Source organism: Myotis nattereri, assembly GCF_964212035.1.
Source record: "Myotis nattereri genome assembly, chromosome: Y".
NCBI classification, from domain to species: domain Eukaryota; kingdom Metazoa; phylum Chordata; class Mammalia; order Chiroptera; family Vespertilionidae; genus Myotis; species Myotis nattereri.
Genome location: NC_138094.1, coordinates 242,306 through 314,394, shown reverse-complemented (window position 1 = coordinate 314,394; position 72,089 = coordinate 242,306). Strand labels below are relative to the sequence as shown.

The 72,089-nt window shown below is 54.0% G+C and overlaps 1 protein-coding gene across 1 annotated transcript; it reads right to left on the bottom strand.

Moving 5' to 3' along the window:
- Positions 1–50,696: 50,696 nt before the first annotated feature.
- Positions 50,697–63,376, bottom strand: LOC308512466 (short stature homeobox protein-like; the record flags this gene model as incomplete). Its single annotated transcript, XM_081082205.1, has 5 exons — positions 50,697–50,942; positions 52,720–52,808; positions 52,940–52,997; positions 58,819–59,027; positions 63,079–63,376. The coding sequence occupies 5 exons, from the start codon at positions 63,374–63,376 to the stop codon at positions 50,697–50,699; spliced, it is 900 nt and encodes a 299-aa protein (XP_080938331.1).
- Between the last annotated feature and the right edge of the window lie 8,713 nt (positions 63,377–72,089).

The following is a 72,089-nucleotide window of genomic DNA, read 5'->3' as shown; positions in this document are numbered from 1 at the left end:
ATCCCCGCTGCCCGCGATGAGAAACAAAATTACATTTGGCCGCTGCGCCTTCGCCACAGAAACCATTTGAATGTTTCATGGTAACGCAATTCCCTCCCCAGACAACTAGCCCCCCGCCCCCCGCCCCCCGCCCCCCGCTCGAGGACAATCTACTGCGGGGCGCCGGGGGGGACCGAAATACATTCGTGTCACCCCGTCTAGGCCTTTCCGATGTCATTCACCGCGGCCGATAAATGAGCGAGGGGCCGCCCCGCTGGACACAATGGCGCGCGCGCGTAAAAGCGCACGGGCCCCGGGATGGGGAGGCGGGGGTGGCACGCGCCCTCCCCAAACCCCCGCCACCCCCCTCTCTCCTCTCTCCACTCCCGGGGCCACCTCGTCCTGTCCCTGTTATTAATTTGCAGCCTGGGTTTTCGCATTCATGAGGCCGAGATTGAAATGTAAATGAAAACACGGACAGCAGTTCGCCGCCGCCGCCGCTGCGTCCAGACTTGGGGGGGATGGATGGATGAAGAGAGAGAGAGCGCGAGAAATAGTTATGACTCGCGCGTTGTTGGGGGAAGAGGGGGAGAGGTGAGCAGCCCCCCCATCAATCACCGGGTGCAGAAGGGAGCGATGAATAAAATGTTTTCATCTCCGGGCGAGAGAGGAAATGCCGGATTATCCGCTACCTGTTGTGCCAGCCACCGCGTTGCTTCTCGGCTGTCCCCCACGGCCCTGGCGTTGCAATTGCGCCTTTAAAATAAATAAAAGAAAGAATCTGTGTTGTTGAAAGTATTGCAGATGTCCGGTCGCCCCTGATTTCCCCCTTGGAGCGCCTTCAGCCAGCTCCGTGCGCCCCCCTACCCGCCCGCCCCCAGGCCCTCATCCCCCCATTGTCTGTGTCCAGGGGTCATGCGTATATGCATTCAAGGTCCTTGGTGAATCTCCTTCCCACACCCCCCCACCTATACCCTCTGAGATTCCTCCGTCTGTTCCCTTCCTTCCATGTCTCTGGGATCCACTCCGTTCATCCGTTCATTTTATTTTTTAAAAAATATATATTTTATTGATTTTTTTTTTTTTTACAGAGAGGAAGGGAGAGGGATAGAGAGTTGGAAACATCGATCAGCTGCCTCCTGCCCATCTGGGGAGGTGCCCGCAACCCAGGTCCAGGCCCTTGACCGGGAATCGAACCCGGGACCCTGCAAGTCCGCAGGCCCGGCGCTCTATCCACTGAGCCACACACCGGCCAGGGCGCCGTGGAATGTCTGTTGTCCATTCTGTCCACGTCGGAGGGAGATTTGTCTGACCGGCTTCGTGCGCTCAAGCCTCAAGCTCTCCAGGTTTTGTGTGTTTGATTCACAATTATCCATTCTGCCTTTTTTTTATCTCCATTTATCGCTTCCTGGAGAGCTCCCCTCCCCCCCTGAGTGTGTGTTCGTGACAGATGGGTGCCCAAGAGTCCCCCCCCTCTTTTCTCCCTCTCCTTTCCCCCCCCCCAACCCCCGCCGCCCCTGGGCTTGGGGTCGCCCTGAGCCATCGCTTGCACACTTTTTTCTCTCCACGTGTCCCCCCCAAGCCCCAGGGGACACCCCAGCCGCCACTAATGACTTTGGGGTTGGATTCAGCCCCTAAGCGCAGACAAAAGAAAGAGGCAGTTGGCTTGGTCCTGAGGGTCCTGGGCAGCCGGCTGGGGGGGGACCCGGACTGCCCCCCCCCCTCTCTCTCTCTCTGTGTGGATCTTGGTGAGGGTTCCTCAACCCCCAGACACAGGACACTGGGGGGAGCTGACAGGTCCCCCTCGAAACAACACCAGGGTTGGTGATGTTCCTGTAAAAACATGCCAACTTTGTAAGGAATTTTTTGGGGAGCAGTTTTGGAGCCACACTGTCCACAATAGCCGCGGGGGGGGGGGGCTGGGGGGGCAGAAGCTCAATGGATTGGGAGAATGGAGGGTTTCCGCCTTGTTGGATACATGACAGTCCAAGGAGGCGAGGGAGTCCTGGCTGGTGTGGCTCAGTGAATAGAGCGTTGGCCTGTGGACTGAAGGGTCCCGGGTTCGAATCCTGGTCAAGGGCACAGGCCCGGGTTGCGGGTTCCATCCCCAATGTTGGGGGGGCGTGCAGGAGGCAGCCGGTCCAGGATTCTCTCTCCTCATGGATGTTTCCATCTCTCGCTCCCTCACCCTTCTTCTCTCTCTAAAATCAATTTTTCTTATATTTTTATTTACTTTCTTTTTTTTTAAATAAAAATCCTCACTTGACGATATTTTCCCATTGATTATTTTTAGGGGAGAGTGGGAGGGAGAGAAAGAGGCAGAGAACCAGAGTCTGGGCCGGGGAAGAGCCTGCAACCTGGGCATGTGCCCTTGACAGGGATTCGAACCCGGGACCCTTCAGCCTGCCGGCCGACCCTCTATCCACTGAGCCCCACCAGCCAGGGCTAAAATCCACATTTTAAAAAGTACATTAAAAATGAAATAGAAAAGAGCCCTGGCTGGTGGGGCTCAGTGGATAGAACGTCAGCCTGTGGACGGAAGGGTCCTGGGTTCGAATCCCGGTCAAGGGCACAGGCCCGGGTGGTGGGCTCGATCCCCAGTGTGGGGGGCGTGCAGGAGGCGGCCGGTCCGTGATTCTCTCTCCTCATGGATGTTCCTGTCTCTCTCCCCCCCCCCATCCTCTCTGAAATCAATAAAAAAATATATTTACAAGAAAAAAAAATAAAATGATTGTAGGACAACCCGTAGAGTCAGACGCCGGCTTCCCCCTCTCATTGTCTCCAAACGCGTTGCTAATGGCCCATCAGACGGGTCGTTATCGTCTCATAAAACCTTCCACCCGCCGCACCCGGGTCCCCTGAGGATTTCAGAGGAACTGTTAGCGGATGATGTATCGCCACGGATTATGCTAATCGGGCCGGTGAAAGGCTCCTCTGGTGTAGACGCAGCCTCAGCAGCCTCCCGGCCCGGAGGCCCTGGCAGGACGGGGCAGAGGCCACCAGAAAACCCGTCAATAGTTCCCTCCGATCATTCACACCTTCATCAGAACGGTGTTATCATTTCCAAGGGCGTCTTCCTTGTGTCTAAGTTCTATGTTTTGGCGTAAAGTTGTTGGTAATACGCTTGTTTAAAATGTATCTGTAGTATTCTATCTGTCTGTATCTCAATTATCATCTATCTATCAATTATCTATCTATCTCTTTATCTATCTATCCATCCTATCATCTATCATTTATCTATATCTATCTATCTATCTATCTATCTATCTATCTATCTATCTATCTATCATCTATCTCTATATCTATCTATCTATCCATTCTGTCATCTATCATTTATCTATCTCTATATCTATCTATCTATCTATCTATCATATCTATCTATCTATCATATCTGTCATCTCTATCTATATATCATATCTATATATCATATCTATCTATCTATCTATCTATCTATCTATCTATCTATCTACCTATTTATCTATCTATCTATCCATCCTATCATCTATCATTTATCTATATCTATCTATCTATCTATCTATCTATCTATCTATCTATCTATCATCTATCTATCTATCTACCATCTATCTCTATATCTATCTATCAATCCATCCTATCATCTATCATTTATCTATATCTATCTATCTATCTATCTATCTATCTATCTATCTATCATCTATCTCTATCTCTATCTACCTATCCATTCTGTCATCTATCATTTATCTATCTATCTCTATATCTATCTATCTATCTATCATATCTATCTATCTGTCATATCTATCTGTCATCTCTATCTATCTATCATATCTATATATCATATCTATCTATCTATCTACCATCTATCTCTATATCTATCTATCTATCCATTCTATCATCTATCATTTATGTATCTCTATCTATCAATTATCTATCTATCTATCTATCTATCTATCTATCTATCTATCTATCTATCTATCCATTCTATGATCTATCATTTATCTATATCTATCTATCTATCATATCTATCTATCTATCTATCATCTATCTATCTAGCATCTATCTATCATCTATCTAACGATGATGGCAAAGCAGCATGGTCAGTTCCCCGCTCACTGTCGGACGGATCCCTGATGGATCGCCGAGGCCGGGAAGGCCAGGGCCTTCGTCCTTCCTCATCCCGTGTTCGGGCCCCGTGGTGGCAGCTGGTGTGGCTGTGAGGGCGGGGCGGCTGTGGTCATCTTTGTACGAAAACACATCTTCTAACCCCAGCCTGTGTGGCTCGATGGTTAGAGCCTCAACCTAGTCTATGAGCCAGGAGGTCCCGGGTTCGATTCCCGGTCAAGGGGGTGGCGGGCTCGATCCCCAGTGGGGGGCGTGCTGGAGGAGGCTGATTCATGATATTCTCTCTCTCTCTCTCTCTCTCTCTCTGAAATGAATTGATGAGATGAGTCACTCACACGTGGATCCACGCAGACGGCACTGTCGAGGGGGCTGATCCGAGAGCAGATTTCTCCCAGGATCGCAGCTCCGTGGCCCTGAGGACACGTCCCACCTCAAAGGCCAGGGCTGATCAATTAAACATGCTCTGAGCATCTCCGATCGGAGGCTCAGAAGTCACAGGGGGAGGCGGGGACGTGGATTTATTGTCAATTGGCCTGTGGTATCCGCTGGGATGGGTTTGGGGGGGTTGCTCTTGCTTAACTGTTGGCTTTCTTTCAATATATTTTTATTATTGATTTCAGAGAGAGAGAGAGAGAGAATGAATCATGGATCGGCCGCCTCCTGCACGCCCCCCACACACTGGGGGATCGAACCCGCAACCCGGGCCTGTGCCCTTGACCGGGATTCGCACCCAGGACCCTTCCGTCCGCAGGCTGATGACGCTCTATCCACTGAGCCAGACCAGCCAGGGCTGGACACCTTTTTTTTTCCCTTTTCTGTCTCGTTTTTTTTGGGGGTTCTTTGCAGAGTTATAATTACTCGAAAACTTCTAATGGTGTTTATTCATCCTCCGCAAACCCAGATCAAAGAGCAGGTATTCACGGGTTTTTTATTTTCCTTTTGATGATTCGGTAACAAGCTATGGATTTAGATTAAAAGGAAAGACAACCGTAAAAAAAACACACAATAAAACAACAACAAAAAAAAACCCGCTATTGCAGAATTCTTCTTCATTAGAGAGAGTTCACTTCATACCTATGGAAAGGCGTCCTTGCTTGCGAATGGCCTATTTTCGTCGCCTGGACCCCCGCTCGGAACGCAATCGCCGTCTGATTCATCTATTTATTTTTTATTTTTTTTAATTTTAATTTCCCTGCGTTAGTCTCTTTGATGAGCGTGGATGCAGAACGGAGATCACAGCGTCGGCAGGGGACGCGTGACTAGAACACAACGAAGATTTCGGGAAATTCAAGACAGAAATGTCAAGAAATTCAAGACAAAAATGTCAAGAAATTCAGGGCAAGGATCTCAGCCGCGTGGAGTTGGCCTGGGAGGTCGGTCTGTATTTTCCGGGGGCCGGTGGGTGTGAGCTCATCTGGCCCCGGCCGGCTGCGTGGGTCAGGGGTTGAGCATCGACCTAGGAACCAGGAGGTTACGGGTTCGAGTCCCGGTCAGGGCACAGGCCTGGGTTGTGGGCTCGACCCTCAGCAGGGGGCGTGCAGGAGGCGGCTGGTCCATGATTCTCTCTCATCATGGATGTTTCGCTCTCTCCTTCCCTCTCCCTTCCTCTCTCTGAAGTCAATCTATCTATCATCTATCTATCTATCATCTATCTATCTATCTATCTATCTATCTATCTATCTATCTATCATCTATCTATATCTATCTATCTATCTATCTATCTATCTATATATATATCTATATATCTAACTAACTATCTATCTATCTATCTATCTATCTAACTATCTAACTATTTATCTATCTATCTATCTATATATCTATCTATCTATCTATCTATCTATCTATCTATATATCTGACTATCTATCTATCTATCTATCTAACTATCTATCTACCTATCTATATATCTATCTATCTAACTATATATATATATATATATATATATATATATATATATATATAATCTATACTAGGGGCCTGGTGCACAAAATTTGTGCACAGTAGGGTCCCTAGGCCTGGCCAGAGATCAAGGCCAATCTGTGGGGTGACCAGTGGGGCAATCGGGGAGCCCCCTGCTGGCACCCACCTTGGCAGGCCTGGGACCTGCAGGCTGGGGGCAGCTCCTGCGTTGAGCGTCTGCCCCCTGGTGGTCAGTGTGCGTCATAGCGACCGGTCATTCCACCAGTTGTTCCGCCATTCGGTTGATTTGCATATTAGGGTTTTATATCTATCTATCTATCATCTATCTACCTATACACCTATATGTCTACATATTTATCTATATATCTACATATCTACATATCTATATATCTTTATATCTACATATCCATCCATCTATATATCTTTATATCTATCTAACTATCCATCTATATATCTACATATCTATATGTCTGTATATATCTATATATTTATACATCTATAATGTACATATCTATCTACATATCTATATATCTTTCTATCTACCTATCCATCTATATATCTTTATATCTATCTACCTATCCATCTATTTATCTTTATATCTATCTACGTATCCATCTATATATGTACATATCTATATCTATATCTCTATATCTATATCTATATGTCTATATCTATATATCTATATCTATATGTCTATATCTATAATTCTCTTTTATTTATATACTAGAGGTCCCTTGGCCTGGCCTGCAGGGATCAGGCCGAAACCAGCTCTCCGAAATCCCCCCATTGGCCCCAGAATGCGAGAGGGCAGTTCTCTGGGGACGCACCCCAGAATCAGGCTCCCTCCTCTCTGGTTCTGCGTTGAGCGTCTGCCCCCTGGTGGTCACTGCGCGTCATAGCTACCGGTCGAATGGTCAAACGGTCAGACGGTTGCTTAAGCTTTTATATAGAGAGACAGACTAGAAGCTCAGTGCATGAAAATTCGTGCACTGGGGGCGGGGGGGGGGTCCCTCAGCCCGGCCTGCACCCTCTCGCAGTCCGGGACCCCTCGGGGGATGTCCGCCTGCCAGCTTAGGCCTGCTCCCCCCTGTGAGAGCTCACTGACCACCAGGGGGCAGCTCCTGCATCCAGCATCTGCCCCCGGTGGTCAGCGCACGTCATAGCGACCCAGCTGTCCTGCCGTGAGGGTCAATTTGCATATTGCCCTTTTAGGATACAGGATCATTCTTTTTCATTTCTCTGCCTATAAATAAATGATCATTTTAGCCCTGGACCCACCCTCGGGGCCTGTCCCCAGGCCCACAAACCCCACTTTCATGCCTAAAAAAACGGAGAACATTCCTGCCCAGGTCGAACCGGACACAGGCGCCCGCCCCGCCCGCCCCACCCTGGCTGCGGCCACCAGGTTTACGAGGCCCCTAATTGCACCGGACACCCCAGTGCGCCCTGACCCCCCAGCCCACGGCCGAGGAGCCCGGGACAGGGGGCGGCTGGCGGGTTATTTACTACGTGCGAAGCCGTGGCCGGCCTGGCCAGCATGTGCAAACATTTAACCGCCGGCGGAGGCCCAGCCCCTCCACTTTGCAAAAAAAATAAAAAATAAAAAATGTATTAAAAAAAGGGCAAAATTAACTTTTCCGGTGAGGGAGGGAGGCCCCCCTATGGCCCTCGCGAACAGACGCCCTATTGATTCCGAAACAACTCTGGCCCCTTTCGCAGCAACGATAACCTTTTAGAGGGGTTTTTTTTTTTCGGGGGGACGCATCTGACACCCCATTAAAAAAGGCACAGGGTATTTTTTCCCGCCTCCCCTCCTCTCTCCGCACAAGGAGAAAGAAAGAAAGAAAAAAGCGTTTAGAAGCCAGGCAACGGTTCTCAACCTTCCTATGGCCACGGCCCTTGAATACGGCTCCTTGTGCCGTGGGGACCCCCAGACGCAAAATTATTGTCATCGCTGTCACGTGGCTGCTGTGATGCATCGTCATGGAAACGTCTGATCTGCAGGGTGGATTTTCACGGTGACACATGGGACATCATGAAAGCTCAGCGATCGATCACAAAAACAATATTGATTGGAAAGGGCGTCCCCAAATTCACGCAAGATTTGAATTCGGCGTGAGCATGAACAACAACAACAGAACATAAAAGCCTGATTGGACCCGGTTGATCGGATCAGATTCTAATATCTGTGGCCCTTGGATGTCAATCCCTTCGATTCGATCAGCATCACCAAGGATCAATGATGGTCCAGGAGCAGGGACAGGGAAGACCCATGGAGACCGCGGCTTTGCGTCTGTGCCAGCAGAGCCGTGGAGGCCATGGACCCGATGTGCTATTCCATCCATAAACCCTAGACTGTCTGCTTTATGAATCAATAAAATATTTACAGTTTTTCCTGATAAACCTGTGTTTTCTATCAAAATTACTTCTTGCGTGAATTTTGGGACACCCTTTAGATATATACACTATATACATATCCCATGTTCAAAGGCTGTTAAATTTCAACAAAAGATTGTGTCTGTGCCAGCAAAGCCGGGGAGGCCATGGACCCGATGTGCTATTCCATCCATAAACCCTAGACTGTGCCCTTTATGAATCAATAAAAAATTCGCAATTTTTAATGATAAACCTGTGTTTTTTCTCAAAATGACTTCTTGCGTGAATTCTGGGACACGCTTTCTCTGTGTCTTCCGACGGTCTTGGGCGACCCCCGGGGAAGGGGTCGCGACCCACAGGTTGAGAACCGCGGCTGCAGAGGGTTGTGCCTGATGAATGTGTGTGTGTGTGTGTGTGTGTGTGTGTGTGTGTAGCCGCCGGGTGTATCCCCGAAGGCAGATGAGACGTCGGGGGGTTGAACAGGGACCCCCCCCCCCACAATCATTCTGGCTTTTTCTTTTAAAATATATTTTATTGATTTTTTACAGAGAGGAAGGGAGAGAGAGAGAGAAACATCCATCGGCTGCCTCCTGCACGCCCCCCGCTGGGGATGTGCCCGCCACCCAGGTCCATGCCCTTGACCGGGATTCGAACCCGGGACCCTCCAGTCCGCAGGCCGACGCGCTACCCACTGAGCCACACCGGCCAGGGCATGTGGTTTGGTTTTTTTGGTGTTTTTTTGCATGAGCTGCACAAAGAGGTGTTTTATGGGGTGTCGCCTCGTCATCGGATGCTAAAAGGGATCAGGGGGTGGGGGGGGGGTCGGGGGTTAATGAGATTTTTTCTCCTGGGTGCCCAGTTCTGAAGAAAATAGAGCCAACCCCCCGTGTCCACCCTATACACTCGTGGGGACCCACGTCCCACAAGGCCAGGCCCAGGGGGGCAAGATTTTTTTAAAAGCTAAAAGCATAGCATGTTTTCCCTGGCCGGTGTTGCTCAGTGGTTAGCGTCGGCCTAGGAACCGGGAGGTCCTGGGTTCGATTCCCTGTCAAGGGCACAGGCCCGGGTTGCAGGCTCCATCCCCAACCAGTCGGGGGCGTGCAGGAGGCGGCCGATCCAGGATTCTCTCTCATCATGGATGTTTCTCTCTCTCCCTCTCCCTTCCTGTCTGAAATCAATAATAATGCTTTTAAAAAAAAAAAAAAAAAGAATAGCATGTTTTTCTTTCAGTGATAAATATGTTTTTTTAAAAAATAGCCCTGGCCGGTGTGGCACAGTGGATAGAGCCTCGGCCTGCGGACTGAAGGGTCCCGGGTTCGAATCCCGGTGAAGGGCACACGCCCGGGTTGTGGGCTCGATCCCCAGTCGGGGGCGTGCAGGAGGCAGCCGGTCCAGGATTCTCTCTCATCATTGATGTCTCTCTCTTTCCCTTCCTCTCTGACATCAATAAAAAAAAAGAGCATATATTAAAAATAAATAAATAAAAAATAATAATAAAAATAAATAGACAAGTAAAATAAACAAGCAGCAAATGACCGACAAATATGAAAAAAATAAAAATAAAAGAATAGCATGTTTTCCCCCCACCGGCGTGGCTCAGTGGATTGAGCATCAACCTAGGACCCAGGAGGTCTCGGGTTCGAATCCCGGTCAGGGGCATATGCCTGGGTTGTGGGCTCGATCCCCAGTCGGGGGCGTGCAGGAGGCGGCCGGTCCATGATTCTCTCTCATCATGGATGTTTCTCTCTCTCCAATCCTTTCCTCTCTAAAGATATATATATAGATAGATAGATATAGATAGATAGATATAGATATATAGATATAGATAGATAGATATAGATAGATAGATAGATAGATATAGATATATAGATATAGATAGATAGATAGATATAGATAGATAGATAGATAGATATAGATATATAGATATAGATAGATAGATATATTCTTTTCTCTTTTTGAAAAAAAAAAAGAGAGAGAGAGCATATTTTGCCCGGCTGGTGTGGCTCAGTGGATTGAGCATCAACCTAGGAAACCAGGAGGTCCTGGGTTCGATTCCCGCTCAAGGGCACCTGCCCGGGTTGCAGGCTCCAACCCCCACCAGCAGGGGGCGCGCAGGAGGCGGCCGGTCCATGATTCCACATCATTCATGTTTCTCTCTCTCTTGATCTCCTTGCAATCAATAAAAATATATATATATTTTTTTAAACATTTAAATAAATATAAAAAAATAAATAGCAAGAACAGCATGTTTTGTATTCGGGACGGGGCGCGCCGGGAGGATTCCAGCCCGCGGCCATCATTTATTCATGGGCCCGGGTTTCCCGCCACGAGAGAGAGGCAGGAACATGAAAAATTAATGGTTTCCGCGGCCGAGGAGGCACCACGATCGCCCAGGACGCCCCGGCGGCCGCGGAATCTTAATGACGAGCGAACTCCCGCTCTCCCCAGACGGGCCCTTCTGGCAACGTGGGCGTTTTTTTAAATGTCATTTCATCTGATTATTATTATATTGTTTTAGTTGCATTATTTTTTTTTTTAAAGAATAGATTTGTGTTGATTTCAGAGCGAGAAGGAGGGAGAGAGAGAGAGAAACATGAATGATGTGCAATCATGGATCGGCCGCCTCCTGCGCGCCCCCTGCTGGTGGGGGCTGGAGCCTGCAACCCGGGCAGGTGCCCTTGAGCAGGATTCGAACCCATGACCTCCTGGTTTGCTAGGTCGATGCTCAATCCACTGAGCCACACCAGCCGGGCAAACTATGCTATTCTGGGATTTTTTTCTTCATATTTGTCATTTTTTTTAAAAAAAAAATAGATCTTTATTATTGAAAGAAAAACATACCATTATTTTTTAAAATATATATATATATATTTTGTTGATATCAGAGAGGACGCGAGAGAGAGAGAGAAACATCCGTGATGAGAGAGCATCATGCATCGGCCGCCTCCTGCGCGCCCCCTGCTGGTGGGGGCTGGAGCCTGCAACCCGGGCAGGTGCCCTTGAGCAGGATTCGAACCCGCGACCTCCTGGTTCCTAGGTCGATGCTCAACCACTGAGCCACACCGGCCGGGGAAAACATGCTATTCTGGGGTTTTTTTCTTCATATTTGTCCTTCCTTTTTTTAAAAAAAAATAGATCTTTATTATGGAAAGAAAAATATGCCATTATTTTTTAAAAATATATATTTTGTTGATATCAGAGAGGAAGGGAGAAACATCCGTGATGAGAGAGAATCATGCATCAGCCGCCTCCTGCACACTCCCTATTGGGGATGTGCCCGCAACCCAGGTCCATGCCCTTGACCAGGATTCGAACCCGGGACCCTTCCGTCCGCAGGCCGACGCTCTACCCACTGAGCCACACCGGCCAGGTCCTCGGCACTGATCTCTCTCTCCCCTGGGTCTCCGGGCCCAGGGCCCCGTCTTGGCGAGGATTCCCCAGCGAATGGCTTTCCGGTGAGAGTTTGCTACTTAAAGGGAAAAAAAATAAAAATAATAATAAAATAAAACAAAACAGAAGCACTCGATGGAGCCCACAGGCTCCGCTCTCTTCCCCCTTTATTAGTTCGAACCCAGACTCTTTATTTTGCAAAACGTATCGATCGCAGGCGGACGGCCAGGGGAATAATGGCTTTTGGGAGTCTTTCGAGGATTCAATTATGAGCGATCGGTCCCTGCAGGCCCCGGTTCCAAGGAGGCGAAAACCTCTTATTTATTCCAAACGAGGGGGGACAGGGAAGGCGGTAGAAGGACCCACATCCAGGGCCTGGTCCCTGCAAACTGGGGGCTCCCTCCAGGCCGTCCTAGGAGTGCACCCCTTTGTGCACCCCCATGGCCCCCACGGGAAAGGGGCTGACACCCAGGATACAGAGATGTCTATTGCAAAGGCTGCGGAGTCAGTGACCTGGACCTAGGACCCTCATGGCCCAGGGGCACCCCGTCTCCCAGAGCCTGAGGGTGTCTGCCGGGCACCTGGGGATGGGACCTGGAATTGGGGAGGGGGGTTTGCAGGTTCTGGGGGATCAGAAGAGGCGGGGAGACCAGGGGAGCCACCAAAGGACGGGGACAGTTTTTGAGTTGAGCAGCCAAGATAGATTCTAGGAGGAGGAGCTGGTCGGCTGACGGAGACGCAGAGACCAAGGGTTTGTGAGCGAATGGGGGTGGGGAGCCTGCCGAGGGGACGGGTTTGGGCCAGGAGGGTTAGGATTAGGGTGAGGGTGAGGGTTAGGGTGAGGGTTAGGTGCACACTCATATATGCAACACCCCACACACTCATACATGCAACACCCCACACACTCAGACATGCAACACCCCACACACTCAGACATGCAACACCCCACACACTCGTATATGCAACACCCCACACACTCAGACATGCAACACCCCACACACTCGAACATGCAACACCCCACGCACTCAGACATGCAACACCCCACACACTCGGACATGCAACACCCCACACACTCAGACATGCAACACCCCACACACTCAGACATGCAACACCCCACACACTCAGACATGCAACACCCCACACACTCATACATGCAACACCCCACACACTCAGACATGCAACACCCCACACACTCAGACATGCAACAACCCACACACTCATCTATGCAACACCCCACACACTCATATATGCAACACCCCACACACTCAGGCATGCAACACCCCTCACACTCAGACATGCAACACCCCACACACTCATACATGCAACACCCCACACACTCATACATTCAACACCCTACACACTCAGACATGCAACACCGCACACACTCAGATATGCAACACCCCACACACTCAGACATGCAACACCCCACACACTCATACATTCAACACCCCACACACTCAGACATGCAACACCGCACACACTCAGATATGCAACACCCCACACACTCGGACATGCAACACCCCACACACTCAGACATGCAACACCCCACACACTCATACATGCAACACCCCACACACTCCGACATGCAACACCCCACACACTCAGACATGCAACACCCCACACACTCATGTATGCAACACCCCACACACTCAGACATGCAACACCCCACATACTCAGGCATGCAACACCCCACACACTCAGACATGCAACACCCCACACACTCAGACATGCAACACCCCACACACTCAGACATGAAACACCCCACACACTCACATATGCAACACCCCACACACTCAGACATGCAACACCCCACACACTGACATGCAACACCCCACACACTCAGACATGCAACACCCCACACACTCAGACATGAAACACCCCACACACTCAGACATGCAACACCCCACACACTCATACATGCAACACCCCACACACTCAGACATGCAACACCCCACACACTCAGATATGCAACACCCCACACACTCATACATGCAACACCCCACACACTCATATATGCAACACCCCACACACTCATATATGCAACACCCCACACACTCATATATGCAACACCCCACACACTCATATATGCAACACCCCACACACTCGTATATGCAACACCCCACACACTCATATATGCAACACCCCACACACTCATATATGCAACACCCCACACACTCGTATATGCAACACCCCACACACTCAGACATGAAACACCCCACACACTCAGACATGCAACACCCCACACACTCATACATGCAACACCCCGCACACTCAGGCATGCAACACCCCACACACTCATACATGCAACACCCCACACACTCAGACATGCAACACCCCACACACTCAGAAATGCAACACCCCACACACTCAGACATGAAACACCCCACACACTCAGACATGCAACACCCCACACACTCAGACATGCAACACCCCACACACTCATATATGCAACACCCCACACACTCATATATGCAACACCCCACACACTCGTATATGCAACACCCCACACACTCATATATGCAACACCCCACACACTCATATATGCAACACCCCACGCACTCAGATATGCAACACCCCACACACTCAGATATGCAACACCCCACACACTCAGACATGCAACACCCCACACACTCAGACATGCAACACCCCACACACTCATATATGCAACACCCCACACACTCATATATGCAACACCCCACACACTCAGATATGCAACACCCCACACACTCATATATGCAACACCCCACACACTCAGACATGCAACACCCCACACACTCAGACATGCAACACCCCACACACTCATACATGTAGCACCCCACACACTCAGACATGCAACACCCCACACACTCAGACATGCAACACCCCACACACTCATATATGCAACACCCCACACACTCAGACATGCAACACCCCACACACTCAGACATGCAACACCCCACACACTCATATATGCAACACCCCACACACTCAGACATGCAACACCCCACACACTCAGATATGCAACACCCCACACACTCAGACATGCAACACCCCACACACTCAGATATACAACACCCCACACACTCACGTATGCAACACCCCACACACTCATATATGCAACACCCCACACACTCAGACATGCAACACCCCACACACTCAGACATGCAACACCCCACACACTCAGACATGCAACACCCCACACACTCAGACATGCAACACCCCACACACTCAGACATGCAACACCCCACACACTCAGACATGCAACACCCCACACACTCAGATATGCAACACCCCACACACTCAGACATGCAACACCCCACACACTCAGATATGCAACACCCCACACACTCAGACATGCAACAACCCTCACACTCAGACATGCAACACCCCACACACTCATACATGCAACACCCCACACACTCAGACATGCAACACCCCACACACTCAGACATGCAACACCCCACACACTCAGATATGCAACACCCCACACACTCAGACATGCAACACCCCACACACTCAGACATGCAACACCCCACACACTCAGACATGCAACACCCCACACACTCAGACATGCAACACCCCACACACTCAGATATGCAACACCCCACACACTCAGACATGCAACACCCCACACACTCAGATATGCAACACCCCACACACTCAGACATGCAACACCCCACACACTCAGACATGCAACAACCCTCACACTCAGACATGCAACACCCCACACACTCATATATGCAACACCCCACACACTCATACATGCAACACCCCACACACTCAGACATGCAACACCCCACACACTCAGACATGCAACAACCCTCACACTCAGACATGCAACACCCCACACACTCATATATGCAACACCCCACACACTCATACATGCAACACCCCGCACACTCAGACATGCAACACCCCACACACTCAGACATGCAACACCCCACACACTCAGACATGCAACACCCCACACACTCGTATATGCAACACCCCACACACTCATACATGCAACACCCCACACACTCAGACATGCAACACCCCACACACTCATACATGCAACACCCCACACACTCGTATATGCAACACCCCACACACTCAGACATGCAACACCCCACACACTCAGACATGCAACACCCCACACACTCAGACATGCAACACCCCACACACTCAGACATGCAACACCCCACACACTCGTATATGCAACACCCCACACACTCAGACATGCAACACCCCACACACTCAGACATGCAACACCCCACACACTCATGGGTGCAGTCGCTGAGCCCAGACACGTGACAAGCAGGTGGGAACAGCCCTCTCAGCGCCAAAGGCCAAGGCCTGGAGGTGGCTGAGTTTGAGGAAAGTCCAATGGTCACGGTTGGATTCCCGGGTTGCGGGCTCCATCCCCAGTCGGGGGCGTGCAGGAGGCAGCCAACCCATGATTCTCTCTCATCATTCATATTCCCCTTTCTCTCTCCCTCTCCCTTCCTCTCTGAAATCCATAAAAATAATTGATTTACAATAATAAAATAAGCCCTAGCCGGTGTTGCTCAGTGGATAGAGCGTCGGCCTGCAGACTGAAGGGTCCCGGGTTCGATTCCTGGTCAAGGGCATGGACCTGGGTTGCGGGCACATCCCCGGTGGGAGGCGTGCAGGAGGCGGCTGATCGATGTTTCTCTCTATCCCTCTCTGTAAAAAATCAATAACATATATTTTAAATAATAATAATAAAATAAATATAAATATAAATGTCCCCGTCTAGAATGGGCACAGGGCGGGCAACCCAGGGCCAGGGCGGGGCCGGGGGACCCGGTGCCCCAGGCCAGCCCGTGCGCGCCTCCTCCCCACCGGTCATCCTGCCCCAAATATTTTAATAATTTTTATTTTATTTTTTTCCTGTTTGTTCCTGGGTCTCGAGCCGGGCTGGGGGGGGGGGGTCTGCCTTTAATACATCTAATTACGGGGGAAGGAATGCAATGCGCTTTGCAATCAGCCCCGATCCGACATCGGGTCCCATTTTTCCATCGTGCCAGCCAGCTGTTTGCAAAAAAATAAAATAATAATAATAATAATAAAACCCGCTGCATTCTCTCATCTCCGTCCCCCGCACATGTGGGCGCAGATAAAAGGCATTTGGGGGCTCGATTGTGTCTGATTCATTAGGGCTGCCACGAACTGGGGGGGAGGGGGGAGAAGGGGGGAGGGGGGCGCAGGCCGGGGGAGGGGGGAGGGGGGAGGGGGCCTTTTATGAGCCGCGCGGAGTAATTAGAAGCGATCGTCTGCCTCCGAATGGAAGGTACACGCGATGCATTTTTCATGAGCCGCGCGCGCGCGCGTGCGTCTAGGACCGGAGCCCCGAATTATCCAAGGGCCCCCCCCCCCCCGGTCGAGCTGGCCCGGTTCCTTTTCCTTGTCAATGTGGGGGGGCTGAGAGTCCCCAGCAATGGAATCCTCCGGGGAGGAGGGGGGCGCGGGGGGGTTCTTTTCAGCAGATGATTTGTGACATGGTTGCGCGCGTCTCCTTGGAGATGTTTGGGGAGGGGAGGGGGGTCTCCAAGCGCGCGCGCGCGCACCATGCGCGCACCGGGCGCGCGCACAGAGGAGGAGTCGGTCTCCCCCGCGCGAGGGGGGCGCATGGATATCCATTCAGGTCGGGGGGGGGCGGGGGTCCCGCAGCCACAGCGGGTGTCAGACACACAGAGGAATGGGGGTGCGTGTGGCTAAATCAGGCAGGTGGGTGGGGGAGCAGGGAGGCAGGGTGTCTGTGTGTGTCTGTTGGGGGGCAGGGGGTGTCTCAGGGCTCCAGACAACCCGTCTGGGGCGCGTGGCATCCTGCAATCGGCCCCCAGATGTTAGGGGCGCCGCATGGACCCCGAGGTGGCTCAGTGGTTAGAGCCGTTGGCCTGCGGAGGGGAGGGTTCCCCGGGGTTCCATTCCTGGTCAAGGGTTCGTACCTGGGTTGCAGGGTCCATTCCCGGTGCTGCTCCAGGCACGTGTAGGAGGCAACCAAATGGATGTGTCTCTCTCCCTCCCAGGCTCTCAAAAAAGCAATGGAGCCTGGCCGGTGTGGCTCAGTGGTTGAGCGGCGACCTAGGAACCAGGAGGTCACGGGTTCGATTCCCGGTCAAGGGCACAGGCCCGGGTTGTGGGCTCGATCCCCAGTAGGGGGCGTGCAGGAGGCGGCCGGTCCATGATTCTCTCTCATCATGGATGTTTCTCTTTCTCTTTCTCTCTCTCTCTCTCTCTCTCTCTCTCTCTCTCTCTCTCTCTCTCTCTTTCCCTTCCTCTCTCTGAAATCAATAATAATAAAAAAAAAATTTTTAAGCATGGTGTTTATAAAATACTTGCATAATATTTGCAGACCTCAAAATAAATAGTCTTATTAAAATAACATTCTTTGGGGTTTCTTTCTTTCTAAAATGTATATATATATGTAGATTTCAGAGAGGAAGAGAGAGGGAGAGAGAGAAACATCCATGATGAGAGAGAATCATGGACCGGCCGCCTCCTGCACGCCCCCTACTGGGGATGGAGCCCCAAACCCGGGCCTGTGCCTTTGACCGGGAATCGAACCCTGACCTCCTGGTTCATAGGTCGAGGCTCAACCACTGAGCCACACCAGCCGGGCCAGGCTAACGTTTAAGCGGACAATTTTGTCCGGCCTTGGAATGACACCCAAGTGCCCCTTGGGTTGGGGGCGGGGGTGTGGGGGAACGGTTCCCCACCCCTGGTCTAGACCAACACCCACACATTTCTCCCCACTGAATGCATTTGCTTGACGTGTGGCCCGTGAGCTTTTCCCAAAGCCCTCTGATTCCCCGTTAAGAATTTAAGTCCGCAGACTCCATCGGTTCAGCAAGGAAAAAAGGAGAAAAAAAAAAAAGAGAAAAGAATTGATGTTTCGTTCAAGGACACAGAGCGAGCAGGCGATTCAAGCTCTTGACGATAATTACATTGTTGCAAAAAATGGTCGCCAAGTTACATTGTTGCAAAATCGCCCCAAGTTACATTGTTGCAAAATCGCCCCCAAAGTTACGCTGTGGCAAAAATGGTCCCCAAGTTACATTGTTGCAAAATCGTCCCCAAGTTACATTGTTGCAAAAATCACCCCCAAGTTACATTGTTGCAAAATCGCCCCAAGTTACATTGTTGCAGAAACTGTCCCCCAAGTTGCATTGTCGCAAAAATGGTCCCCAAGTTACATTGTTGCAAAAATCGTCTCCAAGTTACATTGTTGCAAAATTGTTCCTGAGCTATATGTTGCAAAATCATCCACGTTACATTGTTGCAAAAACTGTCCCCAAGTTACATTGTTACAAAAATCGCCCCAAAGTTACATTGTTGCAAAATCGCCCCCCAAGTTACGCTGTGGCAAAAATGGCCCCCAAGTTACATTGTTGCAAAATAGTCCCCCAAGTTACATTGTTGCAAAAACTGCCCCAAAGTTACATTGTTGCAAAAATCACCCCATGTCACATTGTTACAAAATTGTTCCCAAGTTACATTGTTGCAAAAGCTGTCCCCAAAGTTACATTGTTGCAAAATATTCCAAGTTACATTGTTGCAAAATATTCCCCCAAGTTACATTATTGCAAAAATCGCCCTGTTACATTGTTGCAAAAATCGCCCTGTTACATTGTTGCAAAAATCATCCCCAAGTTACATTGTTGCAAAATCGCCCCAAGTTACATTGTTGCAAAAACCATTCCCAGGTTACACTGTTGCAAAATTGCCCCCAAGTTATATTGTTGCAAAGATCGCTCCAAGTTACATTGTTGCAAGATCAGCCCCAAGCTACACTGTTGCAAAATCATTCGCAAAGCGACATTGTTGCAAAAAATCACCCCCCCCAAGTTACATTGTTGCAGAAATCACCCCCAACTTACACTGTTGCAAAAACGGTCCCCAAGTTACACTGTTGCAAAACCGTCCCCGAGTCACATTGTTGCAAAGAATCGCCCCAAGTTACATTGTTGCAAAAATCGCACCCCCGAGTTACATTGTTGCAAAGAATCGCCCCATCTCCCTCCAGGCCCCAGAACATCAGAATCACTTTCCCACGGGTGGAAAGAAATAATAAATTTTTAAAACATTACGTCCCATTGGGATCGGCGCGATCTCACTGACTTTTGACCTCACGGCAAATATCCTCCGGGTTCTCCAGCCCCAATTTATTCGCCTGGGAATGCTCGGCCCGAATTGCCTCGAATTCCGACCACTGGTGGCCCGTCGCCTGCTAATTGCTTGGTCACCATCCAGCCTTTTTTTCCTGCTTGTTCTGCTCAAGTGGTTAAGCTCTCTCACCCCTTCATCGCTGCAAAGGCCAACGAAACAAAAAAAGGGGGGGGTGCCAGGGAGGGGGGGTGAGGGGTCTGGGGAGGGGGGGGAATTATTGCTTTATTTAGACACTTAAATCGTCCAGAGCTCTGGGGTTAATTGCATCTCCCCCGGCGAAGTCCCCCAGGAGTCGAGGCGAGAGTTCTATTTTTCTTACCTCATCTGCGTCCCTGTTTCTCCACGATTTAGGAATTCTGGTTACGGGAGGCCTCGTTGGAGCTGCCGGGGGGAGGCGGGGGCAAGATGGGTCCTGGGTGGGGGGCGGGGAGGACACAGGTTGGGAGCTGGTGCTTTGCAGATAAAATGTGGGTGTCTTGCACCAAACCCCATTCCAAGAAGCCCTGTCCCAAGAACATTAAAAAAATTGCAAAAAAAATAATAATAATAATCATAGAGACCCCCCAAAAAGGTTGTCTAAGCATTTTTCTGCTCCTCCGCCTGCCAGGAGGAGAGAGAGAGAGAGAGGGAGGGGAGAGGAAAAAAAATCTATAATTCAGCCTCATTCCAAATCAAATAAAATTTTACTTGGAAATATGAGGAACATATGGAGAGCTGTGGTCCTTTGGGTCGGACGGAGCCAGGGACTTCAAAGGCGGTTTTTTTGGGGGGGGGAGGGGGGTGGATGGAGAGGAAAAGGTGAACCAGCCGCCGACCGTTAGACAAGACACCCCACATTCCAGGGGTAACCCCTAAAACCCAGCCCCGGCCATAAAACCTTTTGATGTCGTCTGAGTGGGATTCCGTGGAAATAGGGGATCTTGGTCAGATAACCGTGTGTGTGTGTGTGTGTGGTTTGGGGGGGGCTGGGGTGTCTTTATTTTGGGGTTTTTTTTGGGGGGGAGGGGGTGTTTGAGGTTCACGTGGCCACAGAATCCTACCGGGATGGTCTGAGTCACTTTTGCCCAATTCAGCCGTATTTTCAGGGGAAGGTTCGACGCGGGTATGAGCAACCCCTTTCCTCGCTTTTGTATCCGCAGCTGGGGTCTTCCCATGGCACCCGCTGGGGTTCCCCCAAAAGCTGGAGGTGAGGGACGACGGGAAGGCCCTGGACTAGAGGACTTCGGCAGGCTTTCCATTTGGTTCCTAGTTCTTTATTTTTTAAAAAATATAATCTATATCTATATCTATATCATCTATATCTATATCTATACCTATCTATATCTATATCTATATCTATCTATACCTATATCTATATCTATATCTATATCTATATCTATATCTATATCATCTATATCTATATCTATATCTATCTATACCTATATCTATATCTATATCTATATCTATATCTATATCTATATCTATATCATCTATATCTATATCTATTTCTACATCTATATCTATATATCTATATCTATATCTATATCTATATCTATATGTCTATATCTATATCTATATCTATATCTATATTTATATCTATATGTCTATATCTATATCTATATCATCTATATCTATATCTATATCTATATCTACATCTATATGTCTATATCTATATCTATATCTATATCTATATGTATATCTATATCATCTATATCTATATCTATATCTATATCTACATCTACATCTATATCTATATCATCTATATCTATATCATCTACATCTATATCTATATCTATATCATCTATATCTATCTATATCATCTATATCTATATCTATATCATCTATATCTATATCTATATCATCTATATCTATATTTATATCTATATCATCTATATCTATATCTATATCTATATCTATATCTCTATCTCTATATCTGTATCATCTATATCTATATCATCTATATCTATATCTATATCTATATCTATATCTATATCTCCCTAACTGGTGTGGCTCAGTGGATAGAGCGTCAGCCTGCAGACTAAAGGGTCCCGGGTTCGATTCTGGCCAAGGGCATGTACCTGGGTTGCGGACACATCCCCAGTGGGGGGTGTGCAGGAGGCAGCTGATCGATGTTTCTCTCTCAGCGATGTTACTGACTCTCTCTCCCTCTCCCTTCCTCTCTGTGAAAAAAATCAGTAAAATATATATTTTTTAAAAAAATAAAAGAGAGAAAATGGTCACCAGTTTAAATATTTGATGTCAGAGAGGGTTGTGGGGACGGAGCCCACCACCCGGGCACGTGCCCTGGACCGGGAATCGAACCCGTGACCTCCTGGTGCCTAGGTCGACGCTAACCACTGGGCCCCACCGGCCGGGCTGACGGACGGACGGTCTCTCGCCAGCTGAACACGGTAGCCCCGCGCCTGGGCCATGACAAATCAATTAATCCCCCGTCTGTCTGCTCAGAGGGGCAGCAGCCGTGTCTGCGAGGCGCACGCCTGATGCATTTATCCCCCCCCAAATGACAGCTCCCCCGGGGCACCCCGTGCTGGGTAAACAGCGTCAAAAAAAAAAATTAAAAAAATGGTGCTTGATTCCGGCGGTCGCTCCGTTAATTGAATAAATGGAGGCGAGATAACGGGACGCGAGCAGGCGGCCGGCTCCCCCCCGGGGGAGGCCTCTTAGCCATGAGCCATTAACCACAGCCCCTGGCCCCGCAGACACCCCGACACCCCTCCCTCGGCTGTTCCTCCTCCGACAAGAGATGGTCGCTCGCCAGCCTCTTGGATTAAACGCACGCGACTGTCTGGATGCTGGAAATCGACACCTTTTAAATATTTATATATATATATTTTTTTATTGATTTCAGACAGGAAGGGAGAGAGAGAGAGAAACATCCATGATGAGAGAGAATCATGCATCGGCCGCCTTCTGCACGCCCCCGACTGGGGATGGAGCCCGCAACCCGGGCCTGTGCCCTCGACCGGGAATCGAACCCGGGACCTCCTGGTGCCTAGGTTGACGCTCAACCATTGAGCCACACCGGCCAGGCATGGAAATCTATGCTGTTTTTTTCCTCTCTCACCATACTGGCCTGGCAGAAGGAGTAGCTATAGGGTGTCCCACAATTCACGCAAGAAGTCATTTTGATAGAAAACACAGGTTTGTCATGAAAAACTGTAAATTTTTTATTGATTCATAAAGCAGACAGTCTAGGGTTTATGGATGGAATAGCCCATCGGGTCCATGGCTTCCACGGCTTTGCTGGCACAGACGCAAAGCCGCGGTCTCCATTGGTCTTCCCTGTCCCTGCTCCTGGACCATCATTGGTCCTTGGTGATGCTGATCGAATGGAAGGGATTGACATCCAAGGGCAACGGATATTAGAATCTGATCCAATAAACTGATTCAATAAACCGAGTCCAATCAGGCTTTTATTTTGTTGTTGTTATTGTTGTTGTGAATGCTCACGCAGAATTCAAATCTTGCGTGAATTTTGGGACACCCTCTATCTATATAGACTAGAGGCCCGGTGCACAAAATCTGTGCATGGGAGTGGGGGTCCCTCAGCCAGGCCTGCATGCTCGGCAATCCGGGACCCCTCGGGGGATGTCCGACGGCTGGGACATTTAGGTGGGTTCGGGCCTAAACCGGCCGTCGGACATCCCTCTCGCAATCAGGGACCGCTGGCTCCTAACCACTCACCTGCCTGCCTGCCTGATCGCCCCTAACTGCCCCCCCTGCTGGGATGGTCTCCTAACACAGCCTGCTGTTCAGTCGTTGCGTGAGGGCGTCCCGACCAATTTGCATAGCACCCTTTTGTTAGTATAGATTTATTGCTGTGAATCCTCATCCAAGGAAACTTTCCCAATTGGTTTTTTTCATTCTTTTAAAATATATCTTATTGATTTTTTACAGAGAGGAAGGGAGAGGGATAGAGAGTTAGAAACATCGATGAGAGAGAAACATCGATCAGCTGCCTCCTGCACATCTCCCCACTGGGGATGTGCCCGCAACCCAGGTCCATGCCCTTGACCAGGAATCGAACCCGGGACCCTTCAGTCTGCAGGCCGACGCTCTATCCACTGAGACACACTGGCTAGGGCTCAATTAATACTTAGGTCAGCGGTTCTCAACCTTCCTAAGGCCGCGACCCTTGAATGCAGCCCCCCATGCTGTGGGGACCCCCAACCATAACATTATTCTTGTGGCTACGTCATCGCTGTCATGTGGCTGCTGTGATGAATCGTCATGGAAACGTCTGATCTGCAGGATGGATTTTCATGGTGACACATGGAATATCATGAAAGCACAGTGATCAATCACAAAAACAATATGTGATTATAGATGTGTTTTCTGATGGTTGAGGTGACCCCTGGGAAAGGGTCTTCGAGCCCCAGAGGGGTCGCGACCCACAGGTTGAGAACCGCTGATATAGATAGATAGATGATACATAGATAGATAGATAGATAGATAGATAGATAGATAGATAGATATGATAGATAGATAGATAGATAGATAGATAGATAGATAGATAGATAGATGGAGATGATGGATGATAGATAGATAGGTAGATAGAGATGATAGATAGGTAGATAGATAGATGATAGATAGATAGATAGATAGATATGATAGATAGATGATAGATAGATAGATAGATATGATAGATAGATGATAGATAGATAGATAGATAGATAGATAGATAGATAGATAGATAGATGGAGATGATGGATGATAGATAGATAGATAGGTAGATAGAGATGATAGATAGGTAGATAGATAGATGATAGATAGATAGATAGATAGATAGATAGATAGATAGATAGATATGATAGATAGATGATAGATAGATAGATAGATGGAGATGATGGATGATAGATAGATAGATAGATAGGTAGATAGAGATGATAGATAGGTAGATAGATGATAGATAGATAGATAGATAGATAGATAGATATGATAGATAGATGATAGATAGATAGATATGATAGATAGATGATAGATAGATAGATAGATGATAGATATGATAGATAGGTGATAGATAGATAGATAGATAGATAGATAGATAGATAGATAGATAGATAAGGATGCAGAGAAAAGAGACAAACACGCACAGAGAGGGGGCTAGAAAGAGATACAGATAGAATGGGAGAGAAGGGAAAGAAAGAAGATGAAAGAAGGAAGGGAGGGAGGGAGGGAGGGAGGGAGAGAGAGAGAGAGTCCGTGTGGGGCGGGTCAGTCCCCTCCTGAGTCCCCACGCATCCCAAGGACAAGATGGGTTTGGAAAACGCCTCCCGGAAACCGGTCCCGGGCCCTCAGGACATAAACCCTCACAGCCCCACCACCCACCCCAACGCGGCCACAGCGAATGCCCGTAAATTAGGCCCATAAATGCCATCTGCGTGGCCATTAGCGGAGACACAATCGCCGGCTTCCCTCTTCTCTTAAGCAGCTCACGCGCCCTCCCCTCCCCTCCCCTGCTCTGGGCCTCCTCCCACCCTGATGTCTGTCACCAGGGCCGGCCGGACAGACAGACGGACAGACAGCCACGTGGACAGCCGCACGCTGACCACCCCAACGCTCTAGCTCAGACGATATGCTTCCTCCTGGTCTGGGGGAATGAGCAGGAGTCATGATGGCCCAAAAGCCAGCAAAGCCCTTCCCTCACGCTTCAATGAGAAACACGTGTTTTTGCCAAATCAGAGCCCAAGTGGGGAATCTGGGGCCGGAGAATTCAGATTTCCAGCGTCTCAGATTCCACTGGATTCGCAGCCTCGAAAGGAAAGGATGTATAGAAGCCCCCCCCCCCCTCCCCAAGGTGATGACCTTGGCTGGTAGGGCCTCGGAGCAGAGAGTGGGTCAGAAGGATGGTCGTACACCCTCTTAGGTGCGGTGCCGGGGGCCTGCAAATTAAACGGCCGACAGGCAGGCAGGCGAATGGGATCGGCACCCCTTCGACCGCGTGAGGACACAGCGAGACGTCAGCCACCGAGGCACCAGGAAGCGAGCTGTTACCTGACGTTGAATCATCTGGGACGTGGGTTGGTCTTGGACTCACAGCTCCCAGATCTTTGAGAAATAGAAGTGCATTGGGTTAAGCGCCCCTGTCAGTGGTGTTTGGTTGTAAACTAATATTTGTTCCTCCCTTCTTCGGGGGGTTTACTGAGCCATCTCATGACTCAGTCTTGTTTTTTTAAATATATATTTAGCTATAGATATAGATATAGATATAGATATAGATATAGATATAGATGATATAGATATAGATATAGATATAGATATAGATATAGATATAGATATAGATATAGATATAGATATAGATATAGATATAGATATAGATATAGATATAGATATAGATGATATAGATATAGATATAGATATAGATATAGATATAGATATAGATATAGATATAGATATAGATATAGATACAGATATAGATATAGATATAGATATAGATATAGATATAGATATAGATGATATAGATATAGATATAGATATAGATATAGATATAGATATAGATATAGATATAGATACAGATATAGATGATATAGATATAGATACAGATATAGATGATATAGATATAGATATAGATATAGACATAGACATAGACATAGATATAGATATAGATATAGATATATAGATATAGATGATATAGATATAGATATAGATATAGATATAGATATAGATGTAGATATAGATATAGATATAGATATAGATATACATGATATAGATATAGATATAGATGATATAGATATAGATATAGGTATAGATATAGATATAGGTATAGATATGTATGTTTATCCTATATAATAAAAGCCTAATATGCTAAGTGTCCAGTTGACCAGTCGTCCATTCCACCAATCAAAGCATAATATGCTAATGATATGCTAAGACCACTCAACTGCTCGCTATGATGTGCACCGACCACCAGGGGGCAGACAGTCAACTGGTCGACCAGTCGCTATGACGTGCACTGACCACCAGGGGGCAGATGCTCCCACCAGTAGGTGAGCTTGCTGCTGGGGTCCGGCCAATAGGGACTCAGCTAGTCGGGCCAGACACGCCCTGGAGCCCTCCCTCCCGCAGTCCCTCCCCCACTGGCCAACCTCCTGTGTCCCTACCCAGCCCCCGATCCTGCACCAGTGGGGTCCCTCGGCCTGGCCTGCACCCTATCGCCATCCTGGACCCCTTGGGGGATGTCAGAGAGCTGGTTTCGGCCGATTCTGCAGGCCAGGCCGAGGGACCCCACTGGTGCATGAATTCGTGCACCGGGCCTGTAGTGTGTGCGTGTATATACGTGTGTGTGTGTGTCTGTGTGTGTGTGTGTGTTTAATCCTCACCCGTGGATATTTTCCCATCGATTTTTAGAGAGAGGGGAAGAGAGAGGGAGACGCATAGAAACATCGATGTGAGAGAGAGACCCCTCGATGGGGTGCCTCCTGCATGCACCCCGACCAGGGCCCGGCCCAGGGATGTGCCCACAACCGAGGTCCATGCCCTTGACTGGAATCGAACCCAGGACCCTTCCATCCGCAGGCCAGCGCGCTATCCACTGAGCCACACCGGCCAGGGCTTTAAATATGTCTTTATTGATTTGGGGGAGAGAGAGAGAGAGAAACATCCAGGATGAGAGAGAATCCTGCATCGGCCGCCTCCTGCACGCCCCCCACTGGGGATGGAGCCCGCAACCCGGCCGGGAATCGAACCCTGACCTCCTGGTTCCTAGGTCGACGCTCACCACTGGGCAACACCAGCCGGGCCTGGCTTCTCTCCTTTTAATTCCCGGGTTGTTTTTTTTCATTCTGCAGCCTCTGTCGGGGTTTGGGGTTCGGCGCTGATGGCAGGATTGGGGGGCTCCTATCTCCCAGGCGCCCCATCTCGTCCTTCCACTTTGGGGGAGAAAAGATGCCCCTAAGGTCCGACCTCCACCGAGCCTGGAGACCCGCCCGCGAACAGAGCGGAGTCCCCTCTGCCATTGCCATCCGTTCGCCCAAGGAGATGTCGGACGGAGCTCGTTAATCGAAGACACACAGCTCGCTGTCTCCAGACTCAGCCGGTGGCTCCTATTTAAAAAATAAAAATAAAAATAAAAAGAATTAGACAAAGTAGCAAATAAAATTAGCCACGATTCTCCCGACCGCAGGCGGTTTGCGGGAGATGTAGACGCACATCCCTGCCTTGCACGTCCCTGCCTCCCCAGATCCACCCCATGGTTCCCGTGAAATGGATCCGTTCGCCCTGGCCAGTGTGGCTCAGTGAGTAGAGCGTCTGCCTGTGAACTGGGTTCGATTCCCGGTCAAGGGCACGTGCCCGGTGTTGCGAGCTCCATCCCCAGCTGGGGGCATGCAGGAGGCGACCGGTCTCTGATTGTCTCTCATCATGGATGTCTCTCTCTCTCTCTCTCTCTCTCTCTCTCTCTCTAAAAAGAAAAAGAAATCAATAAAAATATATATTTTTAAAGATTTGATTGGTTTCCTGAGTCCGTGAGGTCTGTCGTCTTCCCAGGAGGCTGGGCTCCAGGGCGCGATTGGGACAGCTGACGGGAGTTGGGGGGGGGGGGGTGGCTCCCTGGTCCACCAGCCACAACAGCGCTGATGATGTAGACGTCGGCGCTATATTTCATTTAACTGAGTCGGTAAACGTCGTGTCACACAGAACGAACCAGTCACCATCTCTATGTATAAAAGGCTAACATGCTAATTAGACCGGGCGACCAGACAACTTCTGGACAGTTAGGGGCGACCAGGCCGGCAGGGGGGCAGTTGGGGGCGACCAGGCCAGCAGGGGGTAGTTAGGGGTGATCAGGCCAGCAGGGGGGCAGTTAGGGGTGATCAGGCCAGCAGGGGAGCAGTTAGGGGGCGATCAGGCTGGCAGGGGGGGCAGTTAGGGGCGATCAGGCCAGCAGGGGGGCAGTTAGGGGTGATCAGACCAGTAGGGGGGCAGTTAGGGGTGACTAGGCCAGCAGGGGAGCAGTTAGGGGCGATCAGGCCAGCAGGGGGGGCAGTTAGGGGTGACCAGGCTGGCAGGGGGGGCAGTTAGGGGCGACCAGGCCAGCAGGGGGGAGCAGTTAGGGGCAACCAGGCCAGCAGGGGGGAGCAGTTAGGGGCAACCAGGCCAGCAGGGGGAGCAGTTAGGGGCGATCAGGCTGGGGGGGGGGGCAGTTAGGGGTGACCAGGCCAGCAGGGGGCAGTTAGGAGCGACCAGGCTGGCAGGGGGGGCAGTTAGGGGTGACCAGGCTGGCAGGGGGGGCAGTTAGGGGTGACAAGGCTGGCAGGGGGGGCAGTTAGGGGCGACCAGGCCAGCAGGGGGGAGCAGTTAGGGGCAACCAGGCCAGCAGGGGGGAGCAGTTAGGGGCAACCAGGCCAGCAGGGGGAGCAGTTAGGGGCGATCAGGCTGGGGGGGGGCAGTTAGGGGTGACCAGGCCAGCAGGGGGCAGTTAGGAGCGACCAGGCTGGCAGGGGGGGCAGTTAGGGGTGACCAGGCCAGCAGGGGGGCTGTTAGGGGCAATCAGGTCGGCAGGAGAGGGCAGTTAGGGGCGATCAGGCCGGCAGGGGGGCAGTTAGGGGCGACCAGGCCAGCAGGGGGGGGCAGTTAGGGGCGATCAGGCCGGCAGGAGGGCAGTTAGGGACCACCAGGCCAGCAGGGGGTCAGTTAGGGGGCAACCAGGCAGCAGGTGAGTGGTTAGGGGGGATCAGGCAGGCAGGCGAGCAATTAGGAGCCAGTGGTCCCGGACTGTGAGAGGGTGCCGGTTTAGGCCCCATCGGACACCCCCCCAAGGGGTCCCCAATTGGAGAGGGTGCTGGCCGGCCTGAGGGATACCCCACCCTCCGTGCATGAGTTTCAGGCACCGGGCCTCTAGTCTATATCTATAAAAGCCTAAGATGATATGCAAGTGTCCCCGCGGGAGTTCGACCAGGAGACCGGGAGTTCAATCACTCGCCATGATGTGCGCCGACCACCCGGGGCAGCGTGGAAGGAAGGAAGGCCCTGGTCAGCCCTGATCGCCGGCCAGCCCTAAGGCTCACAGGCCTCTAGTTTTCAATACGTTTTTATTGATTTCCGAGAGAGGAAGGGAGAGAGAGAGAGAGGGAGAGAGAGAGAGAATGACATGAATGATGAGAGGGAATCATGCATCGTCTGCCCCCTCACGCCCCCCGACTGGGGATGGAGCCCGCAACCTGGGCATGTGGCCTTGACCGGGAACCGAACCCTGACCTCCTGGTTCCTAGGTTGAGGCTCAACCACTGAGCCACACTGGCCGGGCTGCAGGCACATTTCCACAGACATCTCCCTTTGCTAAGTGCACCTACCAAATGGAAGAGAGGATCGTGGTCCCTACAACAGGTTGTCTACACACAGAGATGGACGCATTGCCTTTCGTCCGTTACAATGTATCCACTGACGCTGCGATTGCAACAATGTATCCACTGACGCTGCGATTGCGACAATGTATCCACTGACGCTGTGATTGCGACAATGTATCCACTGACGCTGCGATTGCGACAATGTATCCACTGACTATGTGATTGCGACAATGTATCCACTGACTATGTGATTGCAACAATGTATCCACTGACGCTGCTATTGCGACAATGTATCCACTGACGCCGCGATTGCAACAATATATCCACTGACGATGCGATCGCGACAATGTATCCACTGACGATGTGATTGCGACAATGTATCCACGAACACACACACACACACACACACACACACACACACACACACGTGCGTCGCAGGGAAAAAAAAACAAAAAAAAACCCAGCCCTTTCTACTCATTTCCCCTCTTCCCCTCAATCCTCCAGTGCCTCCGAAAAAAAAAAAGTTAAGCCTCTTAATTTTATGTTTAAAGGGGGTTGGGGAGGGGAGAAAAAAAAAAAAAGATTCCAACGCTGAAGCCGTGGCTCTTATAAAACCGGGCACTAAGTAGGAATAAATCCCCAATAAATGTTGGTTAAGTCAACGCGCGGCATTTACGGGTCCCCAGAACCGCCCGGGGGTTCCGGGCGCGTTGCGCGCGCGTCTCCAAGTCTGTGCCAAAGCGCGCGCCAAAGTGCGCGCACGTGCGCCCCGCGTTCCAGCGCCGTTCCTCCGCGTGGGCGGGCGTTTTTCCCATCTATTGGGGGGCGGGGTGGGACTCGGGGGACAGTTTCCCAAACTCGGGCACCCCAGGCCTCCACCCAGGAACCCCCGTTCTCCCTGGCGCCCGTTTAAAACATGGAAACATTTCGCCAACATTCAAAGCCACCCACCCACCTACCCACCCCCTTTTGTTTTCCGTCTCCATCTCGCTCTTCATGGCGCCTTGGATGTATATAGGGGGTCCCCCTAACACCGCTACCCCCCCCCCCAAAAAAAGGTGTATCCGCTTTGAATGGTGATAAAGTCCGTGTTTATGAACATACAGTTCGTTTTCAAAATGTGAAAGAATCTACAGAAATGAATATATATATATAGATAGATAGATATAGATATATAGATATATAGATATATAGATATATAGATATATTTAATGAATATGTATATATTGGAATCAAAGAAATGCATACTTCATTATTTATCCATAAAAAATGCAAGTGTCATTTTAGGGGTTTTAAAATATATTTTATTGATTTTTTTACAGAGAGGAAGGGAGAGGGATAGAGAGTTAGAAACATCGATGAGAGAGAAACATCGATCAGCTGCCTCCTGCACGCCCCCCACTGGGAATGTGCCCGCCACCAAGGTCCGTGCCCTTGACCGGGAATCGAACCCGGGACCCTTCCGTCCGCAGGCCGACGCTCTATCCACTGAGCCACACCGGTTAGGGCTGTTGCTGGTTTTATGCTGTAAACTCTATGTTTTATGTATCCCCGTAAAAATAAAAAATAAAAGCCTGGTGGACGCCTTTGGATAAATGTTCTTTGTTCAAAGCTTCGTCTGGCTTCCCCCCATGATTTCTAATCAGTTAACCCTGAAAAGGAATTAAAGGGAAGTGAGTTGCCCGGCTGGTGTGGCTCAGTGGTTGAGCATCGCCCTATGAAACAGGAGGTCACAGGTTCGATTCCCGGGGTGCGGGCTCTATCTCCAGTGGGGGGCATGCAGGAGGCAGCTGGTCCATGATTCTCTCTCATCATGGATGTTTCTCTCTCTCCCTCTCTCTCTCTCTCTCTCTCTCTCTCTCTCTCTCATCAAAAACATATATACAGCTATACTAATAAAAGGCTAGGTGGTCCTTGCACCCTCTCGCAACGCCCTCATGTCGTCACAAGATGGCCAGCAGGGGAGGGCAGTTGGGGGGCGATCAGGCCGGCAGGGGAGAGCAGTTAGGGGCGATCAGGCCGGCAGGGGAGGGCAGTTAGGGGCGATCAGGCCGGCAGGGGAGGGCAGTTAGGGGGCGATCAGGCCAGCAGGGGGGGGCAGTTAGGGGCGATCAGGCCGGCAGGGGAGGGCAGTTAGGGGCGATCAGGCCGGCAGGGGAGGGCAGTTAGGGGCGATCAGGCCGGCAGGGGAGGGCACTTAGGGGCGATCAGGCCGGCAGGGGAGGGCAGTTAGGGGCGATCAGGCAGGCAGGGGAGGGCAGTTAGGGGCGATCAGGCCGGCAGGGGAGGGCACTTAGGGGCGATCAGGCCGGCAGGGGAGGGCAGTTAGGGGCGATCAGGCAGGCAGGGGAGGGCAGTTAGGGGCGATCAGGCCGGCAGGGGAGAGCAGTTAGGGGCGATCAGGCCGGCAGGGGAGAGCAGTTAGGGGCGATCAGGCCGGCAGGGGAGGGCAGTTAGGGGCGATCAGGCCGGCAGGGGAGGGCAGTTGGGGGCGATCAGGTCGGCAGGGGGGGGCAGTTAGGGGCGATCAGGCCGGCAGGGGAGGGGCAGTTAGGGGCGATCAGGCCGGCAGGGGAGAGCAGTTAGGGGCGATCAGGCCGGCAGGGGAGGGCAGTTAGGGGCGATCAGGCCGGCAGGGGAGGGCAGTTAGGGGCGATCAGGCCGGCAGGGGAGGGGCAGTTAGGGGCGATCAGGCCGGCAGGGGAGGGCAGTTAGGGGCGATCAGGCCGGCAGGGGAGGGCAGATGGGGGCGATCAGGCCGGCAGGGGAGGGCGATTAGGGGTGACCAGGCCGGCAGGGGAGCAGTTAGGAGCCAGCAGTCCCGGATTGTGACAGGGATGTCCAAATGCCTGGGATTGTGCCTAAACCGTCAGTCAGACATCCCCCAAGGGGTCCCCGATTGGAGGGTGTGCAGGCTGGGCTGAGGGACACCCTTCCTCCATTCACGAATTTCATGCACCGGGCCTCTAGCATACACATATGTACACACAGACACACACACACACACACATATGTAAATACATATATATTTTAAAAGCTCATGAAGGCCCCAAACACAAGGACTTTGGCTAAAACCCGTCCTCAGCCTCCGGCCCGAAGGCGTCCGCTGGGCGTGAATTTACGGCCGTGGACGGAAGCCGCGTGTAGTCACCCTGTAAATCAGTGGCCGGCTGCCCCGCGGAACGACGCTTTTGCAAACACGCCTCGGTAATTAATCAAACCCAGGGCCGAGCGGACCCCCGGTCGGAGAAAGATTTACAACCTACGTGCGTGTGTGTGCGTGTGTGTGTGTGCTGCCATAGATCTCCATGGGGGGTGGACTTCCGACAAAATAAAGCGGATGTCTTTCTCCACTTTTTCTTTGCCTTTTTATTTAAATTCTTTATTGTTGAACGTCTTCCATAGACTAGTTACAGGGGTCGGCAAACCCATGAGTCAACGGAGCCAAATATCCACAGGACGACGATTGAAATCTCTTTGGGGAGCCAAATTTTTTAAACTTAAACTCTATAGGCAGGTCCATTTGTGATTGACGTAATGAGGGGACGCCTCAGGCTGAGGAAGAGCCACACTCAAGCGGCCAGAGAGCCGCAGGTGGCTCCAGAGCCGCAGTTTGCGGACCACGGTCCTAGCATGTCCCCCCTTTTCCCCCCCATGGGCCCCTCCCCACCCACCTGCTCCCACCCCTCGCCCCCCGACTGTCTGCACCCCTGGCTCATGCCCATATGCACGCTCACAAGCCCTTTGGTTGACCTCTGACCTCTTCCCCACCCCCGGGACCCTCTCCCCTCTACCCTCCAGGGCCTTCCTAAAAACCAAGAAGGGGCGCTCAGCTGTGGATCTGCTTTGTTCCAGAACAACCTTAGGAAGCCCTGGCCGGTGTGGCTCAGTGGTTAGAGCGCCGGCCTGCGGGCTGAAGGGTCCCGGGTTCGATTCCAGGTCAAGGGCACGTGCCCAGGTTGCAGGTTCCTCCCCCCCCCTACCCCCGCCTGGGCCCTGGTCGGGATGCGTGCAGGAGGCAGCCCATCGATGTGTTTGTCTCACTGTGATGTCTCTCTCTCTCTCTCTCTCTCTCTCTCTCTCTCTCTCTCTCTCTCTCTCCCTTCCACTCGCTCTAAAAAAATCAACGGAAAAATGTCCTCAGCTGAGGATTAGGCAAAAGAGAGAAAAGAAAGTGCCCAATGCAACCAGGGGAGACGGGGTTCCCACCCCCCAAGCTGGGGTTAGTGCCGTGTGCAAAGAGGGGACGTGGCCCCAGGGACCCCCTGCCCGCCATGGGCAGCCTAGCTCCAGCCCCAGCAGAGAACTCCGAAATGGTCACGGACAGAGCTGATGGCAGAATGGGGGCCTCATGACCTTCTCCTCTCCCAAGGTCACACCTCCCAACATGAATAGAGTCTACAGGTGTATGCACACGCCCAGGTCACCTGTATCTACACATGTGCATAGAATCTACAGGTGTCTGCTCACACCCAGGTCACCTGCACACATGTATGCATGTGCATAGACTCACTCACACCCAGGTCACCTGCACACATGTATGTATGTGCATAGAATGGCTCATGCCCAGATCACCTGTACACCTCTATGTATGTGCATAGAATCTACAGGTATATGCACACGCCCAGGTCACCTGTATCTACACATGTGCATAGAATCTACAGGTATATGCTCACACCCAGGTCACCTGTATTTATCTGCATACGTGCATATAATTTACAGGTATATGCACACACTCAGGTCACCTGTAATTATCTGCATCTGCATAGAATCTGTGGGGATTTTCACACACCCATGTCACCTGCACACATGTATGTGCATAGAATGGCTCATGCCTGGGTTACCTGCACACATGAATGTATGTGCATAGAATGGCTCATGCCTGGGTCACCTGCACACATGTATGTACGTGCATAGAATGGCTCGTGCCCGGGTCACCTGCACACATGTATGTATGTGCATAGAATGGCTCATGCCCAGATCACCTGCACACATGTATGTGCAGAGAATGGCTCATGCCTGGATCACCTGCACACATGTATGTATGTGCATAGAATGGCTCATGCCTGGATCACCTGCACACATGTATGTATGTGCATAGAATGGCTCATGCCCGGTCACCTGCACACATGTATGTATGTGCGTAGAATGGCTCATGCCTGGATCACCTGCACACATGCATGTATGTGCATAGAATGGCTCATGCCCATGTCACCTGCACACATGTATGTATGTGCGTAGAATGGCTCATGCCCAGATCACCTGCACACATGTATGTGCATAGAATCGCTCATTCCCAGGTCACCTGCACACATGTATGTATGTGCATAGAATGGCTCATGCCCGGGTCACCTGCACACATGTATGTATGTGCATAGGATCGCTCATGCCTGGATCACCTGCACACATGTATGTATGTGCATAGAATGGCTCATGCCCGGATCACCTGTACACATGTATGTATGTGCATAGAATGGCTCATGCCCAGGTCACCTGCACACATGTATGTATGTGCATTGAATCTATAGGCTCCGACCGACATGTGTGCAAAGGGCTTTAGGGGTCGGCCCTGCAAATGACCAGTGGTATCCGCACGCCTCACGGTATCTCCCTGTGCCCCTGGGCAGCCTGGCTCAGGTGTGGACGGTGCAGGCACAGGCCTGTACGGGAGCCCCCACTCCCCTCCCCTGGCCAGCCAGCCGGCGTCCATCCGGCCGAGCCAACGTGACCGGCGGGAGCCCTCCTGTCCCTGCTCTCCCTGGATGAGTGACGACCCCATTAACCGCCCTGAACTCCGACCCCCCGTCCGGAGACGGATAGATCCTCATCTCACCGGCGCTATTAACACGATTCATTTTGCCACACGTCCCGGGCGTCGGCAATCGCCATGTAATTGGCCGTCGAGGGGAGAGTTGAAGAAGGCGGCCCCGGCCTGGTTATTATGGGATCGATTTTCAATGACCCCCCCGGCCTCTCTGAGCGGGTGACATGTCATGGGTGTGAGCAGAGATGGCCAAATATGGGCCTTGAAAATTTGGGGGGGTCGCGGTGTGACGCTGGTACACAGGTCCCCCTTGCCAGGCCCCTGTTATCTGCACGGACGAGAATAGCTCTCTTTTTTTCCTCCATCCACACCTCCTCCTGGAAGCCCCCCTGGATTTCTCTCTGAAGCAGCCCTTTGTTTGAGCCGGGAGCTGCTGTAGGAGTTATTGTGGATGCCTGGCAGGAAATGGGGGGCAGGGAGGAGATGGAAAGATTTATGTCCCTGGCAGGGTTTACGTAGATCCCCCCATAAAACTCGCCCCGGGGGAACTTTGATCTTCCGCACGCCTCTCTCCTGTTACTCAAAACCGTGGCTATTAGGGAGCATAAAGGGGTCCCTTGAAACTTGGAAATGGGTACCCCCGGCTGGTCCTCTCGGGGGGACGAATTGCGGAGGGGGGGACATTTGGTTCCACTTTGCACAAATGGATCAAGCCCATCACCTCCGTCCACACAGGCTGCTCTGTGAGGCAAAATGGGTTTTTTATTTTATTTTTTGTTCATTTTTACCTGCGGATATTTTTACATTGATTTTTTTTTTTTTAGAGAGAGTGGAAGGGAGGGAGAGAGAGAAAGAGAGAGAGAGATTAATGCATTGCCTCCCACATGCACCCAGACCAGGGACCAGGGCTCAAACCTGCAACCCAGGGACATGCCCTGGACCGGGAACCGAACCCAGGACCCTTCGGTCTGCAGGCCGACGCTCTACCCACTGAGCCACACCGGCCAGGGCTGTCCTTTCCCTTCTCTTCTCTTTAGGTTTGGATTTAACGGACGCGTTTCTGATTTCTGGCATCAAACATGGACACACACAATGGGGGGGGGGTGAGGGCCGGGGGATGGGGGGGATGGGAGCGGGCTAGACGGGGTTCGTGGGAGGAACAGGGCACATAGGTAATGCTCTCAGCAACAAAGATTGAAACAAAAGAACCCCGATGGTCGTAGCAACGTTATTTACGACAACTAGAGGCCCGGTGCACGAAATCCGTGCACAGTAGGGGCCCTTGGCCTCGCTGGGGCCTCCCTTTCGCAGCTGCCGGCTGCTGGCTGGGGCCTTCCTTCATTCCGCACTGCCCCCTGGTGGTCGGCGCACGTCATAGCAAGTGATCGGACTCCTGCGGGGACACTTTGCATATTAGCCGTTTATATACATGCTAGAGGCCCGGTGCATGAAATTCGTGCATGACGGGGGAGGGGGGATCCCTCAGGCCGGCACCTTCTCCAATCTGGTACTCCTCAGGGGATGCCTGACTGCCGGGATCGGGCCTAAACCGGCAGTCGGACATCCCTGCTGCAATCCAGGACCGCTGGCTCCTAACCGCTCACCTGCCTGCCGGCCTGATCGCCCCTAACCACTCTGCCGGCTCACCCCCAACTGCCCTCCCCTCCTGGCCTGATCGCCCCTAACCGCCTCTGCCTCGGCCCCACCACCATGGCTTCGCCCCGAAGGACGTCCGGAAGGTCTCCCGGCCTAATTAGCATATCGCCCTTTTATGAGTGCAGATACTAGAGACCCCGGTGCACGAATCCGTGCACAGATGGGGTCCCCCCCGGCCTGGTCGGTGATGGGGGCTAATCAGAGCTGGGCAGCCGGGGTGAGGGGATCGCGGGGGATTGGCTGTGGGCGCGCACTGACCACCAGGGGGCAGCTCCTGCATTGAGCGTCTGCCCCCTGGTGGTGAGTGAGTGTCATCGCGACCGGTCATCCGGTCGCTTATGCTTTTATAGAGAGAGATACAAGACAGCCGAGCTCTGCAAACAGCCCAAGTGCCCATCAGCAGGCGGGCGGATGAAACCGCCGTGGTCCATCCACACCGTGGAGTAGTATGCAACCCTGAAAAAGGTTGGATCTCTTACCCTTTGGGACATCACGGAGGGGCCTGGAGAGTATGATGCTGGGCGAAATGAGCCGGTCAGAGCGAGACACGTATCCCACGATCTCACTCACACGTGGAAGCTAATGAACCGAATAAACCGATGAACAAAATAGACCCAGAGACGTAGACCCACAGAACAGAGTCCGGAACCTCAGAGGGAAGGCGGGGGAGGGTGGGTGGGTGGGAAGAGATGAACCAATGACCTTGTATGCATCACCTGTGGACACGGACAATAGCGGGGTGCAGGTCTGAGCTTGTGGGGGGACGGGGGCGGGCTGCAGGGGGCCCATGGCCGGGGGGGAAAGGGGATATAGGTCCTAATTTCAACAAAAAGGGATTTAAAAAAAAAAAAAAGGCAGAAATCAGGCGGCCAGCCTGCAGGCCCAGGCGGTATGTAGTTCTCATTACGTGCTAATAGGAGGGGGGACCCCAAGGCCCTTTGTCCTGCGGGGAAGGGGGGGGAAACGGGGGGAGGGCGGGGAGTGGGGGGGGGGAGGTGGCTCCAGGCCCAGCCGATGTTTGCTTCGCATTCAGGGGGCGAAACTTCAAAGCCAGCCCTGGAATTGTGAGCTTTGCTGCAGGCCCCGGCCTCATCCCTTCTAACCAAGATTTAATGAATTTTTATTAGAAAGGTATGCGGGCCCTGAAGTCCTTTTTTCTTTTCTTTTCCCTCCAAAGGCAGGCGGGAGGCCTGTTTGGCCTGGCATGGGGGGGGGGGGGCCCGTGTGTGTGTCTTCATATCAGGGTGGGGAACCCCGGTGCAGGCTGGAGCCAGGAGGCTGCCAAGAGCTCGGCCCGGCCGGTGTGGCTCAGTGGTTAGCGCGCGGGCCTAGGACCCGGGAGGTCAGGGTTCGATCCCTGGTCAAGGGGCACAGGCCCGGGTTGCGGGCTCGATCCCCAGCAAGGGGCGTGCAGGAGGTGCCCGGTGCATGATTCTCTCTCATCATGGATCTCTCTCTCTCTCTCTCTCTCTCTCTCTCTCTCTCTCTCTCTCTCCTCTCTCTCTCTCTCCATCTCCCTTCCTCTCTGAAATCAAGGGTTGGAAAAAAGTATCTATTATAATAAAAGCATCATATATGCTAATTAGACTGAACAGCCGGACGTCCTTCCGGACGTCCTTCCAGGTGACCTTCCGGGCGACCGTCCGGACGACCTTCCGGGCGACCTTCCGGACGACCGTCCGGACGAAGCCGGGGCTGCGAGGGCCGAGCCCCTCGCACACATCTCGTGCACCGGGCCCCTAGTTTCAGATAAAAATAAAATAAAATAATATCGAACGCCAACTGTCGCTGTAAAACATTTCCCACACAAAGGGGGGGGGGGAACGTTTTGCCAGATGCCTGAGATGGTGGCCCAAATGAGCTCATTGCCTCTCATCACCACCCACCCGGGTCCCCGAAACCACTCAGAAAGGCCCCTCTCGGGTCCCCCCACCACCACCACCCCATCCAGATTCCGAAACAGGATACGGCCCCCAAGCCGCGGGCTGAGGGCAGATGGGGTTTCGCCTCCCACCCAGCCAGCCCGGCTCCGTCAGCGGACTGTCAGGCCGACGGCGTTTAACCCAAAGCCCTGAGGTCAGGGGTCAGGCCCTGGTGGGGTCCGACTGGAGGTGACGAGACACGGCCCATACACCCCAGGTCCCCCCCAAACACACACACCTGCCCCCGTCATGCATTTGGAATCTCTCTTTAAGACTCCAACTCCCCCCAATCCCCCCAAAAAAACGCCCTGTCCCCCAGCCCTCAGGAGAGGAATTTAACTGTGTATTTTGCAAATTGTTCTCGAGGGAAATGCATGTACTGGGGGCCTAGGTCGGCTTTCAATGGGTTTTTTAGTGGTGTTTTTTTTTTTCCCCGTCAATTCTGCACGGCTTGTAAGGCGAGATGAGGGGGTACGTGTCAGGGGGACCCACTGGGACGCGATGGGTCTTGTCTGTCGTCAGCAAAGCCGCCTTCTGGCACGTTTGCTGGTCGGGGGTTAAGGCCGCCGGATTTTTAGCGGCGGGGCCAACACTTGGCTATTCGTCTTTTTTCTTAAATGAATTTTTATTTGATTTCAGAGAGGGAGAGAGAGAGACATCCATGATTCAAGAGGAGAGAGCATCATGGACCGGCCGCCTCCCGCCGGGGGATTCGAGCCCGCAACCCAGGCCTGTGCCCTTGACCGGGAATCGAACCCGGGACCCTTTAGTCCGTGGGATGATTCTCTAACCACTGAGCAAAGCCAACTAGGGTTTGACCTTCATTTTTTTAAATATATTTTTATTGGTTTCAGAGAAGAAGGGAGAGGGAGAGAGAGAAGCATCTTATAGAATAAAAGCTTAATATGCTAAGTGTTTGGTCGTCCGGTCGGCCGTTCAACCAATCAGAGCGTAATATGCTAATGATATGCATACACTCGCTATGACGTGCACTGACCACCAGGGGGCAGACGCTCAAACCGATAGGTGACCTTGCTGCTGGGGTCCGGCCGATCGGGACTGAGCGGAATAGGCCGGACACGCCCTGGAGCCCTCCCGCCATCTGGGCTGAGGACCCCCCCGCCCCCCCGTCCAGTGTACGAATTTCATGCACCAGGCCTCTAGTCCATGAAGAGAGAGAATCACGGATTGGCTGCCTCCTGCACGCCCCCGACTGGGGATGGAGCCCGCAACCCGGGCCTGTGCCCTTGACCGGGAATCGAACCCGGGACCCTTCCGTCCGCAGGCCGACGCTCTATCCACTGAGCCACACCGGCTTCAGCTCGGATGCTTTTATTATTAGAGATGTTGTGTGTGCATGTGTGTGTGTGTGTGTGTGTGTGTGTCTACGTGATCGTATATATTTTTTCAATCGTCGTCCTGTGGATATTCAGCTCCGTTGGCTCAGGGGTTTGCCAACCGCTGGTTATAGCCACACACACACACAACGAAAATAAACAGCAGAGAAAAACTCCAAGTGAAGACACACACGGCTGCAGAAAAGTGCTTTACGGCCTGGCCAGCGTGGCTCAGGGGTTGAGCGTTGACCTAGGAACCCGGCGGTCCCGAGTTCGAATCCCGGTCAAGGGCACAGGCCCGGGTTGCGGGCTCGATCCCCGGTGGGGGGTGTGCAGGAGGCGGCCGGTCCGTGATTCTCTCTCATCATGGATATTTCTCTCTCTCCCTCTCCCTTCCTCTCTGAAATCAATAAAAAATATTTTTAAAAAAAAAAAGAGAGAGAGAAAACTCTTACTATTTGTGCAAATAGTAAGCGTGATTCTGAGCGAAATAAGCCAGTCGGAGAAAGACACGTATCCCAGGATTGTGTGCGTAGATGCATCCCCCGTGGACACAGACAAAAGCGGGGTGAGGGCCTGGGGTGGGGGGCAGGGGGCAGGGGTGGGGGGCAGGGGGCACAAGGGGGAAAAAAGGAGAGGACGTCGGTAACACTTGCCACCATAAAAGTATAAAAAAAATAAATTAATTTTTTAAAAGAATAATTGCCCACAACCTTCGACGCGGGTGGTCCGGGCGCCCCAGGGCCGCCGAGAGCCATTTCCATCCGCCGGCTTCAGGAGCTCACACCCCATTCAGCTTCCTGAGCCAGTGAGCAATGACGTCATTGCAAGGCCTGTGAGTGTGTGTGTGTGTGTGTGTGTCTATGTGATCGTATATATATTTTTTTCCCAATTACCCCCTCCCCCTCCCTCTCCCTTTTATATTTGATTAGCAGCCCAATGCATGAAATTCGTACAAGGGGCTCGGCCCTCCGTAGCCCCAGCCTCGTCCAGAAGGTCGTCCGGAAGGTCGTCCGGAAGGTCGTCCGGAAGGTCGTCCGGAAGGACGCCCGGAGGGTCGTCCGGCTGTCCAGTCTAATGAGCCTAGGATGCTTTTATTATTAGAGATTTTGTGTGTGCGTCTGTGTGTGTGTGTGTGTGTCTACGTGATCGTATATATATTTTTTTCCCAATTACCCCCTCCCCCTCCCCCCTCCCTTTTATATTTGATTAGCAGCCCGATGCACGAAATTCGTACAAGGGGGGGGGGTCGGCCCTCGTAGCCCCAGCCTAGTCCGGAAGGTCGTCCGGAAGGTCATCCGGAAGGTCGTCCGGAAGGTCGTCCAGAAGGATGTACAGAAAAATGTCTGGCTGTCCGGTCTAATGAGCCTAGGATGCTTTTATTATTAGAGAGTGTGTGTGTGTGTGTGTGTGAATCCTCCCCAGAGGATATTTTTTCCACTGATTTTTTAAAAATATATTTTATTGATTTCAGAGAAGACGGGAGGGGAAGAGAGAGAGAGAAACATCAATGATGAGAGAGAATCATGGACCGGCTGCCCCCTGCACGCCCCCTCCTGGGAATCGAGCCCGCAACCCGGGCCTGTGCCCTTGACCGGGAATCGAACCCGGGACCCTTCAGTCTGCAGGTTAATGCTCTATCCACTGAGCCACACCGGCCAGGGCAGAATTATGTTTGGGGTCCAGCAATAAAGCCATGGGATTAAAAGGATTTGAGCTGTAACCAGTTTGGCTCAGTGGATACAGCGTCGGCCTGTGGACTGAAGGGTCCCGGGTTCGATTCCGGTCAAGGGCATGGACCTTGGTTGCAGGCACATCCCCAGTGGGGGGCGTGCAGGAGGCGGCTGATCGATGTTTCTCTCTCATCGATGTTTCTAACTCTCTATCCCTCTCTCCCTCTCTGTAAAAAAATCAATAAAATATATTTTTTTAAAAAAAGAATGGATTTGAGACACGTTAGCCACAAAGTAACTGCTTCCGAGGCAAAAGGAGTGGTTTCTAAAGGATGTTAAACCAGGGGCTCAGGAAACAACAGAAAAACATTGAGGGTTACTGTCACGATCACGGCAGGTCAGCAGTTACATTGTTGCAACGATTACGTCACGTTAGCAATTACATTGTTGCAATGGTTACGTCACGTCAGCAGTTACATTGTTGCAATGATTATGTCACGTCAGCAGTTACCTTGTTGCAATGATCACGTCACGTCAGCAGTTACATTGTTGCAATGATTACGTCACGTGAGCAGTTACATTGTTGCAATGATTACGTCACGTCAGCAGTTACATTGTTGCAATGATTACGTCACGTCAGCAGTTACATTGTTGCAATGATCACGTCACGTCAGCAGTTACCTTGTTGCAACGATCACCTCACGTCAGCAGTTACATTGTTGCAACGATCACATCACGTCAGCAGTTACATTGTTGCAACGATTACGTCACGTCAGCAGTTACATTGTTGCAACGATTACGTCACGTCAGCAGTTACATTGTTGCAACGATCACATCACGTCAGCAGTTACATTGTTGCAACGATTACGTCACGTCAGCAGTTACATTGTTGCAATGATTACGTCACGTCAGCAGTTACATTGTTGCAACGATTATGTCACGTGAGCAGTTACATTATTGCAATGATTACGTCACGTCAGCAGTCATTGTTGCAAAAGTGTCCAAAACGACAGGGGTCTCCGGAGACAGACGAGAGACCAACAGGCAGCCAGAGGTGACCCCCCCAAAATCTCTCTGGCGCTTATGGGGAAACGCTGACCTGGGAAGGCGTCCTTTTATTATTTTTTAAAATATATTTTATTGATTTTTCACAGAGAGGAAGGGAGAGGGATAGAGAGTCAGAAACATCGATGAGAGAGAAACATCGATCAGCCGCCTCCTGCACGCCCCCCACTGGGGATGTGCCCGCCACCCAGGTCCATGCCCTGGACCGGAATCGAACCCAGGACCCTTCAGTCCGCAGGCTGACGCTCTATCCACTGAGCCACACCGGTTAAGGCTTAATTTTTTTTTTTTAATGATTTTAGGAAACAGAGGGAGACACATGGGTTGTTGTTCCACTGATGGGTGCACGGATGGGTGAACTCGGGGAATTTCCCACATTGGGACAACGCTCCCTTTCATTCTTATTATTTCGGTTTTGCTCTAAATACATTTGTACTGATGTCAGAGAGGAAGGGAGGGAGAGAGAGAAGGGGTGGAGGAGATAGAAACATCCCTGATGAGAATCACCCCGACTGGGGATGGAGCCCACCACCCGGGCCTGGGCCCTTGACCGGGAATCGAACCCGGGACCTCCTGGCTCCTAGGTCGACGCTAACCACTGAGCAACACCGGCCGGGCTAGAGGAGGCTCCTTTGGAAAAAATTAATAAAATAAATAAATTCCTTTATGGTTAAAGAAGGCAAAAATTTTTTAAAAAAAGGAATGAAGGAAGGGGACGGAGAGAGAGAGAGAAAAGAAACAAAATAAAAATTTTAAAAAAACCCACATAAAACTAAAGTGTTTGGGGCTTTTTCTCACCAACGCCCTCCCCCTGCCCCCCCTGACCCAGAACGCTGATGCTGTTCGAAACGGGTTTGTCTGTCTTACTGCCCCCACTTTTTTGGGGGGGGACCTGGGCTCAGACAGAAACACCCCGATTAAAAGGACGGTTTATTGGTGGGGGGGACATGTCTGAGACCCGAGTGTGGGGGGGACATCAGACGCCCATGAACCCCTTCCCTGGGGACAGAACCCCCTTTTTCCCCCCCTGATCTGCTCCTCGGAGAGAAGGGGGGTGCCTGAGAACTAACGGGTTTTTTTTTTTCTTTCTTTCTCCCTCTTTTCACACTTGAACTACAAATATTTGTAAGTTTATTTATATTTCCGTCCGGACAAGGGTGACCATTCACAGACGCTGGCTTTCGACAACATACACTGTGTCGCCGGGATGAGGAGGCAGCTTGGGGTGTCTTTGGGGGCCTGGGCCTGGCCAGGAATGGGGGGACCCCCCCCAAAAAAAAAACCGACGGGTGCAAACCTTAAGATCTTTCACGACGCGGGTTTGGGGGAAGAAGGTGTGATTTCGGGAACATGGGCGCCCTGGCCGCGTCTGGAGGTCCAGACGGCCACCCCCCGTGTGTCAGCATCACCCCCAACGTGGGCCATAAATCCTCCTCGCTCCTCGTAAATCGAGGGGTGCAGGGGGAGGAGGAGGGGGGGCCCTCGAAAAAAGCAACAAGTCTCCCCAAATAGAAAAACAAAACCAGCAACAGCGACACATTTACACCCCACGGCACGAAGGCAGCAGCTCTCTCTCTCTCTCTGGGGCTGCGAGGCCCCCAGAAAAAACAGAAATAAAATAATTAATAATAATAATAATAATGAAAAGAATAAATATCCCCAACCTGGGACGCCGGCCACGCAGCCAGCCGGGGAGGGCAGGGGGCCTGGAGTTGACGAAACGAAAATGATCGCTTTTCAATAAATAAATGCGTCCGGTCTCCGCTCGCCTGGACACCGATATCTGTTACATGTTCCCCCGGAGGCTGATTTCTCCTTAAATATCCCGTCTCCAGAAACACACGGATGTTGCAACAGGTTCTCGCGTAAAACGGGGGGGAAAAAACCCACAAAAAAAACAACAAATAACCCCCAAAAAAACCAGCAACCACCAGCAAATCCTTCTCCGCTCATTGCTAATAAATCCGGCACCGGTTTTGGGGGACGGGGGGGGGGGCTTTGGGGGTGTTTGCATGTGTGTGTCTCTGTGTGGGTTCGGTTTGGTTTTGTTTTTCCAAATGTCGACCGTGTCCCCGGCCTCCCGTGTCCGTCCGGACAAAAAGCATTTTTTTTAAAAAAAAGAAGAAGAAAAAAGGACCTTAAAAATGTCGGTCATTGTGGTCACCCCAGCATCTCCCAGGGCCCTGGTTTTGGGGGAGCAAGACAGCAGAGGGGGAAAAAGGGGGTTCGGGGTTCTCGAGGCCTCGGGCAAGCCTGGGGTTCTAACAAGAGGGTGGGCGTGAGTGTGAGGTCGGACCCCTGATGATGCAAAAAAAATAAATAAAAATAAAAAATATCTCGATTTCCCCTCCACCCTGCAGAAGCCGTACAAACAACACCATCTCCCTGGCCGGCCTGGCTCCGTGGTTGAGCGTCGATCTAGGAACCAGGAGATCAGGGTTCGAATCCTGCTCAAGGGCACAGGCCCGGGTTGTGGGCTCGATCCCCAGCGTGGGGCGTGCAGGAGGCGGCCGATCCCTGATTCTCTCTCATCATGGATATTTCTCTCTCTCTCTGCCTCTTCCTTCCTCTCTGAAATCAATAAAAATATATTTAAAATAAAAATAAAAGCAAGCCGGCCAAGCACAGGCAGCCCCGTGCCCTGGTCTGGGAACCCTTAGCCGTTCCGAGTGGCCGGACTCGTCCGAATACAGGGCCTGGGCTGTCTGCTCTGTAAAGTGTGTCCAGTTTAAGATCCTGGATTTTCCCCCAAAACCGTCCCCCGTGCGAGAGGATGGCCGTGTCGACGGCCCCAGGACAGAAGCCAGGATTGGGGGGGTCGGCGGGGAGAGGCAAACGGGACGGAGAAAGAGACAGAAGACATGGGTGTCACCCAGACAAAAGGGAGAAGGGGTCCAGGGGCCGAGGTTTCAGGAAACGAAAAGGCGTTGTCGGGGTTGAAACGCGTCTCCAGAAACCGGCCGCACCCTGGCCAGCACGCCTGACCGTCCAGGCCCATGGTCCCCCCGGGTCCGGCCGACCTTCCCGGCTCGCTCCCCGCAAGGCCATGTGGAAACCACACAAATGCAGCTAAAAAGGGTCTCGTTTCGAGCAGGAGGCGGCCAGCAGCCAGGGACAGCCAACACGCGTCCGTCCATCCCCTTGGATGCCTTGGGGAGCCTGGGAAGCTGACCACGACCTCCGAGACGCACGCCCCCGTCAGGAAGCCAGACCCACAGACAATGCATGCAAGCCCCCCCTCACCCCAGCACCCAGCACCCCAGCTCACAGCCCGGGAGCAGAGGCGACGAGGAAAGAAAAAAAAAAACATCTCGTTCCATCACACAGGACCCCACAGGCGAGATTCTCACTCACGTCCGTTCTGGAGGCACCCAGGGGGTGGCTGTATCCCTTGTAGAGTTTTGCTCCCGAAACAGAAAACAGGAGAAAAACCCAGCCCTGCCCAAGGCCCGTTTGGGGGGGTCCAGCTATGCCCAGCTTGCTCACGCTGCCTGTGCCATAAAACCCCCAAAACCAAGGAGCCCTGGCCGGTGTGGCTCAGTGGATAGAGCGCCGGCCTGCAGACCGGCGGGTCCCGGGTTCGATTCCCCCTCCAGGGCACACGCCCGGGTTGCGGGCTCGGTCCCCAGCGTGGGGCTTGCAGGAGGCGGCCGATGCATGATTCTCTCTCCCCGTGGATATTTCTGTCTCTCTCTCTCTCTCCCTTCCTCTCTGAAATGAGGTTTTTTTTTTTAAATATATATATATTTTTTTTAAAAAAGCAAGATTTGGGGAATGCCCCGTAGCGTGCCCATAGAGCAGGCTGGAGGCCGCCACCGGCTTTGCAGCTGACAGCCCCAAGCTGTCTTGCGAAACCTCAGCTGCCGTTTAAATCCACGGGCCTGGTGGGTCCGGGCTCTCGCTGAGTGAGTTTTTGTTTCGGGGGAGTGGGTGGTGACAGACGGCGGTGCCTCCATAAAACGTATCCTAACCCTTTTAGGGGGAAAAAAAGAGAGAGAGAGAGAGAGAGAGGGGAAGGGGGGGGTGCACACATTTCTCTCCCACGTCAGCCGAGTGTTAAAATCTCAGATCAACGCAGCTACTTGTAAAAGAGTCCAAATGCTTTTTTTTTTTTTTTTGCTTTTTATGCTTTTTTTTTGCCTTCAAGAGACAGAAGACGTGTTTGTCTGCTTCCCACAGCTGCTTAACAGCTCAAGGCAGCCCGTTCGGGGAGAACCAGTTGGCCAGGGGTTTTAAAACATGGACCCTTCTTTCTCTCTCTCTCTCTCTCTCTCTCTCTCTCTCTCTCTCTCTCTCTCTCTCTCTGTCATTTTAGAGCTTTGACTAAGATTTCAACCAGGAAAAAGGGAAAGAAGAAAAAAAAAAAAGTTAAAGGCGTCTCTGGATTGCGCCCAAGACTTTCAGACGAGACACGGATGAGAACCGGACAAATGTACCGACGACACGATTCTTCGGCCCAAAGGTGGACCAGGGGGGCTCCCCACGGGGTGCACGCCCCACGGGGGGCAGTTTGATTTTTAAAGGGGGGGTGGCCGTCCGAGAATGAGCGACGAACGGGGGAAATTTGGGGCATTTCCTAGGGCTCCAGGCCAGTGGTCGGCAAACCCGTTAGTCAACAGAACCAAATATCGACAGGACGACGATTGAAATCTCTTTGGAGAGCCAGATTTTTTAAACCTAAACTATATAGGCAGGGGCATTGTGATTGACTTCATGAGGGGACGCCTAAGGCTTAGGAAGAGCCACACTCCAGGGGCCAGAGAGCCGCATGTGGCTCCGGAGCCGCCATTTGCCAACCCCGGCCCTGGGGGCCGCGTACACTGGATGTAACTGTCTGCGACCTGTCTCTGCATCCCAGTTCTCCATTATCCGTCTTATTGGCCATTTTTTCACATCCCTTCATATTATTATTATTATCATTTTTTTCAAACAACGTCTTCGGGCTGCCTTCCCCCGGGCACATCCACCATCCTTTCGTCCTTGTATATTTTTTTTCTTTCTCTTTCGTGTCTGCGGTGTTTCTTTGGACGCGAGTGAACGGCCTAATTCGGGCTTCCTTCGCGGGAATAGGGGTTCGCTTTTTGGATAATAAGGTTTCTATGTCACGGGGGTAAGGTGGGGAGAGGCATGGGGATTTTAGAGGCGCTTGGAGGGCGGGGGGGCTGGCCGAGAAAAAGGTGGGGAACCACTGCTTCCCGTGGATGGAATTGTGTGCGTGTGTGAGTGTGTGTCGTGGAGGAGAAATGGACCCACGCTGGGGGAGAGGGGGGATACGGAAAGGAAATGACCACCGATACACAGAGAAGGAACAAAAACTGCTTTTGGAAACAGCCAGCCATCGGACCGTCCGGTTAGGGGAGACGAGAGGATGGAGAAGGGGGTTCGGGCTGGCCAGGCCTCGGTGAGGAAGCCAACAACACACACAGGAGCCCAGGACGGCGGCCTCATGCCCCCCACAAACCCCACACACACACACACCCACATACACAGCACCTGCCACGCACAACACCCCCAAATGCAGGTGCGTGGCCATGAACCCTGACCCTTTGGGTATATCCTTGTCACGGGGACTGTCCCTTCCACAGTCCCCTGCCATTGGATGACTGACCAGGAGCCATCAAAGAATAAAAAAAAAACACAAAATAAACACCCACCCAAACCCCCCCAGAAAAAACCAGAAGAAGAAAAAGTTTAAAAACTCCCTGGTCTACAAGACCCGATCTTGGAATCCGCTGTTTGGCCGGCTCGCCCAGCCTGCGAGTCCCAGAACCACCAGCTCAGCCACGGGCTCACCTGCAGGCACCCCCCTCCTGCCCCATCCACCCCACGCCACGCACCCCATTGGCACCCAATCCGGTGCACCCTGAACCCCTCCCTCCCTTCCCTTCGCTGGGCAGAGGGTCGCCCCTCCACCCCACCCCGCGCGCGCACCCGCACCCGCACCCGGCCAGGCTCCCAGCACGCAAGGGCGCGCCCCCACGCCCCCATAAATCCGAGACTCGCCAGTCCAGAGTGCACGGCTGATTTTTTTTTTTTGTCTCTCTTTTAAAATCTATCGTATTTACAGTATTGCACTTCGCTGATTTCATTGCATTTTCCCCTCCCCGTCCCCCCTCTAAGCTTCAGGCTGACCCCCACCCCGCGCGCGCGCGCGCCCCTGTGCGCCTGTGTGTGTCTCTCGCGCGCGCGCGCGTCTGCAAAGAATGTCCATGGCTGGAGATCCAGAGTCTGGAAACGTTACACAGTTTGTCCTCTTCTGGAAACAAGGTTACCCAGTTGCACAAGGAAAGCCTAAACTCGGCGCTGGGGTTGGGGCGCGGAGGAGGAAGGGGGGAGTTGCCCACCTGAACCGGAAGATCGGGGGGGCCTTTCCCGCCCTCATCTTGGCGAGGTCACCAGGTGCGATGCGTTATTGCTGCCGGCGGCGGCGAGGGGCGCGCGCGCGCGGGGGGGTGGGGGGGGCGCGCACCAGCGGTCCCAGCTTCGGGGGCGACCCGTGTCCGCCCTGAAATCCGCACGGTGTCCCGCAGCTCCTCGCTGGCTGCTCGGATGGATAGAAGCAAATTCCTGGCCGTGAGTCGCATCGTTGCAGACCCAGAAAATGCGCATTTTTCAGGCGCGCGCGCGCGCGCGCGCGCGTGTGTGTGTGTGTGTGTGTGTGTGTGTGTGAGAAACAGACTCTGATAGGATCTTAATCTTCGAACAGGTGTGGATGGAGGAGGCCGCATGCACGGGGTAGAGATGCGCGCGCGCGCGTGGGCGCGCAGCGGAAAGAGAGAAGCGAGTCCGAGCGCCACGTGGGTCCCAGGTCGAGGGCTGGGTCCGAGGGTCTCCCAGTCACCGGGTCTCTCTCCTGCCCAGTCTCTGCGAGGGTCTGGCGGGGTCGTGCGTTCCCGGGAGGCCCCCCTCTCCAAGCCAAACGTAGGGTGTCTGTCCCCCCTTGGCGAGGGAGAGGTGGGAGACCGCTGCGCCAGGGCCCGGTCCGGAGTCCGCGTGGCCAAGGGGGGCGCGCGCAGGGGGTCGAGTGCAGGACGCAGCGCGGGCGGGCGGGCGGGCGGGCGGCGGGGTGCGGGCGCGCGGCGGGTCAGAGGCCCAGGGCTTCGGCGTGTTTGCGCGCCTTCAGCCGGAGGTCGGCGATGCTGGAGTTTTTACTGTTGCTCTTGGCGGCGGCGGCCACCACGGCCGCGGCGGACGCGGACTCGGCCAGCGAGGCGATGGGCAGGCCGAAGGGCGGCGGCGGGAACATCAGGTAGGGCGCGTGCGCCGCCAGGTGCGGGTGCAGGTGCGGGTGGGCGTGCGCCACGCCTTCCAGCTGCAGCTGGGCCTGGACCTGCGGGGGTGGTGGGGAGGGGGGGGGCGAATCCGGAAGGTTAGGATCCTGCCCAGATGGAATCCATGGGCTGCCTGCCTCTCTCCTTCTCTCCCCTGGAGTCAACCCCTTTGCCCCAGTCTGGGGACCCCCCCCACACACACACACACACTCCTCTGGGGACTCGGGGCTGTCGTCTCCTCACCGTGTCCGTCCCATCCTGAACTGGGGAACCCACCAGATCTCCGCATCCCCCCCCCACCCGTCCTGAGCGATACCCACCCTCAAGTCCTTTCCAACATTGGGGTGTCTACAGCTGGGCCCCCCTCCTCACCAGAGCCCCCGAATTCTCTCTCCTTGACCTCACAGGAGTCCCAGAATCAGGCTCCACTGGGTTTGGGCAGAGGGCTCAGGTCTCCCCCCTCACACACACGTTCCCAGGGACCTCACAAATTCGTGGGGCGCACAGCCAAACCCTCTGGCTAATTTCATCAGGGCCTCGTGGCTGACCCCACGTCGGGGTTCCAGGGAGGCTGAAAGGCCACCCTGTCTGTTCTGGGGACGAGGAGCTGAGCTGTGAGAGGCCCAGGCAAGGGGGGGGCTTGAGCCCTCATGTCTGCGCACCCCACGCCCAGCACCTTGGCCCTGGACGCCCTTCGGGCCTTGAGCACGTTAAGCCTGAAACCACGCAACGCGCCCTTCCTCCCATCCGTCTCCCAGCCAGATGTCTCGTTACACGCCCCCCAATACCCACGACCTCTGCTCCTGCCCCCAAGCCAACCCTGGTCCCATATAACCTTGGGCCCGCACTTTGGGGTAAAACAGCTTTGCGTCGTGGACACGCGCCCCTGTCCCTTCCGCGTGCGCCCTCCCAGCCCCGACGTGGGCGCCCCAACCAGGGTGCCAAGTTGGTTTTGCGCGCAAGCAAGGTAGGGCGCCGGGAGCGGGGGGAGGGGGCGCTGCTCTCTAGCGCTAAAAAGGGGGTGCCCCCGCCATGTACCCAGCCACGCCTCTGCTTGGCCCAGGGTACCCATGTTGCTCCAGTGCGCACACTCCCACCCCCACGTGGGGGCTCCAACCGGGGTGCCAAGTTGGTTTTGCGCGCGCGCCGCACGCAAGGTAGGGCGCGGGGTTGGGGGGCCCTGCGCTCTCAGGATACCTCCACCATTTACCCAGCTCTGGTCCCGAACCGGGCGTGGCCCTTTGGACACTGGGACCCCACGCGCCTTGCCACCCCATGGCCGCTCCCTGTCCACGCAGGACGGGCTGCGCTCTGCGCGCTCCGGACCGTGTTCGGAGCTGGGCCAGAGGCCCCCCCAACTCCGCGGTGAGGGGCAAGACTGGGTCCAGGAGCGGCGCAGACACCTCTCGCCTAGGCCCTTAGCGCGCGCGCGCGCGAGGAGGGTCGTGTTTGGGCGTCGACCCCGCCCTCACACCCCAGTGCCCGCCAACCCCCGCCCCCTCCCCCAGGCTCCTGGCGGTGAGTATGTGGGTGGCTCCTTGGGTAGGTGGGATTTTTTTTTCCTCTCCCTCCCTCGGATTTTGGTAACACGGTGCTTAGTTTTACGGCCTGGGACTCCCCTGAAGGTGAGCCTTGGAGTTTTACAGCGTGAATTTAACGCGTGCCAACGGGTCTATAAATGCTCTTTTGTAGCCGCGGCCTCTTTTCTTGCGCGAGGGGGGGGGGGCGGAGGTGGGGGCGGGAGGAGCCGAAGGGGAGGGAGGGGGAGGCGGAGGCGGAGGCGGAGGGGCCCAGCCAGGTTTCCACCGGGGAAAGAAAAAGAAAAAACGCGGCTACCTGTTGGAAAGGCATCCGCAGGGCGCCCATGTTCACATACGGCGCCACCCTGCAGGCGTCCAGGTGGCTGGCGGTGCCCAGGATCACTCCTGCGAAGGGAAGACAGGACGCGTGAACGCGCCGCGCACGGGCGCAGGCGCGCGCGCATCTTCCCCGCGCGCGCGTCTGCGCCTTAGCGCGCGCCCCCCGACGCCCCCCGTGCGCGCGCGCCTGCGCCTACCTTTATGCATCTGGTTCTCTTGTTTGCGGCACTTGGCTCTCCTGTTCTGGAACCAGACCTGAGAGAGAGGAGAGAGAGAGAGAGAGAGAGAGAGAGAGAGAGAGAGAGAGAGAGAGAGAATCCGGTGAGCCAGGTCCGGCCTGGAGACCAAGGGCGTCACCCCCACCCACCCTCCACCATCTCCTCGCTGCACCACGCGCTCTGGCGTGGAGCGCCCGCCCAGGGCGAGGCATCTACGGGGCATCTAATCCCCTGCCCTAACCACACGCTCCAAACTGGCTACCCCCCCCCTTCCGTCCCCCGCTAGGGTGGGGTTCGCCGAGCTCTCTCTGTGGGCCGTTCCCACCCACTCAGTGAGAGAGGAGCGAAGACGTGCAAACATTGATTTATTTTTTTAATATATTTTTATTAATTTCAGAGAGGAAGGGAGAGGGAGAGAGAGAAACATCCATGAGGAGAGAGAATCATGGACCGGCTGCCTTCTGCACGCCCCGGACTGGTTGGGGATGGAGCCCGCAACCCGGGCATGTGCCCTTGACCGGGAATCGAACCCGGGACCTTACAGTCCACAGGCCGAGGCTCTATCCACTGAGCCACACCAGCAGCTAGGGCGACATGCAGGCATTGAAAGCGAAGAAGCTGGTGTGGGGATGGCAAGTGGGATGGAGAAACCTTCTTTTTTTATTTTAGTTTATTTTATTTTATTGGTTAATCCTCACCCATGGGCATTTTTCCGTTGGTTTTCGAAGGGAGAGGGAGAGACGCAGAGAAACATCGATGTGAGAGAGACACATGGATGGGTTGCCTCCTGCACGCCCCCCACCACCAGAGCCTGGGAACCTGCAATCCAGATACGAACGTGCCCTTGACCGGAATCGAACCCGTTACCCTTCAGCCCATGGGCTGATGCTCTATCCACTGAGCCAAATCGGACGGGGCGGGAACCCTTCTATGTGGGCATCGCCCCTCCACCCTGTCACCCCTTGGGAGCACCCCGGATCTTACACTTTTGGGAATTTCGCTGCCAAGGAAGGAAGGGGGGGGCACGCACGCAGGTGGATCAATAGTTCCAAATCCCCGCCTTCACCCCAATCAAGTCCATCAAGTTCCATGTCCTCCTGGGAAGCCCAGTGAAGGCTACGGAGTCCTGCCCTGGCCGGTGTGGGCCAGTGGATAGAGCGCCAGGGCACCTGCCCGGGGTGCCAACTCGATCCCCAGTAGGGCGCGCGCAGGAGGCAGTCGATCCATCATTCTCTCTCATCATGGATGATTCTCTCTCTCTCTCCCCCTGTTCCTTCCTGTCTGAATCCATACCAATGTATTTTCAGGGGCTTCGCTTCTCCAAAGACGCCTAATTCTTGGGGTGCCTGGTGGAGAGAGTGTGGGCGGGGGAAATGGGCGGTGGGAGGCAGACCTCGCCCAGCTGGGTTGGCTGGTCAAAGGCAAAAAAATCTTCCGCACCCAACGCCCCAAAGCCCCCTCCCCCGCGCTGCCCAGCACCCCTCCCGCCCGTCACCCCCAAATCAATCAAAAGGAGGCCTTCAGGCGCGCAAATTTGGACACCCTCCCCGCCCCCCCCCCAAAAAAAAGTTCCCAGTTACTTAATTCGTTTTCTAACTGGTTTCCACGCTCCCTGGCCACGTTACAGGAGACCAAAGGAATCGCCCCCTCCCTCACTCCACCCCGGTGGCTCCATGGGGACCCCTGCGCTGGGCGCGCGCGCGCGGACGCGTGCGTCCTATTCCCCGCGCCCACCCCTGAGCCCGGAGCAGGCGCGAAACCCGGCGGTTGGCAACACCTGAAAGTCTTTGAAATCGGAACGTTTCCGTGCGAGACTTTGAAGGGACAAGCTTTCCATCCAGGCTGAGCCATCCCCGCGGGCACCCCCTCTCCCCATCCCCATCCCCACCCCATGCGCGGTGGGAACTGGCTTTCCAGAAGTTTCCAAAATTCATGTCGCCAGGCTGCAAAGGGGGAAGGGGGGATGTGCATGGCTCTGCTGAAAATTCCCCCCCCAAAAAAAGGACCCCCCCCAACTTACTACAGTGGGGCCTTGACTTGCGAGTGTCCCGATTAACGAGTTTTTTGAGACACCAGCTGTCTCTGGGCCGATTTTTTTTTGCATTGAGTTGACAGAGTAATTTGAGTTCACGAGCTCCTTAACGAGCTCGGTCTCGGAAGGAATTAAACTCGCAAGTCAAGACCCAGCTGTAGTTTCTATTCCTGCCAATGTTTTCTAGTGGTGCCAGGTCATCCATCCTTGTATTTCCGTGTTCGTGGTGAGTGTGTATTTTCTCTCTTCGCCACCGTTATTCTAAACCCTGTGTCCGACCCGATACACATCTTATCTGCCTGCATTCCCTGTATCTCTTTTTTTTTTTTCCTGGAGAATTCTCTGGTTCTTGCATTAGGGGGTGTTTCTTTGTCCCCTCATTGTGGCTGCCGGTTTGGGGAGTCTCTGGGATCGTAGACCTGCTTCGCCTCGCACCCGACAAGTTTGAAATCCCCAAATCTTGACCCGTGTTGTGTTTTGGGGTCTTTTTTGCGTGTGTGTGTGTGTTTTTCCTCCTCCAAAAACACTATAGGATGGATCGTATTCCTCCTGTCGCCCTATTCGGGTGGCCTGAACATTTTCCACTGTCCATCCGGGGGGCCTTCCTCTCCTGGGGGGGGTCCCACACCCCCGTTCTGGGGGAGCAGAAACTCACATGAACCAGGGCCCATTCCGCACGCGCGCGCACCCCCCCCCATACCCCCCCCCCCCGCACCCCACAAGCGCATTTTTCAAAAAAAAAAAAAAGAGCACCATCCTAGTTAAATCCAAAAAAGCCAAACTCACTTTCCCCTTCAAGGGCAGGGGAAAAAAGGGGGAGGTTGGGGAGGGGGGAGGGGAGGGGAAGAGGGAGAGAGGAAGAAAAACAAAAAAAAACCAACACAAAAACATTATGAGGAATAAAAGTGATGAATTAGCCGGGGCGCGCCGGGCGCGCGAGCATCCATCAAACTTGGGGGTGACTCGCGATCAATTCCAATTAGTCGTGAAAATGCTAAGTAAAGCGACCGACACTGCGTTAGACACTTATTTCTTCATTTACAGGAGAGGATGGGGGGGGCGGGCGGGGGTGGTTAGGCGCGCACTCACCCATCTCCCTCCGAAAACACCCCTAATCGGATTTCCTTCTTGATTTCCATTACCGACAGTGAATAATGACATTTAATTTAGCCCGCTCGCCGCCCCGCCATCCAGCCCGAAAGATATTTGCCGGTAATTAAATTACCGCGCGCGCGCGGGGGCCTCATAACTTTCCATTTACAACCCTGGCTGGCAGCTGGGAGCCGGGGACAACCCTTCGAAAATAAAAGGTTAATCAGCGACAGCTTCGTTGTCGGGGCCGCAATTTATTTAGAGCAAATTCTGCCCGCCTCCCTCGCCCCCCCCCATCCCTTCACCTCCCACCCCCACGAAATGGAAACGCGGGTGGCGAGCGGGCGCGCACGGGGCTGCGCAGGGGATGACGAGGAGGCGCGCGCGCGCTGCGGGTCGTGTTGCTCGCCTCCCACCCACCCCCCTATTTTTTTAAAAAATTTCTCCCTCTGCCAACCCCCCCGTCCGTGACACGTTTTCCCCTTAACTCACTGGCACAACCCCCTTCGGCCCTCTCGCCTTCTTCTTCTCCACGCGGTCCTGGTCCCCGTTGGCCCAAAGGCGCGCGCGGCTTTTGTGTTCCGCGTCCGTGTTTTTTTTTAATTGTTATTTACGGTCCGTGATATTGTAACTCTCCCGTCGCCTGCCTGCCTGCCTGCCTGCCTGCTTGCCGGATCGGATGGGTAGCTACTCACTGGGGGTCCCCCTTTTTCTGTTAGGGCTTTGGGGAGGCCTGCGGGCACCCCACCCACCAACTGTCTGCGCCCCTGCGCCCCCTCCGTGGCCCGTTTTTTTTTGCCGGCCGCCGCGCGCTTTGGCTTGTGCGCTGCTGGCCGGCCGGCCTGGGCGTAATAGACTACGGAGTGAAATAGTGCGGAATTCAATTACAAGTAATTTATTTTTATCGAAACACTACATCAAGGCCTGAGAGATATTACGGGGGAGGCGGAGCTCGGAGAGACACCGACTCACCACACGGGGGAAATGACGGGAGAGTCTGATGTCCCCTCCGGACAAAGTTTAATCTTTTCATTAATTTATAGGGCGCAGCGCGATGCATCTTCCCGGAGAAGGGTGGCCGGCAAAAATAAAATAAAATAAAAAATAAATACATGCCTTGTCCCCTTTGGCTGCGGCCACGGAGACACCCCCCCCCAAAAAAAAAGGAAAAGGAGATCCCCAGGCCTCCTCCTCTGCCCATGTTTGGGGGGCGGCGGGGGGGGCACCGATGCCCAGAAGGTTCTGGAAACCAGTAGACAAAAGTCTATTGGTCGCGTTTCATCGGAAGTCGCCCTCGCTTCCTGAAGTCCAAAAACAAACAAAAATATGGGACATGCTTGGGAGCAAAAGAAAAAAATATATATATCTATCTACTCCAGCCGGCGTGGCTCAGTGGTTGTGCATGGAACCTAGGAACCCGGAGGGTCCCGGGTTCGATTCCAGGTGAAGGGCACAGGCCCGGGTTTTGGGGGCTCCATCCCCAGTGCGGGGCGCGCAGGAGGCGGCCGATCCAAGATTCTCTCTCCTTCTCTCTCCTCATGGATGTTTCTCTCTCTCTCTCCCTTCTCCCTGCCTCTCTGAAATCAAATAAAAACATATTTTTTTAAAAAAAATGGATATATACACACTTTTTTTTCGATTGGCAGGATTTCGGACAACACCCTCTATTTTTTAAAAAAAAAAAAAACGCATTTGATGTTTTGTTCGGGGACGCACACATTCGGGACACGAAGTTGGGTTCCCAGGAGTGGGGTCGCGGCCGCGCCAACAAGACAGCGGCTCCTTTAAAGCCCGTGGCTTCCCCGGTTGGCAAAATTAATTCCGTGTATGTAAAACCGGTCCCCAGAGGCCCCCCAGGATCCTGCCCTCCACTCCCGGGCCCTCCTGTCCTTCTGCAAACGAACGGTGGCAACGGACAGACCCAGGGACAGACGGATGGCCGACCTCCCCAGGGGGGTGTCAGCGCTGCTTGCGCACGAAGGGAACGGACCTCGGCTGGTCTCCCCTCATCCATAAATTATTACTTATTAATTTCGCGTTCGCAGAGCTTCGCTAAGGCGCCCTCCTCCTCCTCCTCCTCCTCCTCCTCCTCCTCCTCCTCCTCCTCCTCCTCGCACGTGCTGCGCGCACACCCAGGGCGCCTCCGACAGGGGCTGGCCAGATGGGGCACCAGGCTTCCGTCCGTCCGTCCCCCCCTCCTCCTCCCTCCTGGAGCCCCGCGAGCGCGCTGAGCCTAATCCGGCCCCGCGTGGGCAGCAGCCCAGCTCATCAACGTGCCGCATGTGCAAAACCCTCGCTCCCCAATCCCCCCATCTCTCTCTCTCTCTCTCTCTCTCTGTTCCCCGGAATAGAGGGAGGGGGCTGCTCAGGAGGAAGAAGAGGTGGAAATGAGAAGGGAAAATGACCCAAATTCCTGACAATCTGGACATATTAAGATAGCCTAGACATAGTAAGATTCTCTCTCTCTCTCTCTCTCTCTCTCTCTCTCTCTCTCTCTCTCTCCCAGCAGGTCAGGCAGGGCACGTGCCCTTCGTGCGCGCGAACCGTGCGCCCCCCGCACCCCCCGCACCCATGCGCGCGAGGACCTGCGGCATCTCCAAAAGCGCCTGGTTGCAGCCCGGTCCCCAGTGTCCCTGCGCTCCCTGAAGGTGCCCAGGCGCCCTGGTGCGCCCCAGGGGCCCGAGGGCGGTGGGGAGGCCGGCCCGGGTCCCCTCCCCACCCGCCGCGGTCCTACCTGCACGCGCGCCTCCGACAGCCCCAGGCGCTGGCTCAGCTCCTCGCGCATGAAGGCGTCCGGGTAGTGCGTCTCGTCGAAGAGCCTCTCCAGCTCGTTGAGCTGCTCCAGCGTGAAGTTGGTGCGGCTGCGTCTCTGCTTCAGCTTCGTCTGCCCGTCCTCGTCCTCCGACTTCACGTCCTCACGCTTCTCCTTGCAGTCGTAGAGACCTGCTGGGCGGGCGGGCGGAGGGGGGCACAGCAGCTGAGGCCTCCCCGAGTCGCCACCGCCCTGGGGCGCCCACCCGGAGTCCCACCACCACCCGGAGTCCCCACCACCACCGGTGGGCGCCTCCCGAGCCTGTGCGCCCTGGGCCCAGTCCCTTCATCACCGGTGGGCGCCTCCCCGGGCCCGTGCGCCCTGGGTCCAGTCCCTTCACCACCGGTGGGCGCCTCCCGAGCCCGTGCGCCCTGGGCCCAGTCCCTTCATCACCGGTGGGCGCCTCCCCGGGCCCGTGCGCCCTGGGTCCAGTCCCTTCATCACCGGTGGGCGCCTCCCCGGGCCCGTGCGCCCTGGGCCCCTGACAGACGGGCCACGCACACACGCGTGCGCGCGCGCGGTGGACACTTTTGCGTGCGCCCCGGTGGAAACCGAAGCGTGGGCAAGCGGGGCCTCGCCATCCACTCGCGCCCTGACGCCAAGTCTGCGTCAAAGTCGATAAAAGCAACTCAAGGGGGAGGAAGACGCGGTATTTTGTAACAACTCAGGCCCTTGGCGGGCCCGTATTTCTGATCTCCAAACGGTTCCCTTATTTTTTTTACTTTGTGTCTGTTGACAGAAGCAGATAGGCTGACTCTCTCTCTCTCTCTCCTCTCTCTCTCTCTCTCTCTCTCTCTCTCTCTCTCTCTCTCTCTCTCTCTCTCTCCTCTCTCGTCTTGTCTCCTCAAGCGCCAGCCGAGCCCTAGGAGCCAGCCGGAGGCTCCCTTCACTCGCGCCAGGAACCTGGGCGCACGACCCCCCACCCTGGTCTCCATGCGCACCAGGGGGTGCGCGCCTGTGAGCACAGCCCCTTGGCTTCCTGCTGTTGTCACTCTCTCTTTCACACACACACACATATTCGCACCCACGCGGGTCCGGAACACGCCCCAGCAGGGCGCCAAGCGTGGCACTTTCTTATTTCCAAAAATCACGGCAGCGTCTGTAGTTGCTGGGAGGAGTGAGTTGGGGGGGGGGGGAGAGGGGTGAGGGAGGTGTGTGTCCCCCAGGCAAGACAGTCAACTTCTGGGAGCCTCTGGCCCCGGCACTTCTCCTCGCTTTTTGGAAATGGAGTCCTTTCTTGCCAAGCTCAGGGATTTAAAATCCACTGACACTGCCGTGAGCGGCGTCCCCAAAATTTCCCTTCCCCTCTCCTCTCCATCCTTGGATGGCTGAGCACATCGGTGCCCTAATTAGATGTCCCCTGGGGGCCAAGGAAAAGATGCTGACCGTCTGGCCCAGCCTGCGTGGCTCAGAGGTTGAGCACCGACCTATGAACCAGGAGGTCGCGGTTTTATTCCCCATCAGGGCACAGGCCAAGGGTTGCGGGCTCCATCCCCAGCGAGGGGCGTGCAGGAGGCAGCCCGTCCATGATTCTCTCTCATCACTGGTGTTTCTATCTCTCTCTCTCTCCCTTCCTCTCTGACATGAATCGCTTTGTGCGTGTGTTTTTAAAAGATACTGATCTTCCGGAGACTCCCGGGTTCTACCAATTCCGAAACCATCTCAAATAAGCAGCGTCAACTAATTAAGGCGGAAACTTTCAAAGGAGGTGGGGGTGGGGGTTCGGGACTTCTGTGGGGAGAGGAGAAAAGTGGGGGTCCTTGGGCCTCCACGCCCCAGGCCCTGAGCTGGACAGCGAATCCCCATTCTGGACCCTGTCTGAGCGTCTGCCTCCCCATTTAGGGGGTTTCTGGCTGCTGGCTGCCAACCCCCCCACTTGCATTTTATTTTTCTTTAAATATATTTTTATTACTGATTTCGGAGAGGAAGGGAGAGAGAGAGAATCGGGGACCGCCTGCCCCCTGCTCCCCCCCCCCCCCAACACCAAGGATCGAGTCCAAAACCCAAGCACCCTGGATCCAACCACAAGCTCCCGGTTCATGGGTCGACGCTCAACCCCAACTTGCTTCTTTTTTTTTTTTTTAAGCCCAGAAAACGGCACGTCTTTCTGACAGAGAGAGAGAGAGCTCCCGGTCCCTTCCCCCGGCAGTAAAAATTCCTTCCCGGAGGCGACCACATGCTCCGCGCTTTATGCGTCTGAACTCTGAACCTCGGACGATGGATCCCAGCTGAGACGCTGGGGCTTTCAAAGTCCTTTCAAAGCAGCCAGGGCGGCAGCCGGCTTTGCTAAATCCACAGCTCAGCTCGGCGGGCAGGCGGACCCGCCGGGGTTTCTCGGGGAGGGTGCCCCAGGGTGCCCGAGGGTGCCTTCGTGTGGCTCCCCACATACCAGCCTGGGAGGGGGGGCGCTCAGCCTGGTGGGGGCCTGCATTCCTAGCGGAGAGGGAACGGTAGGTGCCAGTGGGAATGTGGGTTCGGTCCTCCCTTCTCTCTTTCCTACGAACGCTCATTCGTATTTCTCCTCTCGCTTTTCCAACGAACGGACGGGCCTGGACAGTTGCAAAGGCTCTTGCTGCACCGGCTGGGGGATTTGGAGTCTTGGAAGAAGTGGGGGAGCCAGTCAGGAGCCCCCCCTTAGTGCCTTAAAACCCTCTGACATTCAATGTCAGAATCCCCCCCCCCCTTCCCCAGTCCAGCTCAGCCGGCGGGCCCCTCTCTCTCCATCAAAGCAAAGAGTCATTATTGTATGAATTACAGAGCCAGGTGTGGGAGACCAGCCCCGAGGCGAGGCAAGCCAGCAATTGGGGGGGCGGGAGGGTTGGGGGGGCTTTTTTTTCTACGAGGTCAAGGCCTCCAAAACGCGGCTGGGTCATGCGCACCGGGCCTACAGCTTCAACGCCACGGGGGCACCATCCAACTCGGCCACCACAGCGTAAGGGTCCCCCAAGAGCCGGAGAGAGATGAGGGTGCTTGGGGGGGGAGAGGGGAGGGACCCCCTTCTAGGGAGACCCCGTCCCTGACCTCTCTCAACATTTAAGTCACAGAAACTGGACCCCTGTGTCCAAATTATCCAAATGGCCAGCGTCCTGCGCCTTTCCTCCCTCCCTAATAAAAATTAAACGTTTTAGCCGTCGGTAATGAGGCAGCCCTGAGAAATGTAACCAATTTGTTGCCCGTGACGGATGGCTCGCTGTCAGTTGCCTTGTTTCAGCGTTTCCCCCTCTCCCACCCTCCAACTCCCGGGGTGGGACCCCCCGCCCCCGCCCCCGCCCCCGCTGTCCAGCTGGGGAACCTCTCCTAATCCGGACTTTGCGCCCCCCCTACCCGCTCCCGCCCCCCAGGACTCACAAGAGGGCGAGCCCAGGGAGCAGATTTCTCGTCTGCGAGCAGCAGGCCGGCTGCGCTCTCGCAGCCTCGGGTAGGGCCGCCGCCGCCGCCACCACCGAAAGCTTCCCTGGGCGCCCTTCAAAGCCACAGCCAGACGCTGGCCACCTGCGGGCGCAGGAGTGGTTTTAATTTCCAGGCCTCGGCTCAGCCAGGATCCAATCTCCAGGTTCAAGGGAGCGGGTTGGGGGCGAGGGGCGAGGGGGTGGGGGGAGCGAGGGGGAGTTTTTCCCTGAGCGGAAACTATGGAGAGGTGAAGGGGGCGGATGAGGCGACCGCGCGTTCCGGCCCCGACTACTCCGGGGTCCCCCCGCGCGTCCCCAAAGCGGCCCGATTCTAGCTCCGGGGAGCCGGGGAGCGCAGGGCGCGCGGGTATGTCCGCTCCGTGCGCACGAGGGTGTCTGCATTTGAGGAAGAGTGTGGCAGGGAGGCTAATTCTGGTTTTTAGGCGCCTGCCCCCTCGCCCTCTCTCGTCGACCCCAACCCCGGCAAGTTCCCCCAGACGGCGGCCAGTGGCAACGCCCGCCCGGAGAAGGGAGTCCGGCCCCTGCCCAGCCACGCTCCCCTCCCTGCCTCCGCGCTGGCCGCCCCCGTTCGCTTCCTCTCTAACGAAAAAGCCAGAGCCTTTCCATCCGAGAGCCGTGGCGAATCCGTTGGGGGAAGACCTGAGAGCGGACCCGCCGTTCCAGGAGCCGACTCCCCGCGGGGCGCGCGCGCGCACGGAGCAAACGGGGCAGGCGGTGCAGGCTCCGCGGCGGCGGCGGCGGCGAGGAGACGAGGCCCCCCCGGCCAGCTTACCTTCCGTGACCCTCCCCGGGGTGCCGAACTCCTTCAGCTTGTCCTTGTCGCTGTCCACGTGGTCTTTGAACAAATGCACCGGGCAGTGGCCGCCGGCGTCCGTTATGTCCTGCAGATTGGAGTCCGAGGCCCCCAACTCCCGGGCGCGCGCCAGTCCGCTCTCCAAAACTTCCCGGTAGGTGATCGAGTCTTTCTTCCCGCCGCCGCCGCCGCCACCAACACCGCCGCCGCCGCCGCCGCCGCCCTCCTTCGTCTTCTGGTCAAAAGATTTGGATACAAACGCCGTGAGTTCCTCCATCGCGGTCCAGGGGGGCCGGCGGGGGTCCGCGGGGGGCTCGGCGGGGCTGGCTGGCTGGGAGCCGGGGGCTGGGGTGCGCACACCTCCCGGGGCGCGCGCGCGCGCGGAGACTACGGTCCGTGTGAGGGTAGGTCCCTCCTGCCGGTGATTTATGCTTCTCAATTGGATGTCTCACTATTTATACGCGGCTACCTCCGCCCAGCTTCCCCCCCCCCCCCCCGCGCGCCCCTGTCGGCAGCAATTAAGGCTCCGGGGCGGCGGGGCGCACGCCGAGACGCAATCTCTGCCCCCCACCCCCCACTCCCACTCCACTTCGGCAATTGGCTTTCTTTTCATTTCATCACGGGCTGGGCGTCTGTTGCACCTTGGAGCGGAGAGGTACGCAGCGAATTTGGTGGAAGGAAGAGAGAGGGAGAGGGAGAGAGGGAGGGAGAGAGAGAGGGCGCGCGCGCGCCAGCCAGCCAGCGAGCGAGCGAGGAGGCAGCGGCCGGGCGCAGGCGTCAGCGCCCCCCCCCCACCCCGCACCCCCCCAAAAAACAGGTATCCGCATTCTCTCTCTGGGGCTGGCGGAAACGAAACTCGAGGAGGAGTTTAAGGATTGGCGAGGAGGTCCCAGCCGGCGGGGCCGGCCCGGGTAGGAGCGCAGCTCCGCGCGCGCCGGGGATGATGTGTATCCGGGCCGGGTTTGGGTCGAAGCGAGGCCACGCGGAGAGGCCGAGGGCTTCGGGGCGGCGGGGGACGCGCCATCACGCGCAGGAATGGACTTCAAGTTGGCGACGAGGCGGTGGAAGGCTGGCTGGACCTGCCCGCGCTGGCCACGGAGAGAACCCGAGGAGCCGGGGCGCGCGCGCGCGAGGTGCGTGATTGGGGGACAGCTTGCGGGACCCCGCAAGGGAGAGAAAGACGCCGGGTTCTTCCGTGAGATGCGGCTCGCAGACCTCGCTGGGGCCGCCGCCCCCGGGAAGGCCGGGGCGCTGCCCAGGACCGGGGCGCTGCCCAGACACCGGCTTTGGGGGGCTGGGCGCGCTTCTGTGAAAACGTGGAAATGCTCGCGGGTCGCGGAAAAGAACGAATTTGTCTACAAGAATCGTTTTGGCCCCCGCGCGCGCGCGCTTGTCCAACCCCGCTGGCCCGGATAGGTGCCTCCTTCTTTAGGGCTGTCAAACCTGGTGTCTAGGATATTTATTTAGGGGGGAAATATATATATAACATTTGGGCTATGTCACGGGTGTCCCTGGCAAGCCCCCCATTCCCACGCGCCCCTCCCTCTCCAAAGCGCTTGGGAGGAAACCATTTCGCTTCACGGCAGCGGCGACACGGGAACGCGTTGGACAATCGCCGAAGCCAAGACCAGCTCGTTGGGTGCAAAACTCCATCTGGAAAGAAAGTTGACTTTTTTCTCCTTTTCCCTGTTTTTTTTTTTTTTTTTTCCCCTCGCTCTCTCTCTCCCCCTGCCTTTCTTTCCCCTCCGTCTTTCCCCCTCCCCCGACCTCCCCCCCTCCATTCCCACGCTGGAACTAAGGCGAGGTTTGGGGAGGGGGAGAGAGGGATGGTGCGTGTGTGTGTGTGTGTGTTTGTGTGTGTGTGTGGTTTTTGGGGTTTTGTTTGTTTGTTTGTTTGTTTGATTTGGGAGAGTTTGATTTCGCATTTTCTGAAGTTGGGACGTCTGTGTCCTCAGGCCCAGGATCCGGGGCACCTCATCTCCGGAGCCGACTATCGGTCTCATTTGGCGACGCGCGAAGGAAACGGGAAGGATTTATCCGGAATATTACGGGTGCCCGGGGGTCGCGTGCATGTCTGTGTGTGTTGCGGGGGAGGGAGCCTTGATCTGGGGGGAGGGAGGGAAATGTCAGGATTAGGAGAGTTTTCCAAAGTGAGCAGGGATGGTCCTATCCCCGGGAGGGGAGCGGGGTGCGCACCGCTGTAGGACCCGGGTCGCTAACAACCGATCCATCCCAGGCACCAAATTGGTTACATTTCTCGGGGAGCCGGGCTGGGAACGGCTACAATGGTAATAATTTTTATTAGAAAGAGAGGAAAATGCCCAGGCGTCTTGCCTTTGGGACGCAGGGATCCGGTTTCTCTCATCCAAGTGTGGAGAGAGATCTGGGTGTGTATGTGCGGGGGTGGGGGGGTGTCTCCCCAAGAGGCAGGGCACAGACCCTAGCTTTTCCTCCCTGCCTCTCTTCATCCCTCCCTTCTCTCTCTCTCTCTCTCTCTCTCTCTCTCTCTCTCTCTCTCTCTCTCTCTCTCCCCCCCCCGCCTTCATCCTTCCTCCGGGAGCGCTGTACGGCACCCGCGCCTCTGCGCTCCGGGTCCCAGCTGCTCAGCCCCGCGTGCTGCGCTCCGGGCGCACGGAGGGGAGCCGGGGGAATTGGAGAGCAGCCGGTCTCTCTCTCTCTCTCTCTCTCTCTCTCTCTCTCTCTCTCTCTCTCTCTCTCGAAAGACGGAAGAAGAAGGGAGCCCTCGCCACGGAACAAACAGGGCTTTGTCGGCCGCGGCCCCGCGAATCAAAGCGGAGGAGGCGGCGCGCGGGTATCACACGGAATTACAAATCGCCGCTCATCCATTATGCAGGCGGGCGGCCGCGGGAGGAGGAGGCACGCGCGCCGGGCCCTCCTGCCTCCGGAGCCGGGCGCGCAGGGCAGGGCGCGCGGGGGAGGCGGGCGCGTGGCGGCCCAGGCGTGGGCAACCCTTGCCACCCCACAGCAGGCCGAGGGGCGGGAAATGCGCGTCTTGGGGCTCCAACCGAGTCTGGGGAACCCGCCTGCAAGGGAGGTCTTCTTTGGGGACACCCGACTATGATGGAGGGGCTCCGGGCCAGGGCAAATGTCTGGGGTTCTGAGTGGCACGATCTCTTTTCTCCCCTCACCGAGCCTGCCACAGGCCAGATCTCCAGGGACCTGGGAGTGAGCCCCCAAGCTGCTGCGCTCCCCCCCCCCCCAAAAAAACCTACAGGGACCCGGCCTTCCCTGCAGATCCATAGGGTCTGGACCCTGCCAGACCTGAGATGGGGACCCCAAGCTTGCCCCCCCCCGCCCCCCGCCACCCCCACTCCCCAAGGAACCCTGCTCAGACCAGGGTCTGGCGCCTCCAGGAATCTCCCCAACTTTCTCCTCTTCCTCTCCTGGGCCCGTGGCGCACAGTTTACTCCCCTTTTAAAGACAGACACCAGCCCGGCTGGTGTGGCTCAGTGGTTGGAGGTCAACCTACATCCGTGGTTCTCAACCTTCCTCAGGCCGCGGCCCTTGAATGCAGCTCCCCATGCTGTGGGGACCCCCAACCATAACATTATTCTCGTGGCCGCGTCATCGCTGTCATGTGGCTGCTGTTACGAATCGTCATGGAAACATCTGATCTGCAGGATGGATTTTCATGGTGACACATGGAACATCATGAAAGCTCAGGGATCGATCACAAAAACAATATGTGATTATAGATGTGTTTTCCGACGGTCTCAGGCGACCCCTGGGAAAGGGGCGTTGGATCCCCCAAAGGGATCGCGACCCACAGGTTGAGAACCGCTGACCTATATGAACCAGGAGGTCAAGGTTCAATTCCCTCACCCCCACCCCGGTCAGGGCACCCGATCGCCAGTAGGGGGCGTGCAGGAGGCAGCCGATCCATGATTCTCTCTCACCATAGATATTTCTCTCCCTCTCCCTTCCTCTCTCTGAAATCCATAAAGATATATATATATATTAAAAATAAAAGCAGAACGAACAAGATAAAGTGGGTTTGCCATCCCAAATTAATAATCAATATATGTATAATTTAAAAATAATAAATAAAATTAAAGACAGACAACTATTCATGTTCCTCCTTATATTTTAGCCCAAACAAGGACCCAACCTGTCAGGTAGTTTTGCTACCTGAAGGTGCTCCCCGAGATCACAGGGTCGGTGCACTGTGAAATGGTACATTTGGGGGTGGTGGGCAGGCCAGAGGGGAAGGGGAAACACCCCTCCTTTCTGGGGGGATATGGGGCCTTTGTTGGAACTTCTCAGGCGCTTCCTGGGACGGGGAGGAAGGGCCAGGATGGAGGCCAGGATAGCAATTCACAGCTTTGTAGTGTCTGGTGGGAACATGGGCGCTAGCTAGGGTGCCTCCAGGGCGTTGAAATGGGAGCATCTACGATTCCTAAAAATGACTTAAAATCTGATAGATAGAGCCCCTGAATGAATCTGACAAAAAATAATAATCCTACTATTTTATATCTTAGAACACATTTACTTAGGTGAAGAGGGGATTGTGTTTTTCTGAGTATTCCTTTGCAAGGCCTGTGGGAAGCGATGGGGAGGTGACTCAGCTGTGAATCCAGCAAAGGGAACCGATACCCAGGGTCAGGCCGACCCACCAGGAGTCAAAACATCATCTCGTCCACATCATCTCACCCACATCATCTCACCCACATCGTCTCACCCACATCATCTCACCCATATCGTCTCACCCACATCATCTCACCCACATCATCTCACCCACATCATCTCACCCACATCATCTCACCCACATCATCTCACCCACATCATCTCACCCACATCATCTCACCCACATCATCTCACCCACATCATCTCATCCACATCATCTCACCCACATCATCTCACCCACATCATCTCACCCACATCATCTCACCCACATCATCTCACCGACATCATCTCGTCCACATCATCTCACCCACATCATCTCACCGACATCATCTCACCCACATCATCTCACCCACATCATCTCACCCACATCGTCTCACACACATCATCTCACCCACATCACCTCACCCACATCATCTCACCCACATCATCTCACCGACATCATCTCACCCACATCATCTCACCCACATCATCTCGTCCACATCATCTCACCCACATCATCTCACCCACATCATCTCACCCACATCATCTCACCCACATCATCTCGTCCACATCATCTCACCCACATCATCTCACCCACATCATCTCGACCACATCATCTCACCCACATCATCTCACCCACATCATCTCACCCACATCATCTCACCCACATCATCTCACCCACATCGTCTCACCCACATCGTCTCACCCACATCATCTCACCCACATCATCTCACCCACATCATCTCACCCACATCATCTCACCCACATCATCTCGTCCACATCATCTCACACACATCATCTCACCCACATCATCTCACCCACATCATCTCGTCCACATCATCTCACCCACATCATCTCGTCCACATCATCTCGTCCACATCATCTCACCCACATCACCTCACCGACATCACCTCACACACATCATCTCACCGACATCGTCTCATCCACATCATCTCACCCACATCATCTCACCCACATCATCTCACCCACATTATCTCACCCACATCATCTCATCCACATCATCTCACCCACATCATCTCACCGACATCATCTCGTCCACATCATCTCACCCACATCATCTCACCGACATCATCTCACCCACATCATCTCACCCACATCATCTCACCCACATCGTCTCACACACATCATCTCACCCATATCGTCTCACCCACATCATCTCATCCACATCATCTCACCCACATCATCTCACCCACATCATCTCACCCACATCATCTCACCCACATCATCTCACCGACATCATCTCACCCACATCATCTCACCCACATCATCTCGTCCACATCATCTCACCCACATCATCTCACCCACATCATCTCACCCACATCATCTCACCCACATCATCTCGTCCACATCATCTCACCCACATCATCTCACCCACATCATCTCACCCACATCATCTCACCCACATCATCTCGTCCACATCATCTCACCCACATCATCTCGTCCACATCATCTCGCCCACATCATCTCACCCACATCATCTCACCCACATCATCTCACCCACATCATCTCACCCACATCATCTCACCCACATCATCTCACCCACATCGTCTCACCCACATCGTCTCACCCACATCATCTCACCCACATCATCTCACCCACATCATCTCACCCACATCATCTCACCCACATCATCTCACCCACATCATCTCGTCCACATCATCTCACACACATCATCTCACCCACATCATCTCACCCACATCATCTCGTCCACATCATCTCACCCACATCATCTCGTCCACATCGTCTCACCCACATCACCTCACCAACATCACCTCACACACATCATCTCACCGACATCGTCTCATCCACATCATCTCACCCACATCATCTCACCCACATCATCTCACCCACATCGTCTCACCCACATCGTCTCACCCACATCATCTCACCCACATCATCTCACCCACATCATCTCACCCACATCATCTCACCCACATCATCTCACCCACATCATCTCGTCCACATCATCTCACACACATCATCTCACCCACATCATCTCACCCACATCATCTCGTCCACATCATCTCACCCACATCATCTCGTCCACATCGTCTCACCCACATCACCTCACCAACATCATCTCACACACATCATCTCACCCACATCGTCTCACCCACATCGTCTCACCCACATCATCTCACCCACATCATCTCACCCACATCACCTCACCCACATCATCTCACCCACATCATCTCATCCACATCATCTCGTCCACATCATCTCACCCACATCATCTCACCCACATCATCTCGTCCACATCATCTCGCCCACATCATCTCACCGACATCATCTCACCCACATCATCTCGTCCACATCATCTCACCCACATCACCTCACCCACATCACCTCACACACATCATCTCACCGACATCGTCTCATCCACATCATCTCACCCACATCATCTCACCCACATCATCTCACCCACATCACCTCACCCACATCATCTCACCCACATCATCTCGTCCACATCATCTCGTCCACATCATCTCACCCACATCATCTCACCCACATCATCTCACCCACATCATCTCGTCCACATCATCTCGTCCACATCATCTCACCCACATCATCTCACCCACATCATCTCACCCACATCGTCTCGTCCACATCGTCTCGTCCACATCATCTCGTCCACATCATCTCACCCACATCATCTCACCCACATCATCTCGTCCACATCATCTCACCCACATCATCTCGTCCACATCATCTCACCCACATCATCTCGCCCACATCATCTCACCCACATCATCCCGTCCACATCATCTCGTCCACATCATCTCACCCACATCATCTCGCCCACATCATCTCACCCACATCATCTCGTCCACATCATCTCACCCACATCATCTCGTCCACATCATCTCACCCACATCATCTCGCCCACATCATCTCACCCACATCATCTCACCCACATCATCTCATCCACATCATCTCGCCCACATCATCTCACCCACATCATCTCACCCACATCGTCTCACCCACATCATCTCACCCACATCATCTCACCCACATCATCTCACCCACATCATCTCGTCCACATCATCTCACCCACATCATCTCACCCACATCATCTCACCCACATCACCTCACCCACATCATCTCGCCCACATCATCTCATCCACATCATCTCACCCACATCATCTCACCCACATCATCTCACCCACATCATCTCACCCACATCATCTCGCCCACATAATCTCGTCCACATCATCTCACCCACATCATCTCGTCCACATCATCTCGTCCACATCATCTCACCCAAATCATCTCGTCCACATCATCTCGTCCACATCATCTCACCCACATCATCTCGTCCACATCGTCTCGCCCACATCATCTCGTCCACATCATCTCACCCACATCATCTCGTCCACATCATCTCGCCCACATCATCTCACCCACATCATCTCACCCACATCATCTCACCCACATCATCTCGTCCACATCATCTCGTCCACATCATCTCACCCAAATCATCTCGTCCACATCATCTCGTCCACATCATCTCACCCAAATCATCTCGTCCACATCATCTCGTCCACATCATCTCACCCACATCATCTCGTCCACATCGTCTCGCCCACATCATCTCGTCCACATCATCTCACCCACATCATCTCGTCCACATCATCTCGCCCACATCATCTCACCCACATCATCTCACCCACATCATCTCACCCACATCATCTCGTCCACATCATCTCGTCCACATCATCTCACCCACATCATCTCACCCACATCATCTCACCCACATCCTCTCGCCCACATCATCTCACCCACATCGTCTCGTCCACATCATCTCACCCACATCATCTCGTCCACATCATCTCGTCCACATCATCTCGCCCACATCATCTCACCCACATCATCTCACCATCATCATCTCGTCCACATCATCTCGTCCACATCATCTCACCCACATCGTCTCACCCACATCATCTCACCCACATCATCTCACCCACATCATCTCGTCCACACCATCTCACCCACATCATCTCACCCACATCGTCTCGTCCACATCATCTCACCCACATCATCTCGTCCACATCATCTCGTCCACACCATCTCACCCACATCATCTCACCCACATCGTCTCGTCCACATCATCTCACCCACATCATCTCACCCACATCATCTCGCCCACATCATCTCACCCACATCATCTCACCCACATCATCTCCTCCACATCATCTCACCCACATCATCTCGTCCACATCATCTCACCCACATCATCTCGTCCACATCATCTCGTCCACATCATCTCGTCCACATCATCTCGTCCACATCATCTCACCCACATCATCTCGTCCACACCATCTCACCCACATCATCTCACCCACATC